Source organism: Eschrichtius robustus, chromosome 7 (assembly GCF_028021215.1).
Source record: "Eschrichtius robustus isolate mEscRob2 chromosome 7, mEscRob2.pri, whole genome shotgun sequence".
Classification (NCBI taxonomy): Eukaryota; Metazoa; Chordata; class Mammalia; order Artiodactyla; family Eschrichtiidae; genus Eschrichtius; species Eschrichtius robustus.
In genome coordinates, this window is record NC_090830.1 from 84,064,105 (window position 1) to 84,120,203 (window position 56,099).

At 44.9% G+C, this 56,099-nt stretch overlaps 1 protein-coding gene across 4 annotated transcripts; it reads left to right on the forward strand.

Moving 5' to 3' along the window:
- The first annotated feature begins 3,204 nt into the window (after positions 1-3,204).
- Positions 3,205-24,255, forward strand: PRXL2A (peroxiredoxin like 2A). 4 transcript variants are annotated; one of them, XM_068547993.1, is made up of 6 exons: positions 3,205-3,333; positions 14,457-14,619; positions 16,974-17,065; positions 20,200-20,340; positions 20,949-21,113; positions 23,966-24,255. In XM_068547993.1, the coding sequence occupies exons 2-6, from the start codon at positions 14,475-14,477 to the stop codon at positions 24,077-24,079; spliced, it is 657 nt and encodes a 218-aa protein (XP_068404094.1). In that variant the 5' UTR covers positions 3,205-3,333; positions 14,457-14,474; the 3' UTR covers positions 24,080-24,255. The 4 variants fall into 4 exon arrangements, with proteins under 4 accessions (XP_068404094.1, XP_068404091.1, XP_068404092.1 ...); XM_068547990.1 differs by having other exon boundaries at positions 3,237-3,333; positions 14,440-14,619; XM_068547991.1 differs by having other exon boundaries at positions 3,302-3,384; positions 14,440-14,619.
- The last annotated feature ends 31,844 nt before the right edge of the window (positions 24,256-56,099 follow it).

Sequence of the window (56,099 nt, forward strand, 5' to 3'; positions counted from 1 at the left end):
ATAGATAAAAGAAATTCCAAAGCAATGAGAGATTGTCATCACAATTCATGTGTTTTGAAGGACTACCATTAGGATGTAAAACATCTATTTATCAAAACTTCCTGCTGGTTTTGAGCAGAAGACAATGGTGGAGCACTCTTTTTTAAAAAAAGATTTATTGATTTATTTATTTATTTATTTATTTATTTATTTATTGGGCTGCATTGAGTCTTCGCTGCTGCGCGCAGGCTTTCTCTAGTTGTGGCGAGCAGGGGCTACTCTTCGTTGCAGTGCGCGGGCTTCTTGTTGCAGTGTAGTGGAGCACTCTTTAAGAAATGCTGCATCACCAGTGTTTCTAATAGCCCAAGGATAATATTGTGTGATAAATGCAGACATCAGTGATTCTGAGTCCAAAAATGATGGAGAAGAGTTGGATTTTGGATGTGAAGATGTCTTAGGAATACCTTAACACATTTATTTCACTTCTATTTATCCTTTTAACTATGCACGCAATAATGTATGAGATGGGCACTAACCCAGACTTAGATCAATCAGAGCGCAGCAATACCTTGACCACAGTGACCGGCCAATCAGAGTGGCTGACTGGCTCTGGGCTTTGTTCACTCCTTAGTCTAACTGGCCCCTCCCCATGCTGGATCTTGGAAGCCATCCTATGACCACAAGATGAACCAGTCTTAACATGAACCAACACCTGGCTAACAGTGCAAAGAAGCAAAAGGACCTGGATAGTTGATCACTTTATTGAACCATAGGATCACCTCAAGGCAGTATGAGTTGGGTTTCTGTTACTTGCACACTAAAGCTTCCTAAATGAATGTTGGTGGATAGAGAAAAAGATAATGAGTGAGGACACTCAAGGCAGCCCTGCTTCCCCAACCTGGGGACAGAATTATCCTACTATCCAGCTCTGGGTCAGTCACTGATCCATCTGGTGAACCACTGGTCACGTCTGTTGAGGGCTCCAGAAAGGCTTTGCTGTGAGGTGCGCTGTGGAAGTAGAGCATCTTTATATACTTTTATAAAATAAGAAAGTGGAATTCAGGGATATTGGCAAGTAGAAAGATATTTGGAGCTGATCCGTGAACATCTGTTTTTGTGGTTCATACATGTTTCCAGATCTTGATTTGACTTTTATGCATTCACGGAACAAGAACCTAGGCCGGAAACAATGAAATCAAGCACCTATTTTTACTTTATTTTCATGTTGATGCTAGCTGCTTCCAGAACTGTCCCCAGTGATCCCAGACACACTGCAGGACCATCAGCTTAAAAAATCATGTTATGATACTGGCCTGGTTCACTGCTGAGTGAGCAGATGAAGCTAGGTGAATCTAGAGGTGTCTGTGACACTGAAAGAATCACAAATCTTTACCCAAACTGCCTCCTGTTAGCAATGTTTTCTGCCTGCCCCAGGGGATTTATGAAAGACAGAACAGTTTCCCTGCCCCTGCTGAGAGGGTACCACATCTAAGTTGTCACAAAGCTCGTAGTCGACCTTAATTTCTACCCCCTTAAATTAAAATCTAGGTTATTTCATGGTCTTTACAACACCAGAACTACTTTTCTCTTTCAAACTTGGTAGATTGGTGTTTTTCTTTTTAATCCCTGAGTTTGTAAATTTTCCTGTGCCTACTTTTTCTTCTGGTCTGATGACTGCTTTTTAATGAGTTCAGCCTGTGCCTTCTTGGACAAATTGGGAGTGTAAGGAGTGTGTTAATTAGCTATCAGATCTAGCCTGGCTTTTGAAGTCCAGAGCTTTGGAATGCTACAAAAGTATAAATATAATCATAGCTTTTTGTATTCGGTAATTATACCACAGCTTGAAGCCTCAGGGAGCCTTCCACCCCAGGATTCTGCTACCGGTGATCCCTGAATGGTTCTGGCATTAATGGTCAGTCTCCGGGGACCCATACCCAAGGGAAATGGCTTCCTGTTTTGTTCTAAGTGGCCCTTTTCCCCTGCAACCTTTCTCCCTGTTGACCAAACATCCTATTTCAGGATGGATAGAATAAGCCTTTTCCCCCTCCCCTTCACCGGGTAAGAAGGTAATTAAGCAGGAGTGAGAAAGGCCCTCTGGGGTAAATTGTCTTCTTATGACTACACCCACATTGTACCAAATTATACCAAATATTTTCAGGCCTTCAAATCAAACACCTGCTCCTGCAAGAAGGCTGCATGATCACTCAAACTGATTCCTCTCACCTTCAATTTAGAAACATCCTCTCTTTCACAGCACTTCCCTTGTGTACTTCCGTGCTGACCTTGGGCCAGGCTCTGGGTTCCCAGAGATGGAGCAAAGGAACTCACAATCTGGTGAAGGAGAGATCTCTTAAATGGCCCATAAATTTACAAGGAGCTTGGAGTCTGGGTGGGAGGTCGGGAAGGTGACAGGGAACCCTTTGGACTTTGTACACCAGTAGGCGGTGCCAGGTGAACTCAGGGGACCAAACTGCAGGCAGACAGCTACCTCTGACCAGTGGGTGTGGCAGCCCTGCTTTGCTATTTCATTGCACACTGCCCTGTGACCGATCAGTTGTCCCAGTGTTACTTTAAGTGTTGTATTGTGAATCAATTCTTCCTGTCTCTGAAAAGGTGTTCTCTCAACTGCCTTTTATAAAACAGTGTGGAGACTTAACATATGAGGAGTAAATGAATGAGTGGAAGAACCATGTGGGTCAAACTAGACCCTGACTTCAGGATCTGTGAAGTCAGGCAACATCCCAGTAGCCAGTGCTCCAGGCCTCCACTCACCACGCTCTGCCCAATGGCCAGCATTTTGGGGTGAAAGAGGATGTGGGATGGGGGGTCAGAGGCTGGCAATTCTGAATTTGTTGCTAAAGTGTGTCGGTCCTAAAGATTCCCCCTCCCTATGCCAAAAAACCGTGAAAAAATAACTGCTCAAAAACTCGCTGAGGACTGAAAGGGGACTGTCCTCGGCTACAGGACTTCCAGATCCCAGCAGGGCAGTCGAGAGCCTCCTTTTGCTCCAGAAGGCGCCCCTGACAATGAATCAGGAGTCTAGGGTCACCACTCGTGAAGGACTGAAAGCAGCTGGAGCTGTGAGAACCAGGGACCGCATGCGAACGGGTCCCGAGCGCCGCATAGGGTTGGACGCGCGCTCCGAGCTGGCGACAGCGCCACAGCCGGGCTGGCACTGAGCCACGGCGGGGGGCGGGGCGGGTCACGTGGGAGTGGCGCGCGGGGAGACGCAGGCGCGAACCTGCGCAGGCGCTGGGGCCACCCCTGGGACCCCTGGGGCCGGGGAGTGTGTTCCGTCCGCCAGCCACCGGGTGTCGGGCGCGAGAGGAGGCGGGCGGCAGGGGAGCGCGAGCGGTAAGTGCGGCGCGCAGGGCTCTGCGGGGCACGTGACGTCCGCGAAGGCAGGTGAGGAAACTGAGGCAGGGAGGGGCGAACGAGGCAGGTCGGCGCGCGCGGGTTGGCCGGATGCGGGGCTGGTCAGGTCCGCCCCACGATCGGCTTCGGAGCCCGCGGGAAGCTGCTTCAGAGCCGGCAGGGCGCGGCCACACCTGCGGGTCTCGAGGCGGCCCCCACCTCCCTCGGAGGACGACGCCCCTCCCGCCCCTGAGCCCCGCGCTCCGCGGAAAAACCCAGCGTTTGCGGTCAGAAAACCCGGGGCCGGGATCCGGCGCTGATCTGACCGGCCGAGAAACCCCCCTCTTCCCCGCCCCCAGGCTTTGAGAGAGGCTGATGGCACCGGCCTGCCTGGATTGTTGGGACAAAGAACTGAGAAAGGGGCTTTGTCCTGGCGCGTCTGTTCTGCGGGGCCGAGCCCGGGATGGGCCTGCGGGGTTGCCTGTGGGTGGCGGGCCGACCAGCTGGCGATGTGCGATGTGCGGGTGGAGGCCAAGAGCCTGGTCATCTTGGGCCCTGTGCCTGCTTAGGGTCCTGTGTTTTATGGCGCCGCGATTTCTCGCTTTTTTCATCATCTCAGGGGCACCTGTTTTGCCTCCCTTACCCAAAGGTTACAACCCCTGGCAACTTTGAAAAGAGCTCAGCCGTACGTTTTAATACACTGTGCTGAAGTCTGGGAGTGAAAAGTCAAGGCACTTGACTGATGATCGGACAGTCTCTCCTCGAGGTTGTTGCAGGGATCGGAGCTAAAGCAGTTGAAGAAGATGTTTAAGGCCCAGCCTGGCCAGGGCCGTGGGGAGGCAGCACCTCCGGGGGGCCAGAAGCCGGCTTGGCGTCCAATCCCAGCTGACTCTGGGCCTCTTTTCCTTACCACACGAGGCTCTTTCCACAACCCAATTCTCTAACCGTCAAGTTTAGTTTTTGTTTTTTTGTTTTTTTTAATGTATTTTCCTTTGAACTTGTCAGATGGTTAAAAACAGAAAATAATTACTTGGGATTTATTTAGCAAAGCATTGTCCGGGAGCCAGCTTGTATAGTCTCCGATGCTTCTGCTCCAGCCCAGTTCTGGAGATCCGAAACCCTGTCTCCTTGGAACATACCCGGTCATCAGAAACCCTCCATCTCATGTACAAACAACATTTTAGGGGCAATCATTGACTAATCTAGAAATGAGTAAGAATTACACCTCACATATGTCACTCTTCGTAAGGCAGCTTACAAAGCACCACGTATACATTTAATCCTTTGATTCTTACAACTCTAAGATTACATTTTGTAATTTGGGAATCATTCCTGTTTTACTGATACAAAAACAGTGCCTTGTCCAGGTTCTTACAGCTTGTAGGAATTTGAATTAGGTTTGAGCTATTCTTGGTGTGGCCATTCCTGTATTGCTGTTCTTTATAAGGGCATGCCATTTATTTGCGATCTTATGCGTTGTTCCTGAGGGGTATGAAGACATTTCTTATTTTGTCTTATCTGCTTCTGTCACTTAAATGGTGCTTGAAAAGTCTGGTGAGGACTGGAATTCTGAGGCTCAAAGCCCCAGGCTCTATTAGTATCCCAGAAATAAGGCAGCTCTCCTGCCAGCTGGGTACTTGCCTTTTTGTGAAATGTTGAGCAGAGACACTCCAAACCTCCTGCTGAGGCGTGTGTGGCAAGAACTGTCTGGAGACACTGTGCGGGAACCAGCTCACCCCTGAGCCCAGTGGCCTCTGACACAGGGAGATTACAACTGGGCAGGGCCATTTGCCTTCTCTGGTTCTGGCAGGCTGCAAAAGGGCAGCATGGAGTATGCATTGTGGAGTGGCAGTTAGACCACAGGGGCCTGAGAAAAGCCAGGGTTCCCTCCAGATCCAGGACTTCCGCCCAGGAGGCAGGCCTGCAGTGACACAGCTGAAGAAGTTGTTCAGTGTTTTGTGTCTGTTCTGCTTCAGATCTCCTGCCCTCATAGGAGAATGAGTGAATCTGAGCCCTGCAAGGAAGAGAAAGATAATGCTGCCTTACAGTTTGTTCCTCATTGCTCTTATATAGTCTTCCCAACAACCCTTTAAAGTGCCCTTTTTTTTATTATTATTAATTAATTAATTAATTTTATTTATTTTTGGCTGTGTTGGGTCTTCGTTTCTGTGCGAGGGCTTTCTCTAGTTGCTGCAAGCGGGGGCCACTCTTCATTGCGGTGCGCGGGCCTCTCACTATCGCGGCCTCTCTTGTTGCGGAGCACAGGCTCCAGACGCGCAGGCTCAGTGGTTGTGGCTCACGGGCCTAGTTGCTCCGCGGCATGTGGGATCCTCCCAGACCAGGGCTCGAACCCGTGTCCCCTGCATTGGCAGGCAGATTCTCAACCGCTGCGCCACCAGGGAAGCCCCCAAAGTGCCCTTTTTTTAAGAAGACACTGAGGTTCAGAGGGACGAGGTGACCTCTCATAATCAAAGAGTGAGAACCCAGGATTTGTGTCCTGAATCCCAGTTTCTTTTGTGGTATCTCCCTTGCCTTCCACCCACGCTCATATAACTGAGCCCAGACAGGAGGCTGTGCAAGCAAGGGGCAGAATAGCCAGGTATTTTGCGTGGGGCTCTGTAGCCTCAGGATAGCTGATCAGAGGAAAAGACCTCTTCCAGCCCTCATATTCCTCACACTGGCAGTGACTCAATGTTTCCCAGTCCTCTTGTTCTACATTCAGCATCTGCTCAGAACTTTCTGAATCTGGCATTTAAGAGCTATGCAGTCACCCCAAGGAGCAAAGCAGGAAGTCAGAGACCGAGGCAAGTAGGTGAGAGCTCCTTGCAACTGGCTAGTTCCATGGTGCTTGACAACAAGGGTGGGTGGGAGTGTATGTCCTACTGCTCGTGGGGCCCTGGGTGCCCGTGTCACCAGGCTGCTAAATTGCCATTTTCAAGGCTGTCTATCCAGAATTGACAGGACCTTGTTATGGTGGGGAGGAGAGGTATGGAGTGGCGTCTCAGCTGAGAATGGGCAACATGACCCTTAAGAAAACATTTGGCTTTGAATTATAAACTGCTCACAAAGCACTGGGCTTGGGAAAGATTAGTGCTCTCTCTCTAGCCACCCGATTTCCCAGGCTCTGTTCAGGAGCAGTTTTGCTTTCAGCCTTCTTCAGGCCAGTGAGCAGACTTGAAGACCTGCAGGCCCTCTTCCTGAGCTCTGATCCCACACTGTTGCAGCCTATGTGGGAGTGTCCAATGCAGGATAAATAGCTATGGACTGGGAGTTGGGAGACCTGAGTCCCGGCACAGCCACTAACCAGTCCTCCCCGCAGGTGACCTGGGGCTAGCTGGTCCCATCTCTGGGCCTTAGTTTTTTCTTTTGCTCAGTGAAGGGGGGTCTGAACTAGAGCCCTGAAGGAACAGAGGAGAGCAAAGAAAAGAAGATGAAGCATCCTTTCCAGCCTCGTTCACTGAGGGCTTGAGACAAGGAAGCTCATGTACACTCCTAGTTTCTTTTGTCTCCCTCAGGACCCCTTTCTTCCCTGTGTCTGCCTCAAGCCAGCTCATTCTGAGGAGGGAGGATTCCCTGGGTCGGGCTTGGCTGGGCAGGTGTACCCTTAATGTTTGGAATACGATGCTGTCTCTACTTGTTTCAGGCATGAATTAACCCACCCAGTGCTGATACTTTGTTTTAGTAAGACTTTATCAGTTCCTGCCCAGAGGCAGCTCCTTGAACAGGTAGAATGAGGCCTGGGGAAGCAGAGGGTGAGACTGTACACACCCAGCAGGAGAGCAGTAGTGGCAGGTGTCCCCGTGGCTTTCCGGATGTCAGAACCCTGGAGTTGCAATCATGCAGTACTTCAGAGTCTTTGGATGTCAGAACTGAGATGAACTTGTAGATTTTCTAGTTCCCTCCTCTGTACAGGTGAGGAGACCCAGGCCCAGAGTGTCTTCATAGCTTGTGTCAGATCACCCTGCCAATGAGCGGTGGAGGTAGGACCCAACCTAAGGTCACCTAAGCCCTAGGCTTGAGTGTTTCTTTAAGGTCAAACCAGCTGCAAATTAGTTCCAGCTCTGCCTCACTGCGGAGTTTAAAGAGTAAAATTCAGATCATGTCATTCAGAGATTTAATGCCTACTAGTTGCCAAGATTTGTGTTAAATGCTGAATTTGCAGGAATGAATAAGACAACAGCCCCTGCCCTCAGATTGCTCCACCATATTGTGTAGACAGACACGTAAATAACTAAATTCACTAAGTCCATCTGCTTGTGCATTGTGCAAAGGTATGTGTGTGTTTGCACATACATGCCTGCTATCTAACCAGAGGTGAGGGAGCAGTCAGTTGTCGGGGCTTTCAGGAAAGGCTCCGGAGAGAAAGTGTTACATGTGCTTGGGCCTTTCCCTAGTTGGCATGGGCGGGGAGCGCATTCTGGGTAACGGAAACAACACGAGCAGCAGTGCAGAGGCCTAACAAAACATGTCATAGTCCTTGCACATTGAGTGATCTGACGAGGGTGCTGAAGTGGCCAGGGCTGAGGCCAGAATGGTGGCCTGAAGCTGAGCTGTCAAGGGCCCTGGCGGCGGGCGGGCTGAGAGGTTTGTAGCTAGTGAGGGTCTGAACGCAAGGGAAGGATGTGATCAGGCCGGGGGAGTGTGACAATCGCTCTGGCTACAGCACAGAGAATAGGCTGAAGAGGCCCTGGCTGGAGCCAGCCGAGCTCAGTTCTGTAGTTACTGAGATAGGCCAGGTACAGAGTAATAGGGGCTTTGCCGTGGACAGCAGCAGTGAGGCTGAGAAGAGGATGGGTAGCGAACCCGTGTCATGGGATAGTCGGAACTTCCTGACTGATTTCCTGTGGGCGATGAGGGAGAACAAAGAGTAAAATGCAACTCGCAGTTTCTGGCTTGAGCAGTGGGCTCCATGCTTGTGTCATTCACTGAGCTAGGGAAAAAGAACTCCGGAAGAGAAACTGACTCAGCTTTGGTCATGACTCAACAGAGACAACCTATAGAACCCCCAGGTGGAAACTTTTGAGTCCGGAGCAGCACTTGGAACCTGGAAGTCACTACCAAGATGGTGGGTGAAGTGCTGGCCGTAGGTGAGGTCACTGAGGCAGGGAGTGTGGGTTGAGAGGAGTCTTGAAGTGGCAGGAAAAGAAGGGAAGGCAGAGGGAGGTGAAGAATAGACAGCAGGTCAGGGGCCCCAGTGGTGTGGGGTGGAGGACAGGGGAAGGGAGCAGGCTGCACGAGTGTTACCAAGTCCAAACTCATACTGCTCGCCACACGGCATGCCAGTAAATCGGGAGAGGAGGTGTTGGGGCAAGGAATAGCGACTTTATTTGGAAAGCCAGCAGACCGAGAAGATGATGGACTTGTGTCCCAAAGAACCATCTTACCCGAGTTAGAAATTCAAGCTGCTTTTATACTGAAAGGGGAGGCAGGTGGCTGGTGGTTGCATACTTCTTGGTGCAGGAATCCTTTGCCCTTGCAGCTGTCCATGTAGGTCTGGTCACAGGGTTCCTATAAACCTCCAACAAGACAATTGTTATTTTTTGTTCTGCTACTTTTTAAAGGTCAAAGCCTCAAGAATGGGCTATCATGTATATTTCAGGCTCTAGGAAACATCCTTTTACAAAGGTGCAGAGCCAGCATGACTAAGGGCAGGCCACAGAGCACAAGGGTTAGAGCTAAAGGAATAGATCCACTAGGGAGTCAGGCTTGTTTGTCTGTTACACAAGTGGCCAGGGAGAAAGGGACATCTTGCTTTGATTTCAGTTAGTGTGACCCCTGGGCTGCGTTAAGGGCCACATGAAGGGCTTCGCTTCATTAGCCTGCCCCGGAAAGCAGAGAGGGAGTCTGTTGGCACTTGATAAATGTTATAATCTGCGTGACTGCAAATGACTCAACATTTGCTCAACGTTTTGAAGGGCTAGGTGGTCTTGGCAGCTGTCCATATTGATGTTTTCTGGAGATTGACTATCAGCAGCTGAAGGAGCCCGAGGGTTTCTGGGTGGCCTGGTCCTGCCAGTGGAGTGAGCTTAGGGCCATAGGCGGGACTCCAGAGCCCCACCTCCAGCCCTCCCCGGCTGCCTGCTCCCAGTGGGTCAGCAGAAGCCAGGGTGTGCGCACTGCGGATGGTGAGTGCCTGGTGCCTGAGGTTGGGGATGAGGGACCATGTGTCGGGGAGGGGAGGTGCCTTGTGAAGCTCTGGGCAGCGGGGAAGAAACACTCTGGAAATTGAAATGGGGGTGGGGTGGGGTAGAGTTGTGATGAGGAACCGAGAATGTGCAGCCTCCAAAGTGAGCTGTTTTTGCTAGAATCCCACGATGTCACTGGGTGCTTTAGAATCTTTGCCATTCACCCCATCCAACCCCCTCATTTTGGAGTTGAGGAAAATGAGGCTGAGGGAGGGATCAAGCCAGCTGGGCCTAGGGAGCCCAGCCGGGTCTCCTGCCCCGAGACGCTTATCCCAGACCAGCGCTGCCACTCTGAGCCGCCCCAGCTGTTGCTTCTTTGTGGTCTTATCACGCTTCACGTTCTTCTGTGGGAGAGACCAGATCAGATAAGTGCCACAGTGGGGAACCGAATACTGTGGCTGTGTCAGGTGGCGGCTGGCTCTTCTGTAAACAGCCTTGCTATTATCTTTCAGAGAAACTGACCCTTTCCTTAACAGAAGGGGATAGAGAGGGGAGGAAAGAGAAGGGACATCTGTCACACGGTACATTTCCTTTAGAGTAAACATGGTTTGGCTGTATGTGATGATTGAAAAAAAAATAGGTTGCTCATTTAAAATTCTCTTTAAGACAAAAGGGATCATGCCCTTTGACCTCCAGAAACCCACCACTGAACGTGTGGGGAGGCCTGTGTAGTAGAAAGACTACAGGCTTTGGGGTCCTAGTGATCTGGGTCCAGGATGCAGCACTGTCCTGCTGGCTCTGTGACACTGGAAAAGGTACTGAACTTCTCTGAACTTCAGCATTGTCAGCTGCATGACAGGATACTATCTGCATCATACGACTGTGTGAAATTGAGGCACGCATTTCGGGTGGCGCTAAGTAAGTGCTCGTTTACCGGCCTCTCTCTCTCTCTCCAGTTAGTAGCCTTAGAGGCCCGTGTGAAAATGCGTTGTTCCGTGTGGATGTTAAGCTTCCTGCTACCTCCAGTCCTTTTTTGTGGGTGGGAATAGCTGTGATGCAGGATTCAGAGCCAGCGGGTTGCATGGCACATGCTCCAAAGACATGCTGGGATGGGAATTGCTTTGCAGCTCAGGGGGGCCTGGCTGAGAGGCCGGATCTATACACTCTCTAGGTGTTTCCGGAAGTCAGGTTTCCCTGCTTCCCACCGGCAGAAGAGGCAGCTGCTAGAGGCCCGCTGGGAGTATATGTTCATGGAGAGGCCAGCCTCTCACCTCTGGTGCTGATAATACTCTCACATCTTAGTGCTGCGGGGCCTGAGGTCCCGGGCCAAGCTTCCCAAAGGGGTGACTCTGTGCTTATGCTTTCCGGATCACAGCTGGAGGCGGGGTGGGGTGCTAAACAATGCTCCTGGGGCTTCTGAAGCCCACATCTTGTGCTCCGGCTTGTGAACTTGAAGTAGGGTGTCGGGCGCCTTTGGGACGTTCACCCCAGCCAGCCCGCTGTTTCCCAGGCTTATTGAGCCCAAGCCTGGCCTAGCTGCTCCATCCTGCTCTCTGAATCCTATGCCTGCTCCAAAGCCACTTCCTTCTGGGTGCTTCTACGGCTGCCCAGACCAGACGTATCTGGTTCTCACCCCTGCACTGCCTTAGCCCCGTGTTCATACCTTTCCACTTGAATTTCTGTTATCTGTGTACTAGGCCTGTATCTCCTTGAGGACTGTTTATCATTTAGTTTTATGTCATCCCAAACTGCCATTTATTACACAGGTCAGTGCTGAATAAATGTTTGGAAATAAATGTTCAGTCTATTTGAGTCTGATTCCCTTGTGCTCACGAGCAAACAGGCTTGAGGACTGTTGATGGGCAGTGGGGAGCCGGAGCCTGTTTGCCTCCAAAAACAGCCAGTGGTGTGTTAGAAGGGTGTGGAGCTGACTGGAAGGGTCCCTGGACTTCCTGCAACGCTCTGATGTGTCCCAGGAATTGAAGTGAGTCCTTTTGGAGGGTAGGTGTAAGCTGGCCTTTGCGAACTGATGCAGAAATGTTAGCAAATCTGTGATCAGAGACCGTGCCACGTGGGCCTTAATCATACACACATGTCAGCAGTCCAGGGAGGTTTTGGAAGTGCGTCAAGGTACAGAAATTGTTCCAGGCTCTGGGGAATCTCCTGTTTACAGCAGGCAGGTGAGAGCTCTGGTTTTCCTCCTGATTGTTCTGTGAACTATAATGCAGTAATGTGTAACTTTGACACATAAAAGAACTGGAAGCTGGCCTGTGGAACGTTCTTTCCTGCTTCACCCAAGCACTTTGGTCCTCCATAAGTTATCATTTTCATCACTCAATCCTACTGAATTCATTTCGGCACACATTTATGGAGAGCCCACTGTGGACCACAAACAGGCCCTGTGCTGGGCACAGGGGAATTCAGAGATAAACTGAGGAAGAGTCAAAAGAGAGAAAACTTGAAAACAAGTCCAAATCAGAAGGATCGTGGTGTGATTTGGACACAGGTGGGGGTGAATAATCCCCTCTTGGGGGACAGGGGTAGGCAGAGCATCCAAGAAGACCCCTGGAAGAGGCATCTGAGTCACGCAGAATAGAGCGAATGAGGAAGGACACTCCGGGCAGAGGCGTGGAGTTGTGCCCTGGTTTTTGACTCTCGTTGTCTCCGCGGCTGCCCTCACACAGTGAGCTGAGGGAACAGAAGCTGGCCCTTGGGGAAGGCCCAGCTCTCCAAGGCCAGCCTGCCCTCATGGCTGTACTTTGTTCTGTGGCTTATGGCCAGCCAACCACAAAACCTGAATTCTTTGTCCCAAGACAATGCTTCTGAAACTTTCATGTGCCTGTGAATTGCCTGCCGTGTCTGATGGAAATGCAGGTTATGATTTCTTAGTTCTGAGGTAAGGCTGGAAATTCTGCAGTTCTCCACGATGCCAATGCTGCCAGCGCACGAGAGCACATTTTGAGGTTATAAGAGACTCTTCTCTCCCAGCTCACCTCCTCCCCCAACACACACAGAGTCCCCTTCTTTCTCCTCTCCCCTAGTGTACAGATGCCAAATTCCTCTATCTTAAAGGCCATTTTCATTTGGTCATTCCCAGTACACACTCCACACCCCCTGTCTGAAAGTTCCCTTTTATTTCTGAACTCAAGTCTGAACTTCCCGGGCTGGCCTTAACATTAGTCTGGCCCACCCTTTTCTTCCCAAAGTTATCACCACCAAGTTACTCCCAACCCTACCTCATGGCAGTGGATCCCTCACAGCCCCCTCCCTTGGCAGTGACATGAGGATATCTGGGCCTTTGCTTAATCCTTTGGAGAGGTCCTCTCCTGAGTCAAGTCCTGCAGGGGAGAATTAAGCCTTTGGTTAGGTGGGATGAGGTCAGGTGGGCCACACACACACATACACATAGATACACACCCCAGGTCGGTACCCAGTGATCCGAGCACATAGAGTCGTGCAGGTACTTAGGGAGGAAGGCTCCGGCGTAAGTCAGATCCTAGGATGGCGAGAGGGCCAGATGGAATGATAGGGATTGTAAGTGGTTGTCAAGAAAAGAAGGCTGGGTGGGGTACTTGCTGCGGTTACAGGGGTGGGCTGCTTCCAGGAGCTCCCACTCAGAAGCACAAGGCTTCCCAACCAGAGGAAGCCTTGGCGAGGCCCCCAGGCATGAGCTGGGGAGGAGGCCGTATGCTATAGGACCTGCCTGGACCTCCATTTCAACTACAGAGCCCCCTGCCCAATGCGGACTGTCTGTTGCCCAGTCCTCTGAAGCAGACGCCCCAGCACCGTGCTCTTTCGTACATGTTGCCTACTCTCTCAGTCTCTCTACCTGTTCACTGGACAGACACCTGTATAATTCTGTTCACAGGGGAAAAATGTCAGACTAATAGTGGCCATCTCTATTAAACTGTATAATTTAATAGGTGGTAGATGTTGAGAGGATATTTGCTTTCTTGTCAACTGTGGTTTTATGTATTGCTTCTTTTTTGGTTTTTTGTTTTGTTTTCACCGTGAGCCTGTTTTTTTGTTTTGTTTTGTTTTTTTTAAATATATTTATTTATTTATTTATTTAGGCTGTGTTGGGTCTTCGTTTCTGTGCGAGGGCTTTCTCCAGTTGCGGCGAGCGGGGGCCACTCTTCATCGCGGTGCGCGGGCCTCTCACTGTCGCGGCCTCTCCCATTGCAGAGCACAGGCTCCAGATGCGCAGGCTCAGTAGTTGTGGCTCACGGGCCTAGCCGCTCCGCGGCATGTGGGATCCTCCCGGACCGGGACACGAACCTGTGTCCCCTGCATTGGCAGGTGGACTCCCAACCACTGCGCCACCAGGGAAGCCCCGTGAGCCTGTTTTATTTGTATAATGAGTAGAAAATAAAGGTATTCTCAGTTGGAGAAATGCACTGAGATTGCCTGCCTACTTCGAGTGAGGCCCTGCTGGGCACTGTCTGGGGGCTGGATGAATAGGACCTGGTCTCTGCGTCTGAGGGATTCACAGCGAGGAGGAAGGGTAGGGTTACAACAGGGTGATTGGTCTCTAAGTAATCCAATCACACAGAGAGGCTGCCCCCTCCCCAGGGAGGTGGGAGCTGCCACTCCTGGGCTGTGAAGGAAGAGAGCAGACATGGATGAGGAGGGCAGTGACACAGCCTGGAGGAGCGCCACCAAGCTGGGAGGCCACAGCCTTGAGCAAAGGGAGAGGGGGCAGCAGGAGAGGCTGTCGCCTCCGTCAGTGGCTGCTGACCCGCTAGTGAGCTCCCTGGTCGGGAACCGCCACGTGTGTGTTGTATTCCTAGGCTCCTGTAGCGGCAGGTGGGCAGGCGCTCAGTTGGCAGCCCTTGTCCAGTCCCATCTCTGACACTGCTGCCCCTCCTCCCTTTGCCTCCGGCCCCCTGGTTGGCTGCCCAGCCAGAGCCTTGTCCGGGAGATCAGATTCCGGCTGTCCTGTGGGAGCAGTAACGTCTTCTTCCTTTCTCTCAATCCCCAGAAATGTCTTTCCTCCAGGATCCAAGTTTCTTCACCATGGGAATGTGGTCCATTGGTGCGGGGGCCATAGGGGCTGCTGCCTTGGCACTGATCCTGGCCAACACAGACGTATTTCTGGCCAAGTCCCAGAAAGCAACGCTGGAGTATCTGGAGGATATAGACCTGAAAACACTGGAGAAGGGTAAGCAGTGACCCCACTGGTGTCAGTACTTTTCCAAGATGCTGGGATGCAGGCTTACTTAGTTTTTTTCTTTCTAAAGTAGTTCTTTTTTTTTTTTTTAATTGAAAAGGCAATATAACATTAGGAAAAATTTAGTTAACACTTTAAGAATTACTGATAATTCCATTACCCTAACACAATAATCTTTTTTATTTTCACACATTTTTTCCCAGGTGTACACGTAATAATATGTAGTTATGATCTTGGTGTACTTGTACATTGATCTTTTACATTTTAGCTTTTTCTTTTTTTTTTAAGACATAAAATCTATTTCTTTTTTTTTTTTTTAACATCGTTATTGGAGTATAACCGCTGTACAATGGTGTGTTAGTTTCTGCTGTATAACAAAGTGAATCAGCTATACGTACACATATATCCCCATATCCCCTTCCTCTTGCGTCTCCCTCCCACCCTCCCTATCTCACCCCTCTAGGTGGACACAAAGCACCGAGCTGATCTCCCTGTGCTATGCGGCTGCTTCCCACTAGCTTATCTGTTTTACATTTGGTAGTGTATATATGTCCATGCCACTCTCTCACTTCGTCCCAGCTTACCCTTCCCCCTCCCCATGTCCTCAACCATTCTCTACATCTGCGTCTTTATTCCTGTCCTGCCGCTAGGTTTTTCAGAACCTTTTTTTTTTTAGATTCCGTATATATGTGTTAGCATGTGGTATTTGTTTTTCTCTTTCGGACTTGCTTCACTCTGTATGACAGACTCTAGGTCCATCTACCTCACTACAAATAACTCAGTTTCGTTTCTTTTTATGGCTGAGTATTAGTTTTTTCTTATCAAAAGCATTTTTCATTTTCTCATGTTGTCTCTCTAAATATAATGATAATCGTTCCATAATATTTAGTAATATTGTACCACTGTTTACTCAACCAAACCTTCCAGAGTGTGTTCTGAGGAATTCCAGGCTCCTGGATCTTCAAAAACAGGAGCTCCTGAGTCTAATAAATTTGAGAAACACTATGTCCAACTGCATGTTCCTGGTTCTCAGCACAGGGCTTTGCTTACTGAAATGAGGTGCCTGGATCGTTACTGGTACAGGCATGGGCAGCCTCGCCTGTGGTGCAGCTACAGCACCCGGGGAAGCACGGGGCCACACCTTTAGAATGGACCTGCCTGTCTGCCTCTTCCTGGGGAGCCCACTGGTGTCCCTGCTGGATGGCTGAGAGCCGCACGTGGTGACTCTGCTGCCTCTCTGTGCTCTCGGCGTTGGATCTGAAGCCCAGGGGATTTTGGTCATGCCGATAGCGTGGGTGCAGTGGGCATGAGAGTTTGGTGCAGTTTGGGGCTCACTGACTGGGAGGTCTCCAGGTTGGCCCCTCAAAGGGAGGCGATCGCGTCTGTTCAGTAAGTGAGGAAGCCTGTCAAGGGAAGGCAGGAACTGTGACTGCAGATTTATGATGTAGGTCACCTCTCAGTAAGGGACTAGGAAGCCCTGCAGAGAGAGTCCTATTTAGCTATGTTCGACCCAGAGTTTCCCAGTGTCATTTGATTTCAATCCCCTCCCACCTTCTTTTTTTCCTATATAACATCCCACAGGGACATGGATTCCTCTGAGAAATGCTAAAGTAATAAGGGATAGTACTTATTGAGCCCTCACTAACACCGTATTACCTGGAGAGCACTTTTATATCCATCTTTTAATACTCCCTGTGGCCCAAAGTGGAGCTGCTAGGCATCTGCATTTATAAATGGGGAAATGGAGGTTCAGGGAGGAGATATAGCCTGCCCCAGGTCACACCTAGATGCAGACTCAGTGTGACTGGAGCCGGGCTTGAGCTACACTACTCTGCTACCCATAGAATTTCCCTGTTGGACATCTTCTACCCTCTCCTATGGATAACGTTGCAGTTAACATATTTAGGTTAAATTTTTTTTTGTTTTTAATTTCTTTTGACCTAATTTCTTTGAATACTTTTTTAAGAGTTGGGGTTTTCTTGGCCAAAGTGCAAGATCTCGTTCAAGTTTTGGCCATGTATCTGCCCTAAAGGATTGTTACAAGGTCCATTGAGACCAGCAAAGGAATATGCTATTTTTCCAGAAACGTACCAGTTTGGGATGTTCAAGTTCACAACTAGATTTTTATGGGGGAGGGGCCTTCTGGTTATATAGTAGGACCCTTACACTGGATTCATTTTCCTTGGAAAGATGAATATTCCTTGTCCGTGTTTCCTGTTTGCTTTTTCCCACATGTGAAATACTTTTGCAGGTCCTCTGTTTGGCCTGGTGCTGTTTATGAGGTGCTTAGAGGTTGGGGCCAGGCTGAGAGGAAATGATACTGAATTCCCTTTTCTTCTCCTCAGAACCAATGACTTTTAAAGCAAAGGCGCTCTGGGAAAATAATGGAGCTGTGATTATGGCTGTGCGGAGGCCAGGCTGTTTCCTCTGTCGAGAGGTGAGTGCATTTGAGGATCTGTTTGGAGGAAGGGATCCTAGCAAGTGGGGACCGGGGCATTTCCAGCCAGGACCAACAGTGGCCCATTATGTTATTTACTCTAGGTTTGTTTTGTTTTGTTTTTTGCCTAATTCTCTGTTTCTGTTCATTTAACAGCTCACCATATTCTAGGGTTAGCCACATATTTGACTTTCCTTTGGCGTTCCACGGCCTGTCACTCTTGTAGTATGTGTCCTGGACCAGGTCCAACTGCATGTTCCTGGTTCTCAGCACAGGGCTTTGCTTACTGAAATGAGGTGCCTGGATCGTTACTGGTACAGGCATGGGCAGCCTCGCCTGTGGTGCAGCTACAGCACCCGGGGAAGCACAGGGCCACACCTTTAGAATGGACCTGCCTGTCTGCCTCTTCCTGGGGAGCCCACTGGTGTCCCTGCTGGACGGCTGAGAGCCGCACGTGGTGACTCTGCTGCCTCTCTGTGCTCTCGGCGTTGGATCTGAAGCCCAGGGGATTTTGGTCATGCCGATAGCGTGGGTGCAGTGGGCATGAGAGTTTGGTGCAGTTTGGGGCTCACTGACTGGGAGGTCTCCAGGTTGGCCCCTCAAAGGGAGGCCATCGTGTCCGTTCAGTAAGTGAGGAAGCTTGTCAAGGGAAGGCAGGGTCCAGCCTTGTCACTTTACACATAGGTAAACTGAGGACAAGAGTGGTTTGTTGACCTATCCATGGGCATACAGTCAGTGACAGAAGACCCAGGTTCTGAGGTTCACGGCTTTGCCTGGGGGAGAACTGGGAACGACAGTACTTCAGCTCTTGAGAAAACTTTGCTTTCCAGGTCATGGCCTTGGTCCTGTCCGAGTTGCCATCCTTCTTCCCCTGGCTGTCCTCTCTCATCCTGAGGCATTTCCTTTCAGCCTTGCAGAGCTCTTCCCTTCTTGTGTGGTTGCGCTGGCTGAGAATCTGCCTACTTTACATTATAGCACTATTGTACTATACATTCAGGGCACTTTCCACCGGTACCTCGTTGGTTCCCCACTGCATCCCTGGAAAATACAGCTTGTTGTTGTTATTCTCATTTTACAGAGGAGGAAATTGAGGTACAGAGGTAGTGACAATGTCATACTGCTGTAGGGGGTGTGTTAATTTCCTATTGCTGCTGTAACACATGATCACATACTCAGTGGCTTTAAATAACACAGATTCATTTTCTTACAGTTCTAAAGGTCAGAATTCTGAAATGGGTCTCACTGAGCTAAAATAAAGGTATCAGCAGGGCTGTAATTCTTCTGGAGGCTCCAGGGGATAAATAATTTGTGTCTTTTCCAGCTTCTAGAGGCCATCTGCATTCCTTGGTTCATGCCCCCTTCTTCCACTTTTAAAGCCAGCAATAGCTGGCCAAGTCTTTCTTACATTGTGTCACTATGACACTGACTCTTCTGCTTTCCTCTCCCACATTTAAGGACCTTAGTGATTCCACATTGGGACCACCCAGATAAAACAGGATAATCTCCTTTAAGATCACCTGATTAGCAATCTAAATTTCATCTGCTGCCTTAATTCCCCCTTCCCATGTAACAAAACATATTCACGGGTTCCTGGGATTAGGATGTGGACGTCCATCCTTAGAAGGTATTATTCTGCCTACCACAGGAGGTGACATTTAAACTCAGGGCTTTTGAGTCCAATCTCTGATGCCTCCAAATACCAACATGGAAGCCTGTTGTGACTTGATTTCTCAAGGCCAGCTAAACCCCAAGGTTCCAGGAGCAACTGCTCTAATTACAACCTGTTTTTCTGGGCTCTGGTCTGTACCCTGGTAGAGCATTTTATGGAAACTTATGTTTCTAAAAGGATGGTTGGATGGCAAGCAAAGTTATTTTGAGGGGGGAGGCATGTGACTCAGTTTCCACTTCACACTTTTTCTGAGTAAAGCCCAGGGAAAGTGAGTAAAACCTTTACTCTCACACACAGGTGGTCTTTGACCACATCAGACCTGTAGTCCTCTCTGCTCTTGGGCAGAGTTTGCCACTCACTGTACCTCTTGACAAATGCATTGTAATGAATTCTGCTTCATTAGCTATCCTTTTGTTGTTGTTGTTCTAGAAAATAAATGAAAAATTAAATGCAGTTGCCACCATATAGCAATGTATTGGAGGCAAGTAGGCTGCTTCTGAAAGGATTTCCTGCTGTTTCTTTAATTCTGACACCAAATGTGAAAAAGGAGTTTGTTCTTAATATCGAAGCTCTACCCTGATGTGTGAGTTTCATCTTTCCATCTAGCCCGCAGTTCCTGAGAATCAGCGATGTCCATACTTACCAGCTCAGCTGCGGGCTCCCCACTGTCCACCTTCACCTGGAATCTTTCCTCCTGGTACCTAGTACCTTCTGCATATCCAGCCATGTGCTAGGCACTGAGGGATACAAGAAATGGAAGGCAGTTTCTGACTCTGAGACACATTTGGGAACTTAACGGACAAAGCTCAACTTAGTGGGACCCGGTGGACTCAGTACAGAAAAAGTCGCCAAGCAGGAAAGATTGGATATACACAGAGAATCAGGCCTTCACTCCAGGCTGGGCTAGCCAGGGAGAACTTTTTAGAACAGGGATCCTTTTCTAGAGGGTAGGATTTGAGTTGGAGAAAGAAGGAAGGTTATTGCAATGAAAGGGGGCCAGCTGAGCAGAGGTGTGGAGGCAGCTATTCACATGGCCTGCATGGAGATCGACTGCTAGGCCCTTGTGCTAGTTTGCTCTAGAGCAGTGGAGGGGCTGGGAGATTAGGAGAGAAGGAAGCACTGTGGCTAGGAGTGGAGGACTGAGTTTGGGTGCAAGCTCTTACTTATCGGATGCTCCCCAGGCCATGGTTAGGACACCCATAACAGGAGCCCAGCCTCTCCTTCCCTCCACGGAGAGGACAGGAACCTGGGCTGAGGAGGGAACCTGATACTCTATCCTGAGGCCTCGTCTCCAGCTGGGACAGTCTTTTGCTGGTCTACACAGGCCTTAATTGTTCTTGGCATTTTGTCACCTTTGTTCTTCTGCATTCGGTGCCAGCCACGCTCTGGGCCTGTAGGAAAGAGGGTGTTGGTTGGCTGCAGAGCCTCGAGAGGTCGTGCCCCTGACCTTTCCTGTCTTCTGCAGGAGGCTGCAGACCTGTCCTCCCTGAAGCCCAAGTTGGACGAGCTGGGCATCCCCCTGTACGCAGTGGTAAAGGAGCAGGTCAAGACTGAAGTGAAGGACTTCCAGCCTTATTTCAAAGGAGAAATCTTCCTGGATGAAAAGGTACGTGTGCCGTGAGCCTGTCGGACACAGACCGCTGGGGATTGCGCTCGTGCGTGGAGAGTTCGGTGGCCCAAAGCATGTCTGGACAGGAGTTGGAGTCGGCCTCCCTTTCAGCTGCCCCCAGCCCTCTGAGCAGAGCATGAGTGAAAAAAACCTAAGAGCTGTCCTTCAGTTATTACTTGAGCCCTTCCTGACTTGTGACCCGGGAATGGGAGCCTTGCAAATAGCTGAAAGCTCCACCGGTTTCCCCCGCGCTGCAGGGGCGTGCCCAGCACAAGCCCCTGTCCCTTAAATTCACTGCAGCCATAGTTCTCTCCCCTCTACTAACCTCTACAGAATGTAGGACTGTTATCACTCTGTCAGGCCCAAGAACCCTGTACGTCCGTAGCAAGAGATGAGAGTCAGGGTGGCAGGCTGCAGGGTTCTGCTGAGCTCGGGCAGTTGCGAGCGCTCCTGGGTGGCAGCTGTGTGTGTCGGGTGGGGGAGGACCGGAACCAGCAGCCTTTGGGTCTTTGTCTGAAAGCAGATGCCCTGCTGGGAACTTTCCTCCCCGGGGAAGGCAGGCATATGGGCTACTCACACGGGGTCTGTCTCCCTCGCTCCTACAGAAGAAGTTCTATGGTCCCGAAAGGCGCAAGATGATGTTCATGGGATTTGTCCGTCTGGGCGTCTGGTACAACTTCTTCCGGGCCCGGAGTGGAGGCTTTTCCGGAAACCTGGAAGGCGAGGGCTTCATCCTTGGGGGAGTTTTTGTGGTGGGACCAGGAAAGCAGGTAAATTCCTAGTGTGTTCACTCGGGGGCCTGTGAGCATGAGACCCCGATGTGTCGGGTGGGAGGGTGGCTTTCCCTGCTCGGAGTCTCCCAGCCTTCCTTCCAGAAAGCCAGGGAGCACGAGGAAGGGGAAGGGAGGGAAATGATCGTTTATTGCACGCCTGCTCTCTCGGCCCCTCACACATGATCCCCTCCCTCATCACAGTAACATCACGACACAGTCTGAGTCCTGCAGGTAAATAACTTGTGAGGGGGCGAGTGACCGCACCAAGGAGGACGGCTCCTCAGTGGCACTTCAGGAGCCTGGACCCGGGTTTCCTGATGTCACGTTCTGTTTTCTGCACTAGAACAAAAGCAGAGTCTTTATTCTGTGAAGAATTTACTCCCTTGCAGGGTTCCCTGTCATCGAGGATGGACAGTAAAGTGAAGAGGAGAGAAGGAAGGAAAGAGATCTCATTGGGGGAGCAGCAGGGAGCTGTGGTGGGCGGTGCTTTCCCTGCGGGGGTCCTGGTGGCCTGGCTGTCTCCGGAGGGGCAGCAGACTTCTCTGCACACTCTATTTCAGGCCCTGGCTGTGGGGATCCAGAGTCAGCACGGGGGCTTAAGGGAAGGTGTGGAGAGATGAGGGAGGTCTCTGTGGGCTCAGGAGGCGGGTGGGTGGATGCTCCACCTCAGACTCGGGGCAGTGCCAGCAGAGGCCGGGTGGGCACAGAGAAAGGACAGGCTCAAGGGCCTGGCAGGAAGACCTAGTGGTCTGATTTCTAGGCTCATCTTGCCAACTTTGGGCATGACATTAACCTTTGAGCTTGTCTGTAAAAAGACAGGGTTGGAATTCCCTGGCGGTCCAGTGGTTAGGACTTGGCGCTTCCACTGCAGGGGGCACGGGTTCGACCCCTGCTCGGGGAACTAAGATCCCAAAAGCCGCATGGTGCGGCCAAAAAAAAAAAAAGAAGACAGGGTTGGTCTGCATGGTGGAACTCACTACTGACAATGATAACTGCATACTTTCCCCAGTTGGGGAGGAAAGCTGGTGGGACTAGAAAGCCTTCAATTTTAAGCTGTATTTCGAATCTCTTCCTTTTAAACCTTGGTATCTGCAGTTGCTTGTCTGTGTGAGAATCTAGCATGAATTGGTGTCTGATATAACATAAACCTGTTTGCTAACTTTCTGGTGATGTATCAAAATGTCTTAGTGATAATGGCTGCCAGTGAGTGCCTGCCTTGTGCCAGGTGCTCATATACATGATCTCATGTCTTCTCTGCAACCAATCTGGCATGGTCGGTATTTTTATTCCCATCTACATGTAAGGAAATGGGCCTGTGAAATAACTCAGCCAAAGATAAGCAGCTAGTATGTGGTGCAAAGGAAATGAAACGCAGGAACTCCGATCTGTCCTGCTCCAGAGACCCTGCCCTTCCCTTGCCCATAGCCCCTCTTTGGAGGTGGTTCCCAAAGACCCCTTCCAGGTACCCTTGCACTTGGGCAGGCCACTTCCTCAGGATCCCTCAACCTCTTCCCACTCCAGGCCCCTGGGATTCCTTCCCCTTCCTATCTCTGCCTTTCCTCAGCCCCCGGGGAAGGGCTTGGCTCACCTGCCAGCCTCCTCTTGCCTGGCAGTGACTCACCTGGTGCTCACGGGCTGCCCAAGCCTGGCTGGCTCGCTCCTGGGGTGTTGTTTGACTTTGTTGGTGCTCCCCGGAGCTCCTGCCGTCTTCCTTCATGGTGGAAGGTTGACCAGGCTGGCCTGGCCTCAGGGCTTACCTCCGTGTTTCTTGACAGCAGAGTTTTTGCAGTCCCACTGTGCCAGGTGCCACTCAGTAGAGATTTCCTTTGTAATAATAATCTTTAAAGCATACTTATCTTTAAAGAAGCAGTGTGTTTTCAACATAGGAAATTTGAAAACGGAGAAGGTGGGGAGAGCCATTCTATAAGCTCAGCTACCAGGGACAACCTCTTAGGACAGAGCTGAGCTGACAGGCCTTTTGTGGTTTTAGAAAACGGTACCTTACTAAACTAGATGTTCTTTTTTCATTTAACAGCATGTCATGAACATTTCCCCATGTCATCATATGTTCTTCCTCAGTGTTTTTAATGTCTGCAAACCGCTCTAATGAGCAAGTAAATATAGTTTCCTGATCTGCTTCCCTGTAGTCACCACAGCGTGGTGGCACTTTTTTTTTTAAAAGTCTTTATGAATAATGGTACAAAGAACATGTTTATAAATGTTTATTTTTTAAATTCAATTTGAATTTAATTTGTCACCTCTCAAAGAACCCTTTAACAAGGATTCCTTGATGCTGATCTCAAACACATTTTATCTTTTTTACAACTGTAGGGTATTTTGGGGTGTAGTATGTCTTAGTGCATTTTGCTTCACGGTATCAGAAGTGAGTGGCCTCCAGTTTCGTAGGAAAACTAAAGATAGCGTCTCCCTTTTCAGGTGTTCACTTAGTGCCTGTCAAGGTCTGACCTCTGAGCTCTACTTCCACAACTTCAGGCTTTTCTGTGCAAGCTCATTCTGTTCTTTCTGCCTGGAATGTTCTTTTACGTACATCTCTACCTGTAGACATGCTTTATCACCTGTGAAGCCTTCTTTGATCGCCCTGTTATATTAATCACTCCTGACTTCCTGCTCCCAAAGTGCTGCTTGTACGGTCCAAATATTGCGAGGGAGCCTCCCCTGATCTACCTTCCCCAAAAGACTGAACTCTTCAAGGGCAGAGCCGGGACCGATTCAGATCTCTGTTCCTTGCTGCCCAAGCAAGGGCCTTGATGGACAGCTGGCGCTTAGTGTCTGTCTCATGAATGAATGACTCAGAGTGAGGACTGATGTACCCTCTTGTTTCCTTTCAGGGCATTCTTCTGGAGCACCGAGAAAAAGAATTTGGAGACAAAGTAAACCTAGTTTCTGTTCTGGAAGCTGCTAGGAAGATCAAACCACAGACTTCAGCCTCAGAGAAAAAATGATTGTGTGAAACTGCCCAACTCAGGGATAACTAGGGCTCTCACCTGTGTTCATGGGATGTGTTGTGTTTCCACTGCTGTCCCTAAGGAGTTAGAAACCCATTTATGCCATATTCTCAGTATAGACAATTAACATATTTTAATATTGTACTCTGTTTAGGCCTAATAAGGCAAAATAACCCCCAAACAAGACTGATAAAAATCTAAAAAGCTAATTAATAAGGCTTATTTCAGCTAAAACCTGGAAAATCTGAGGCTTAAAGTTGACTGCTACACCTCATTACAAACATATATGGTGTTTGAGTGCTGTTATTTGAAATTATTTTTATTTTCGTGTCTTTAAAAAATCTAAGAAAAGTTGGTGATTGACTTGAAGATTAAGGGTATAAGGTTTTGGCTTGTGTTTTCAATGAATGATTCACGCTAATGATTCATTCATGTTAGTGATTTTGCTGTCTTTCCTAGAGGAATGACTTGGCATTTAAAATTGGTAGCTGCTTTCCTATTGATGGTTTTCTAGCCTAATTTGGTGACTGAGGAGGAAGAAGGACAGAGAAGATGAAATGCAACTTAGTTCATTGGTTTGTTATGATTTATTATATTATTTTAAAGTAATACTCGTATAAAAGAACTGATGTGCTTTGGATGGCTTGATAAAGGTAAACTATAAAGTGAAATCTATTTTTTCATTGTCTTCCATTCTAATCTTGGAGATTTGATTTTCTAGAAGAAATGATCAATAAAATTAGGCTCTAATAAAATTAGGCATCAGAAATTGCCCATATATACAAATGTTTCTGACAAAACTAACAATAAAAATATTTACCATAATAACGGCTGAATTTATTAAATCAGTGGTGCCAAAGACACTGAACATGAAAAATCAGTATTCTGCACGTGTATGGGGTAGGGTCAGGGGAGGAGTTCCTCTAGTTCTAATGATCTAAGAGGTTTCCAAATGCCCAGAAAAGTTCATCCTGTCATTCATGTTAGTGATTTTGCTGTCTTTCCTAGAGGAATGACTTGGCATTTAAAATTGGTAGCTGCTTTCCTATTGATGGTTTTCTAGCCTAATTTGGTGACTGAGGAGGAAAAAGGACAGAGAAGATGAAATGTAACTTAGTTCATTGGTTTGTTGTCTTTGAAATTTTGTCATGTGAGTAAGTATGAGGTAAGCAAGAGCCTGAAGGGAGCTCTGCCCTAGGGAGTCTTCTCAAGGCACCAAATAGGCCCAGGAGTAGGAAGGCGGGGATGGGAGTCCAGAGAAGAAGAGTACAGTGGTCCCCTCATATGTATATGTTCCAAGACTCCCTGTGGATGCCTGAAACCATGGAAGGTATTGAACACTATGCATACTGTGTTTTTTCCTATACATACATACCTATTATTTTAATTTATAAATTAGACACAATAAGAGATTAACAATAATTAATAATAAAATAGAACAATTACTATACTGTGATAAAAGTTATGTGACTGTGGTCTCTTTCAAAACATCATACTTATCCTTCTTCTTGTGATGATGTGAGATGATTACGTGCTGAGATGAAGCGAGGTGAATGACGTAGGCATTGTGATGTAGGGTTAGACTACTACTGACCTTTTGACACTAAGTCAGAGGGAGGATTGTCTGCTTCAGGTGATCCTGGATTACTGAGCCATGACAATGTCAGTGGCTGGATGTCAGCAGCAGACGATGTTGATGGCTGGGGATCCCAGGCAGGACAGAGTGGGACAGCACGAGATTTTATCATGCTACTCAGAATGGTGTGTGATTTAAAACTTATAAATTGTTTTTTTCTGGAATTTTCCATGTAATGTTTTCAGAGGGCAGTTGACTGTGGGAAACTGAAAGGGTGGAAAGCAAAACCACAGATAAGGGGAAACTATTGTATTTACCCAAGGAACCAAAGCAGCCAGGAGGAGGGGAGTCAGTGTTTATCCAGGAAAGCAAGGATGAAGACTGAGGTTGGAGGTAAAGCTGGGAAGGCAGGCGTGTCGACACTGAGTGTACAGTAAGTAGGGGCAGCTAGTTCAGGACTAAGACCAGGTCTGGGTCTGACTTCATGTGGTGGCGGCTATGTGGTATGTGCAGGGGCCCCTGAAGCGCTGGGCTTCTGCAGACGTTGAGGCAGTGCTCTTCAGTACTTGAAGAGGGTCAATACAGTGACTCAGCCCCCAGTAGCTGTGATCTCTGGAACTCCAGCTACTACTGATAGGATAACCCAGATGAGAATTCTTTTTTTTTTTTAATTTATTTATTTAATTTTTTTTGGCTGTGTTTGATCTCTGTTGTTGCACATGGGTTTTCTCTAGTTGTGGCGAGCAGGGGCTACTCTTCAATGCAGTGCGTGGGCTTCTTATTGTGGTGGCTTCTTGTTGCAGAGCACGGGCTCTAGGCACGCAGGCTCAGTAGTTGTGGCACGTGGGCTCTAGAGCGCAGGCTCAGTAGTTGTGGCACACGGGCTTAGTTGCTCTGCGGCATGTGGGATCTTCCCGGACCAGGGCTCGAACCCGTGTCCCCTGCATTGGCAGGCAGATTCTTAACCACTGAGCCACCAAGGAAGCCCCCAGATGAGAATTCTTTGGTGCCTAGAAGACACTTGATTCTGAAACAGTTCTCCTGCAACCAAAGAAGAGCAGAGCCTGCAAGGACATTGCTGCATTGGATGTTTAGAGAGGAACCTTATTGTGATCTCCTTCACCAGCTGTTTTACTCCTGGGTCTTTACGTGCATTGTGTCTTCTCTCCCCAGTTAGCATGGCATTATGGAAAGAGCACCAGACTGAGTTCTCAGGTGGGTTCAAGTTCTAGTTTAACTGTGTGACTTTGAGCAAAGCTCTGACCCTAATCTCTCAATGGTAGAATGGGCATAATAATTCCTGTCTATAATTGAGGGCTGTTTATTAGAAGTCATTTAGGGAATGATAAGTATTATGAAACAGTGCTTCTCCAACTTTCATATACATGCAAATCACCTAAGGATCTTGTTAAATGGAGATGGTTAAAGAAAAGCCAAACACTAGTTAAAGGCAGTGTAGACAGATTTTACTTGGTAACTCCTGTAGTTAGGGGAGAGCCCTCAGTATAGAACTGAATTCAGTCAGGCTCTGTACAAAGGTGACTGGAATTTTAAAGGGAAAATGAAGTGGGAGGGGAGACAAGCGGGGGCTTGAGCAGAGTCAGAGTAGTGGAAAATTACAGAAAGCAGGTGGGGGGACTGATCGCTGTGATTAGCCTTTGACAAGCATTAGCAGGTTCTCTTTTCTTTATTTTATAAACTAATCGAGAATCCATAATAATTCAAACTACCGAGAGAATACAAGAGACAGTCCTTGTAGGAAAGTTGATGGTTCTCAAAATGGATGCACAGTAGAATCACCTGAGGGGGTTTTAAAAAATTCTGATGTCCCGGCCACACACCCAGGCCCATTACATCAGAATCTCAGGGATGGGACTCAGGCAACAACATTTCTTAAAGCTCCTGGGTGATTCCAATATGCAACCAAAGTTGAAAACCATCTTAAAAGAATTTAGCATCAAGTCTAGAAGACCAGCGCTCACAACTTAAGAGAACTTACCCAGAACCAGGCTGTCCCTGGTAATCTCTGATGAGTTTTGGAAAATAGTCTTTGGATGGCAAAGGTCAGGGATGGTATGGACATGGATGTAGAGGGAGCCTGGGCTGGAACTGAATCTTCAAGATGGAGAAGATTTGGGTAGGTGGCCAGTGTAAAGAGGTCATTTCAGATAGGATCAAGCCCCTGAACCAAGAGGTAACCAGAGGAAAAGTAAATCGGCATGGGAAAACAGGTGAGAGGCTGGTCTGTTTTGTTTTCCTGATTCTGTGTTCCTTTCCCCAATACACTGATTTCTCAAAAGCAGTACCCTTTTCAGATCAATGAGGAAACAGCAAATCCAAAGGTCCAGAGGTGGGGATGGGATTATGTTCAAGGAACAAAAAGAAAGCAAATGTGTCTACAGCAACATGAGTGAGGAGCAGAGGTAGATGAGATTGTAACAGAAGAACAAGCCTGACTCCATACTGGATCTATTCCTTTAGCGCTAACTCTTGTGCTCTGTGGCCTGTGCTTAGTCATGCTGGCTCTGCACCTTTGTAAAAGAATGTTGCCTATAGCCTGAAATATACAGGATAGCCCATTCTTAAGGCTTTGACCTTTAAAAAGTTGCAGAATATGACTTGCCTGGTGGCACAGTGGTTAAGAATCCGCCTGCCAATGCAGGGGACACGGGTTTGAGCCCTGGTTCAGGAAGATCCCACATGCTGTGGAGCAACTAAGCCCGTGCACCACAACTACTGAGCCTGTGCTCTAGAACCCGCGAGCCACAACTACTGAGCCTGTGTGCCACAACTACTGAAGCCCGTGCGCCTAGAGCCCATGCTCCGCAACAAGAGAAGCCACTGCAATGAGAAGCCCGCGCACCACAACGAAGAGTAGCTCCCGCTCGCCACAACTAGAGAAAGCCCACATGCAGCAAAAAAGACCCAACGCAGCCAAAAATTTAAAAAAAATTTTTTAAAAAGTTGCAGAATAAAAAATAGCAATTATCTTGTTGGAAATTTATAGGAACAGTGTAACCAGACCTCTGTGGACAGCTGCAAGAACAAAGGATTCCTGCATCAAGAAGTATGCAACCACCAGCTACCTGCCTCCCCTTTTAGTATAAAAGAAGCCCAAATTCTAACTTGGGTAAGATGGTTCTTTGGGACACTAGTCCACCATCTTGTTCTGCTGGCTTTCTGAATAAAGTTGCTATTCCTTGCCCCAACAACTCCTCTCTCGATTTACTGGCCTGGCACGCGGCGTCGAGCGGTACAATTTTGGACTCAGTAACAAGATCAGAAGGTGGTGAGATGGTAGAAATGCATGCCATGTTCTGGCAGGCCCAGGTAAAACTTGATTTTACTGAGAGAGATGGGAATCCATTGGAGGGTTTTGAGAAGAGGAATGATCTGATTTATATTATCCTGACTGCTTCGAGACAATCAATTATAGGAGATCAACCAGGGAGACCACTTAGGATGCTACTGCAATATTCCAGGCAAAAGATTATGATGGCTGGAACCCAGTGGTAGCAGTGGAGGTGATGAGAAATTGTCAGATATATTTGAAGACAGAGCTAAGGGGATTTCCAAATGAATGGATTTGGGACATAAAAAAAAGAGGAGTCACGGATGACTCCAAGGCTTTTGACCTGAACCACTAACTGCACATGAATTTTGCAGTAAAAGCAGAAAATGATGGTGTAGAAGTAAGGTTTTATCCAGCTATAATAGTTACAATGAATGAACCAGAGGTGTAAGTATCAACTGGGATGCATCAAAACAATGCTAGGTAAAAACAAGCTCCCAGTGGTATACTCAGTAGGATACAATTTATATAAATTTTTAAGACTGCACAACAGCAACCTTTAAAACTCCATACACAAGGTACTAAAGTGTAAAAACACATATGGAATGATAAACAATGTGCAGCCAGGGTTCCACACCATCTGGTTGCTTCACACTTTTACAAATTCTATTGCCCAGGCCAGATCCTAGTCCAGTTAAACCAGAATCTCTGGGCATGCATCCAGGATGGATCCAGTATTTTTTTAAAGCTCCCTAGGGGGTTCTAGTATGTAGGCAAGGTGGAAAACCACTGCCTTAAATTGAGAAACAACTGTGATATCTTAGAGAAGTACAAGGAATTTTCCCCTTTTATATCTGAGGCTTCAATAGAGTATCTGTTTTAGAGCTAGGCAAGAGACACCCATGCCCTAATTTCCATGTTGTTCAGCCAGGAAACATGAAGAAACTCTCCCAAGAGGCAGATGAGCCCAGACTGTGGTCTTCTGACATCCAAAAGGACCTCCTCGGAGAAATGGCTGATTACAAGCTTAGGGCAGAGAACGTACAAGATGAGCCTGGAACATCTTGTCATATCGGTTGTCAAGCAAGCTCCCAAACACTACTGAAGGCTTGTAGAAAGAAAGGACCCAGGATCCACCTTGAAGAGGTTCTTTCTTGCTAAAGATGGGACAATATGAGCATCTTTAGTTAAAATGGATTAAAACACATCAGATATGTTTAAATCCGTAAGTTCATAATGATCCTTTAAAAATAAAAAAATGGGCTTCCCTGGTGGCGCAGTGGTTGAGAATCTGCCTGCCAATGCAGGGGACACGGGTTCGAGCCCTGGTCTGGGAGGATCCCACATGCCGCGGAGCAACTAGGCCCGTGAGCCACAACTGCTGAGCCTGCGCGTCTGGAGCCAGTGCTCCGCAACAAGAGAGGCCGCGATGAAGACTGGCCCCCGCTTGCCACAACTAGAGAAAGCCCTTGCACAGAAATGAAGACCCAACACAGCGAAAAATAAATAAATAAATTAATTAGTTAAAAAATAAATAAATTAAAAAAAATCATTGGATGATACTAAGAAATCAATTCATTTTAAAACCTGGAAAAGAATAAAGAAATAAGCACTTATCCTATCTTTGTTGCTTCACAGTAACCAAAGAGTTGATAAGAGAAGTCTCTCATTACAGAAGTACTTGCTCAGGGCTGGTCCAACCTAGTTAGAATGGGAGTGGTCGCGGTGTGGCCAGTGGGAGAGGCCAAGTCCCTGGAAATGCCTCTCTGGCTCAGTCCATAGGGCAGCTCCTTACAAGCTTCCTCCCAGCAGACGATGCCTTGAACTACTCTCTACATCCAGCAAGACATTCTGGTTCCATTTCCTACTCCAAATGCTCCCTCAGTACAGACTGAGTCAGTTAAAATCTTGATCCTACCCCTCACTTTATGGGGGAAAACAGAATTCTGGGGAGATGATGTTATAGGACCCAAACTGGTCAGGAGCAGCTTTTTGATGGAAAGAAAAGAGCTCTGAACTAAGCCTCCAGAGCTGGGACACCAATTTGCAATGAAACCTTGTGCTGGTTTCTTCCTTCTCTAGGCCTATTTCTTCATCTGTGCCATCCATGGGCTATTCTAGATTTGGTAGCTACAAGCCCTGTATAATTCGTTCGTCAGGTCAAACCTATAGCCCAGAACTCTATGCTGCTGTTACAGAACCAGCCCTCCTTGGATCAATGGACTGGACATTCCAGGAAAGCAGGGAATTGTTGGTCTTGTTCATCCTGGTTTCCTCCGCACCCAGTATAGAGCCTGTTCCTCAATAAATAATAGAGCTTGGATGGCAAAAACAGCCATAAGAAAAGTCAAAAGGCCAATAAACAACAGGGAAAAAACACTTGCAGTTCAAACTACAAAAGGCTGGTTTTTCAAATACCAGTTCGTACAAATCAATAAAAGGTTAACAGAATTCCAGTTTCCAGTCCCCCCATGTAAAGAGCTTGGAAGTTAATACTCTATCCTAACAAGTAAAAAACTGAGTAAGCTAGAAAATCAACAACTCTTCTTAGATCTTTAAAAGAAATGAGGCAACAGGGAAAACTGCTGGCCCCAAAAGTGGAGAGTCCAACAGGCTAATACAGAGAATTACAACTTACTGAAGCAGAAATCCGTGTGTAGAAACCTCTGTGGGCACCAATTCTAGGACAGAAATACCTAAACTGTAATAGATGAATTGCTGGAGGCTCAGTGTGGGCAAGTCTTCGAGTCAAAAGCTCCAGGGGACTAAGTCATATGGAGTCCCCACACTTTTGTGAGTTTTACCTCCAGAAACTTGACCAGGTTCTCACAGTAAGTACTGGAGAAAAATCCCCTCATGCTTCTGGCAGGGGGAGGGGAAAAGCAACCATTTTGAAATATGCCAGAGCTATCTAACCAGAGCCTAGCTGGCATGGGGGAAAAGAAATACCCTACTCCAGCAGGCTCTAGCCTTCCATGTGGGAGAAGGGAAATCCCTAACTACAGCCCACTCTAGCCATCCTGTCCCACCTATGCGGGGATGGGGTACTAAGAAGCACTTGGGAAGTTCACAGTCCAGGTGCACAGGCTCAGTAAAAGACTCAGACTTAATCACAGGACTAAGAACACTCCCTCCACCCCACCCCCACATTACTAAATTGCTAACAGCAATTCCTTTTACCCAGCATACCATGCCCTGCGATCAAAAAAAAAAAAATTACAAAGCATACTAAAAGACAAAAATCATAGCTTGAAGAGACAAAAATGAGCCTCAGAACCAGACTCAGATATGGCAGGGATGACTGGAATTATCAGATCTGGAATTTAAAATAACTATGATTACTATGCTAAGGGCTCTTATGGATAAAGCAGACGGCATGAAACAACACATAGATAATGTAAGCAGAGAGATGGATATTCTAAGAAAGAATAAAAAGGAAAAGCTAGAGATAAAAAACACTGGAACAGAAATGAAGAATGCCTTTGATGAGCTTTCTAATAGATTGGACACAGCTGAGAAAAGAACCTCTGTGCTTGAGGATATCTCAATAGAAACTTCCAAAACTGAAGAGCCTCATCCACCAGAGGGCAGACAGCAGAAGCAAGAAGAACTACAATTCTGCGGTCTGTGGAAGGAAAACCACATTCACAGAAATATACACAAAATGAAAAGGCAGAGGACTTTGTACCAGATGAAGGAACAAGATAAAACCCCATAAAAACAACTAAATGAAGTGGAGATAGGCAAGCTTCCAGAAAAAGAATTCAGAATAATGATAGTGAAGATGATCCAAGACCTCAGAAAAAGAATGGAGGCAAAGATCGAGAAGATGCAAGAAATGTTTAACAAAGACCTAGAAGAATTAAAGAACAAACACCTAGAAGAATTAAAGAACAAACAAACAGAGATGAACAATACAATAACTGAAATGAAAAATACACTAGAAGGAATCAATAGCAGAATAACTGAGGCAGAAGAACAGATAAGTGACCTGGAAGACAGAATGGTGGGATTCACTGCTGTGGAACAGAATAAAGAAAAAAGAATGAAAAGAAATGAAGACAGCCTAAGAGACCTCTGGGACAACACTAAACCCAACAACATTCGCATTACAGGGGTCCCAGAAGGAGAAGAGATAGAGAAAGGACCCGAGAAAATATTTGAAGAGATTATAGTCGAAAACTTCCCTAACATGGGAAAGGAAATAGCCACCCAAGTCCAGGAAGCGCAGAGAGTCCCATACAGGATAAACCCAAGGAGAAACACGCCGAGACACATAGTAATCAAACTGACAAAAATTAAAGACAAAGAAAAATTATTGAAAGCAACGAGAGAAAAATGACAAAAAACATACAAGGGAACCCCCATAAGGTTAACAACTGATTTCTCAGCAGAAACTCTACAAGCCAGAAGGGAGTGGCACGCTATATTTAAAGTGATGAAAGGGAAGAATCTACAACCAAGATTACTCTACCCGGCAAGGATCTCATTCAGATTCGACAGAGAAATCAAAAGCTTTACAGACAAGCAAAAGCTAAGAGAATTCAGCACCACCAAACCAGCTCTACAACAAATGCTAAAGGAACTTCTCTAAGTGGGAAACACAAGAGAAGAAAAGGACCTACAAAAACAAACCCCAAACAATTAAGAAAATGGTAATAGGAACATACATAACGATAATTACCTTAAACGTGGATGGATTAAATGCCCGAACCAAAAGACACAGGCTTGCTGAATGGATACAAAAACAAGACCCATATATTTGCTGTCTACAAGAGACCCACTTCAGACCTAGGGACACATACAGACTGAAAGTGAGGGGATGGAAAAACATATTCCATGCAAATGGAAATCAAAAGAAAGCTGGAGTAGCAATACTCATATCAGATAAAATAGACTTTAAAATAAAGAATGTTACAAGAGACAAGGAAGGACACTACATAATGATCAAGGGATCAATCCAAGAAGAAGATATAACAATTATAAATATATATGCATCCAACATAGGAGCACCTCAATACATAAGGCAACTGCTAACAGCTATAAAAGAGGAAATCGACAGTAACAAAATAATAGTGGGGGACTTTAACACCTCACTTACACCAATGGACAGATCATCCAGACTGAAAATTAATAAGGAAACACAAGCTTTAAATGACACAATAGACCAGATAGATTTAATTGATATTTATAGGACATTCCATCCAAAAACAGCAGATTACACTTTCTTCTCAAGTGCACATGGAACATTCTCCAGGATAGATCACATCTTGGGTCACAAATCAAGACTCAGTAAATTTAAGAAAACTGAAATCATATCAAGCACCTTTTCTGACCACAATGGTATGAAACTAGAAACCAATTATGGGGGAAAAAAATGTAAAAAACACAAACACATGGAGGCTAAACACAATACTAAATAACCAAGAGATCACTGAAGAAATCAAAGAGGAAATCAAAAAATTCCTAGAGACAAATGACAACAAAAACACGACGATCCAAAACCTATGGGATTCAGCAAAAGCATTTCTAAGAGGGAAGTTTATAGCAATACAAGCCTACCTCAAGAAACAAGAAAAATCTCAAATAAACAATCTAACCTTGACAGCAACAGTCAGCTCTACCCACCACCAGAGCCTCCCATCAAGCCTCTTAGATAGCCTCAACCACCAGAGGACAGACAGCAAAAGCAAGAAAAACTACAATCCTGCAGCCTGTGGACCAAAACCCACAGTTACAGAAAGACAGACAAGATGAAAAGGCAGAGGGCTATATACCAGATGAAGGAACAAGAAAAAACCCCAGAAAAACAACTAAATGAAGTGGAGATAGGCAACCTTCCAGAAAAAGAATTCAGAATAATGATAGTGAAGATGATCCAGGACCTTGGAATAAGAATGGAGGCAAAGATTGAGAGGATGCAAGAAATGATTAACAAAGAACTAGAAGAATTAAAGAACAAACAAACAGAGATGACCAATACAATAACTGAAATGAAAACTACACTAGAAGGAATCAATAGCAGAATAACTGAGGCAGAAGAACGGATAAGTGACCTGGAAGACAGAATGGTGGAATTCACTGCTGCGGAACAGACTAAAGAAAAAAGAATGAAAAGAAATGAAGACAGCCTAAGAGACCTCTGGGACAACATTAAACGCAACAACAGTCGCATTATAGGGGTCCCAGAAGGAGAAGAGAGAGAGAAAGGGCCAGAGAAAATATTTGAAGAGATTATAGTTGAAAACTTCCCTAACATGGGAAAGGAAATAGCCACCCAAGCCCAGGAAGCGCAGAGAGTCCCATACAGGATAAACCCAAGGAGAAACACGCCGAGACACATAGTAATCAAAGTGTCAAAAATTAAACACAAAGAAAAATTATTGAAAGCAGCAAGGGAAAAACGACAAATAACATACAAGGGAATCCCCATAAGGTAAACAGCTGATTTCTCAGCAGAAACTCTACAAGCCAGAAGGGAGTGGCATGATATACTTAAAGTGCTGAAAGGGAAGAACCTACAATCAAGATTACTCTACCCGGCACGGATCTCATTTAGATTTGATGGAGAAATCAAAAGCTTTACAGACAAGCAAAAGCTAAGAGAATTCAGCACCACCAAACCAGCTCTACAACAAATGCTAAAGGAACTTCTCTAAGTGGGAAACACAAAAGAAAAGGACCTACAAAAACAAACCCAAAACAATTAAGAAAATGGTCATAGGAACATACATATCGATAATTACCTTAAACGTGAATGGATTAAATGCTCCAACCAAAAGACACAGGCTTGCTGAATGGATACAAAAACAAGACCCATATATATGCTGTCTACAAGAGACCCACTTTAGACCTAGGAACACATACAGACTGAAAGTGAGGGGATGGAAAAAGATATTCCATGCAAATGGAAATCAAAAGAAAGCTGGAGTAGCAATACTCATATCAGATAAAATAGACTTTAAAGTAAAGAAGGTTACAAGAGACAAAGAAGGACACTACATAATGATCAAGGGATCAATCCAAGAAGAAGATATAACAATTATAAATATATATGCACCCAACATAGGAGCACCTCAATACATAAGGCAACTGCTAACAGCCATAAAAGAGGAAATTGACAGTAACACAATAATAGTGGGGGACTTTAACACCTCACTTACACCAATGGACAGATCATCCAAAATGAAAATAAATAAGGAAACAGAAGCTTTAAATGACACAATAGACCAGATAGATTTAATTGATATTTATAGGACATTCCATCCAAAAACAGCAGATTACACGTTCTTCTCAAGTGCGCACGGAACATTCTCCAGGATAGATCACATCTTGGGTCCCAAATCAAGCCTCAGTAAATTTAAGAAAATTGAAATCATATCAAGCATCTTTTCTGACCACAATGCTATGAGATTAGAAATGAATTACAGGGAAAAAAACGTAAAAAAGACAAACACATGGAGGCTAAACAATACGTTACTAAATAACCAAGAGATCACTGAAGAAATCAAAGAGGAAATCAAAAAATACCTAGAGACAAATGACAATGAAAACACGACGACCCAAAACCTATGGGATGCAGCAAAAGCAGTTCTAAGAGGGAAGTTTATAGCTATACTAGCCTACCTAAAGAAACAAGAAAAATCTCAAGTAAACAATCTAACCTTACACCTAAAGAAACTAGAGAAAGAAGAACAAACAAAACCCAAAGTTAGCAGAAGGAAAGAAATCATAAAGATCAGAGCAGAAATAAATGAAATAGAAACAAAGAAAACAATAGCAAAGATCAATAAAACTAACAGCTGGTTCTTTGAGAAGACAAACAAAATTGATAAGCCATTAGCCAGACTCATCAAGAAAAAGAGGGAGAGGACTCAAATCAATAAAATCAGAAATGAAAAAGGAGAAGTTACAACAGACACCACAGAAATACAAAGCATCCTAAGAGACTACTACAAGCAACTTTATGCCAATAAAATGGACAACCTGGAAGAAATGGACAAATTCTTAGAAAGGTATAACCTTCCAAGACTGAACCAGGAAGAAACAGAAAATATGAACAGACCAATCACAAGCAATGAAATTGAAACTGTGATTAAAAATCTTCCAACAAACAAAAGTCCAGGACCAGATGGCTTCACAGGTGAATTCTATCAAACGTTTAGAGAACAGCTAACACCTATCCTTCTCAAACTCTTCCAAAAAATTGCAGAGGAAGGAACACTCCCAAACTCATTCTATGAGGCCACCATCACCCTGATACCAAAACCAGACAAAGACACTACAGAGAAAGAAAATTACAGACCAATATCACTGATGAATATAGATGCAAAAATCCTCAACAAAATACTAGCAAACAGAATCCAACAACACATTAAAAGGATCATACACCACGATCAAGTGGGATTTATCCCAGGGATGCAAGGATTCTTCAATATACGCAAATCAATCAATGTGATACACCATATTAACAAATTGAAGAAGAAAAACCATATGATCATCTCAATAGATGCAGAAAAAGCTTTTGACAAAATTCAACACCCATTTATGATAAAAACTCTCCAGAAAGTGGGCATAGAGGGAACCTACCTCAACATAATGAAGGCCATATATGACAAACCCACAGCAAACATCATTCTCAATGGTGAAAAACTAAAAGCATTTCCTCTAAGATCAGGAACGAGATAAGGATGTCCACTCTCACCACTATTATTCAACATAGTTCTGGAAGTCCTAGCCACGGCAATCAGAGAAGAAAAAGAAATTAAAGGAATACAAACTGGAAAAGAAGAAGTAAAACTGTCACTGTTTGCGGATGACATGATATTATACGTAGAGAATCCTAAAACTGCCACCAGAAAACTGCTAGAGCTAATTAATGAATATGGTAAAGTTGCAGGATACAAAATTAATGCACAGAAATCTCTTGCATTCCTATACACTAATGATGAAAAATCTGAAAGAGAATTTATGGAAACACTCCCATTTACCATTGCAACAAAAAGAATAAAATACCTAGGAATAAACCTATTTAGGGAGACAAAAGACCTGTATGCAGAAAACTGTAAGACACTGATGAAAGAAATTAAAGATGATACCAACAGATGGAGAGATATACCATGTTCTTGGATTGGAAGAATCAACATTGTGAAAATGACTATACTACCCAAAGCAATCTACAGATTCAATGCAATCCCTATCAAATTACCAATGGCATTTTTTACGGAACTAGAACAAATCATCTTAAAATTTGTATGGAGACACAAAAGACCCCAAATAGCCAAAGCAGTCTTGAGGGAAAAAAACGGAGCTGGAGGAATCAGACTCCCTGACTTCAGACTATACTACAAAGCTACAGTAATCAAGACAATATGGTACTGGCACAAAAACAGAAACATAGATCAATGGAACAAGATAGAAAGCCCAGAGATAAACCCACGCACCTATAGTCAACTAATCTATGACAAAGGAGGCAAAGATATACAATGGAGAAAAGACAGTCTCTTCAATAAGTGGTGCTGGGAAAACTGGACAGCTACATGTAAAAGAATGAAATTAGAATACTCCCTAACACCATACACAAAAATAAACTCAAAATGGATTCGAGACCTAAATATAAGACTGGACACTATAAAACTCTTAGAGGAAAACATAGGAAGAACACTCTTTGACATAAATCACAGCAAGATCTTTTTTGATCCACCTCCTAGAGTAATGGAAATAAAAACAAAAATAAACAAATGGGACCTAATGAAACTTCAAAGCTTTTGCACAGCAAAGGAAACCATAAACAAGACGAATAGACAACCCTCAGAATGGGAGAAAATATTTGCAAACGAATCAACGGACAAGGGATTAATCTCCAAAATATATAAACAGCTCATTCAGCTCAATATTAAAGAAACAAACACCCCAATCCAAAAATGGGCAGAAGACCTAAATAGACATTTCTCCAAAGAAGACATACAGATGGCCAAGAAGCACATGAAAAGCTGCTCAACATCACTAATTATTAGAGAAATGCAAATCAAAACTACAATGAGGTATCACCTCACACCAGTTAGAATGGGCATCATCAGAAAATCTACAAACAACAAATGCTGGAGAGGGTGTGGAGAAAAGGGAAACCTCTTGCACTGTTGGTGGGAATGTAAATTGATACAGCCACTATGGAGAACAATATGGAGGTTCCTTAAAAAACTAAAAATAGAATTACCATATGACCCAGCAATCCCACTACTGGGCATATACCCAGAGAAAACCGTAATTCAAAAAGACACATGCACCCGAATGTTCATTGCAGCACTATTTACAATAGCCAGGTCATGGAAGCAACCTAAATGCCCATCAACAGATGAATGGATAAAGAAGTTGTGGTACATATATACAATGGAATATTACTCAGCCATAAAAAGGAACGAAATTGAGTCATTTGTTGAGACGTGGATGGATCTAGAGACTGTCATACAGAGTGAAGTAAGTCAGAAAGAGAAAAACAAATATCGTATATTAACGCATGTACGTGGAACCTAGAAAAATGGTACAGATGAGCCGGTTTGCAGGGCAGAAGTTGAGACACAGATGTAGAGAACGGACATATGGACACCAAGGGGGGAAAACTGCGGTGGGGTGGGGATGGTTTTGTGCTGAATTAGGCGATTGGGATTGACATGTATACACTGATGTGTATAAAATTGATGCCTAATAAGAAAAAAAAAAAAAAAAAAAAGACTGCCCTGGCAGCAAGGCGGTGCACAGCCCAGAACAAAAAGAAACAAGAGATGGAAGTGGTACAGGTTAAATAAATGCGGAGCTAGTGGGAACGTGAAAAAACAAACAAACAAACAAACAAACAATCTAACCTTACACCTAAAGGAACTAGAGAAAGAAGAACAAACAAAACCCAAAGTTAGTAGAAGGAAAGAAATCATAAAGATCACAGCAGAAATAAATGAAATAGAAACAAAGAAAACAACAGTAAATATCAATACAACTAAAAACTGGTTCTTTGAGAAGATAAACAAAATTGATAAACCATTAGCCAGACTCATCAAGAAAAAGAGGGAGAGGACTCATATCAATAAAATCAGAAATGAAAAAGGAGAAGTTTCAATGGACACCACAGAAATACAAAGCATCCTAAGAGACTACTACAAGCAACTCTATGCCAATAAAATGGACAGCCTGGAAGAAATGGACAAATTCTTAGAAAGGTATAACCTTCCAAGACTGAACCAGGAAGAAATAGAAAATATGAACAGACCAATCACAAGTAATGAAATTGAAACTGTGATTAAAAATCTTCCCACAAACAAAAGTCCAGGACCAGATGGCTTCACAGGTGAATTCTATCAAACATTTAGAGAAGAGCAAACACCCATCCTTCTCAAACTCTTCCAAAAAATTGCAGAGGAAGGAACACTGCCAAACTCATTCTATGAGGCCACCATCACCCTGATACCAAAACCAGACGAAGATAAGACAAAAAAAGAAAATTACAGGCCAATATCACTGATGAATATACATGAAAATATCCTCTACAAAATACTAGCAAACAGAATCCAACAGCACACTGAAAGGATCATACACCATGATCAAGTGGGATTTATCCCAGGGATGCAAGGATTCTTCAATATAAGCAAATCAATCAATGTGATGCACCATATTAACAAATTGAAGAATAAAAACCATATGATCATCTCAATAGATGCAGAAAAAGCTTCTGACAAAATTCAACACCCATTTATGATAAAAACTCTCCTGAAAGTGGGCATAGAGGGAACCTACCTCAACATAAGAAAGGCCATATACGACAAACCCACAGCAAACATCATTCTCAATGGTGAAACACTGAAAGCATTTCCTTTAAGATCAGGAACAAGACAAAGATGTCCAGTCTTGCCACTATTATTCAACATAGTTTTGGAAGTCCTAGCCATGGCAATCAGAGAAGAAAAAGAAATAAAAGGAATACAAATTGGAAAAGAAGAAGTAAAACTGTCACTGTTTGCAGATGACATGATACTAACATAGATAATCCTAAAGATGCCACCAGAAAACTACTAGAGCTAATCAGTGAATTTGGTAAAGTTGCAGGATACAAAATTAATGCACAGAAATCTCTTGCATTCCTATACACTAACAATGAAAGATCAGAAAGAGAAATTAAGGAAACAATCCCATTCACCATTGCAACAAAAAGAATAAAATACCTAGGAATAAACCTACCTAAGAAGGTAAAAGACCTGTACTCAGAAAACTATAAGACACTGATGAAAGAAATCAAAGGTGACGCAAACAGATGGAGAGATATACCATGTTCCTGGATTGGAAGAATCAATATTGTGGAAATGACTGTACTACCCAAAGCAATCTACAGATTCAATGCAATCCCTATCAAATTACCAATGGCATTTTTTACAGAACTCAAACAAAAAATCTTAAAATTTGTATGGAGACACAAAAGACCCCAAATAGCCAAAGCAGTCTTGAGGGAAAAAAATGGAGCTGGGGGAATCAGACGCCCTGACTTCAGACTATACTGAAAAGCTACAGTAATCAACACAATATGGTACTGGCACAAAAACAAAAATATAGATCAATGGAACAGGATAGAAAGCCCAGAGATAAACCCACGCACCTATGGTCAACTAATCTATGACAATGGAGGCAAGGATATACAATGGAGGAAAGACAGTCTCTTCAATAAGTGGTGCTGGGAAACCTGGACAGCTACATGTAAAAGAATGAAATTAGAACACTCCCTAACACCATACACAAAAATAAACTCAAAATGGATTACAGACCTAAATGTAAGACCAGACACTATAAAAGTCTTAGAGCAAAACATAGGAAGAACACTCTTTGACATAAATCACAGCAAGATCTTTTTTGATCCACCTCCTAGAGTAATGGAAATAAAAACAAAAATAAACAAATGGGACCTAATGAAACTTAAAAGCTTTTGCAAAGCAAAGGAAACTACAAACAAGACGAAAAGACAACCCTCAGAATGGGAGAAAATATTTGCAAACGAATCAATGGACAAAGGATTAATTTCCAAAATATATAAAGAGCTCATGCAGCTCAATATTAAAAAAACAAACAACCCAATCCAAAAATGGGCAGAAGACCTAAATAGACATTTCTCCAAAGAAGACATACAGATGGCCAAGAAGCAAATGAAAAGCTGCTCAACATCACTAATTATTAGAGAAATGCAAATCGAAATTACAATGAGGTATCACCTCACACCAGTTAGAATGGGTATCATCAGAAAATCTACAAACAACAAATGCTGGAGAGGGTGTGGAGAAAAGGGAACCCTCTTGCACTGTTGGTGGGAATGTAAATTGATACAGCCACTATGGAGAACAATATGGAGGTTCCTTAAAAAACTAAAAATAGAATTACCATATGACCCAGCAATCCCACTACTGGGCATATACCCTGAGAAAACCGTAATTCAAAAAGACACATGCACCCGAATGTTCACTGCAGCACTATTTACAATTGCCAGCTCATGGAAGGAACCTAAATGCCCATTGACAGATGAATGGACAAAGAAGATGTGGTACATATATACAATGGAATATTACTCAGACATAAAAAGGAACGAAATTGGGTCGTTTGTAGGACGTGGATGGATCTAGAGACTGTCATACAGAGTGAAGGAAGTCAGAAAGAGGAAAACAAATATCGTATATTAACGTATATATGTGGAACCCAGAAAAATGGTACAGATGTACCAGTTTGCAGGGCAGAAATAGAGACACAGATGTAGAGACAAACATATGGACACCAAGGGGGGAAAGTGGCGGGGGCAGTGGTGGTGGTAGGATGAAATGGGAGATTTTGATTGACATATACACTAATATGTATAAAATAGATAACTAATAAGAACCTGCTGTATAAAAAATAAATAAAATTAAATTTAAAAATTAAAAACAAAAAAAAGAAACTTCCCAAACTGAAAAGCAAAGCAAAAAAAAGAAAATCACACACACTGAAAATAGTAGAACAGAATATCCAGGAACTGTGGGACAACTAAAAATTAGGTGTAACATGTGCATAATGGGAATACCAGAAGGAGAATAGAGAAACAAAAGAATGTTTGAAGCTGTAATGACTGAGAATTTCCCCCAAATTAATGTCAGACACCAAACCACAGAACCAGGAACCTCAGAGAACACCAAGCAGGATAAATGCAAAAACAAAACAATAAGAACAAAAAACACCCCACACCTAGGTATATCATATTAAAACTGCAGAAAATCAAAAAGAAAAATCTTGAAAAATCAGGGGAGAAAACACCTTACCTATAGAAGAACAAAGATAAGAATTACATCCAACTTTTCCTCAGAAACCATGTAAGCAAGAAGAGAGTACAGTGTAATTTTTAAAGTGTTGGGGGAGGGACTTCCCTGATGGTCAGTGGTTAAGACTCCGTGCTTCCACTGCAGGGGGTGCAGTTTCAATCCCTGGTTAGGGAGCTAAGATCCCACATGCTGCACAGTGCAGCCAAAAAAATAGAATAAATAGGGCTTCCCTGGTGGCGCAGTGGTTGAGAATCTGCCTGCCATTGCAGGGGACATGGGTTCGAGCCCTGGTCTGGGAGGATCCCACATGCCGTGGAGCAACTGGGCCCGTGAGCCACAACTACTGAGCCTGCGCGTCTGGAGCCTGTGCTCCGCAACAAGAGAGGCCGCGATAGTGAGAGGCCCGCGCACCGCAATGAAGAGTGGCCCCCGCTTGCAGCAACTAGAGAAAGTCCTCACACAGAAACGAAGACCCAACACAGCAGAAATAAATAAATAAATAAATAAATAAATAAATAAATAAATAAATAAATAAATAAATAAAGTTCCTACCAAAATTCTAAAAAACAAACAAACAAAAAAACAAATAGGGACTTCCCTGGTGGCACGGTGGTTAAGAATCTGCCTGCCAATGCAGGGGACACAGGTTCGAGCCCTGGTCTGGGAAGATCCCACATGCCGCGGAGTTACTAAGCCTGTGTGCCACAACTACTGAGCCTGTGCTCTAGAGTCTGTGAGCCACAACTACTGAGCCCGCATGCCACAACCACTGAAGCCCGTGTGCCTACAGCCTATGCTCTACAACAAAGAGAAGGCACCGCAATGAGAAGCCCACACACTGCAACAAAGAGTAGCCCCTGCTCGCCGCAACTAGAGAAGCCCACGTGCAGCAACAAAGACCCAATGCAGCCAAAAATAAATAAATAAATTTATTTAAAAAATATTAAAAGAAAAACATAAATAAATGGATGGAGAAATACATACAATGCTAACACTAATCCAAAGAAAGCAGAAGTATCTATATTAATTTCAGACAGAGCAAACTTTAGAGCAAGGAACGTTATCAGGGAAAAAGAAGGGCACTGCATAACGATAAAGGGGTAAATTCTCTAAGAAGACAAAACAATCCTAATATGTATGCGCCTAACAACAGATCATCAAAATACATGAGACAAACATCAGTAGAACTGCAAGGAGAAACAGATGAATCCATCATTACAGTTGGAGGCTTCAACACCCATCTATCAGAAAATGGATAGATCCAGCAGGCAAAAAACCAGTAAGGACATAGTTGAAATCAACAACAGTCATCAATCAAATGTATATAATGGACATTGATAGACTGCTTTGTCCAACAGCAGAATATACATTCTCCTCAAGCTCACATGGAACACTCACCAAGATAGAGCATAGTCTGGGCCATCAAACGTAACTTCTGTTCTTCAAGAAAAGAAATCATACAGTGTCTGCTCTCAGACTGCAATGGAATTAAACTAGTAATCAATAACACAAAGATATCTGGAAATCCCCAAATACTTGAAGATTAAACAACACACTTCTAAATAACACATGGGTCAAAGAAGAAATCTCAAAAATATGTTTCACTAAATGAAAATGAAAATATAACTTAACAAAATTTGCGGGGTGCAGTGAAAGCAGTGATTAGAGCAAAATTTATAGCACTGAATGCACATATTAGAAAAGAAGAAAGTTCTAAAATCAATAATTAAACTTCCACCTTAAGAAACTAGCGAAAGAAGAGTAAATTAAATCCAAAGTAAGAAGAAAAAAAGAAATAAAAATTAGAACAGAAATCAAGTAAATTGAAAATAGGAAATCAATAGAGAAAATCAACTAAACCAAAAGTTTATCCTTTGAAAAGATCAATAAAACTGATAAGCCTCTAGCCAGGCTAACTAAGAAAAAAAGGGAGAGGACACAAATTACTAACATCAGAAATGAAAGAAGGGACATCAATATAGATCCCATGGCCATTAAAAGGATAATAAGGAAATACTATGAACAACTCTATACGCACAAATTTGATAACCAGATGAAATGGACCATTTCCACAAAAGATATAATCTGCCAAAACTCACACAAGAAGAGACAGACAATTTGAAGAGGCCTATATTTATTAGAGAAATTGAATCAATAATTAATAACTTTCCAAATATAAAGCACTAGGCCCAGATGGGTTCACTGGTGAATTCTACCAAACATTTAAAGAAGCAAATATGCCAATTTTCGGGCTTCCCTGGTGGCACAGTGATTAAGAATCTGCCTGCCAGTGCAGGGGACAGGGGTTCGAGCCCTGGTCCAGGAAGATCCCACATGCTGCGGAGCAACTAAGCCCATGCGCCACAACTACTGAGCCCACGTGCCACAACTACTGAAGCCCACGCGCCTAGAGCCCGTGCTCTGTAACAAGAGAAGCCACCACAACGAGAAGCCCATGCACCGCAACTAGGAGTAGCCCCTGCTCGCTGCAACTAGAGAAAGCCCACGTGCAGCAACAATGACCCAATGCAGCCGAAAATATACCAATTTTCTACAATTTCTTTCAGAAGATAGACGCAGAGTGAATACTTCCTAACTCATTCTATGATACCAGCATTACCCTAATACCAATACCAGACAAAGACATTACAAGAAAACTACAGACCAATATCTCTCATGAACATAGATGCAAAAATCCTCAACACAATATTAGCAAATCAAATTCAACAATATATAAAAAGAATTATACACCACAAGTGGGATTTATCCTAGTATGTAAGGCTGGTTCAACATTCAAAAATCAATTCATGTAACCTATCATATCAACAGGCTAAAGAAAAAAGCCACATGATCAAATCAATAGATGCGGAAAAAGCATTTGACAAGATCCAAAACCTACACGTAATAAAACCCCTCAGTAAACAGGAAAAGAGGGGACCTTCCTCAACTTGATATCTATTTTAAACCCACATAGATTATCATGTCATCTGTTGTCTATTCTGTTCCACTGGTCTATGTGCCTGTTTTATGCCAGTACCATACTATTTTGATTACTATAGCTTTGTAATATAGTGCAAAATCAGGAAGTGGGATGTCTCCAGATTTGTTCTTTCTTAGGATTGCTTTGGCTATTTGGGGTTTTAGGATAGTTTTTCTTATGTCCTTAAAAAATGCCATTGGAAATTTGATGGGGATTGCATTGAATCTGTAAATTCCTTTGGGCAGGATGGACATTTTCACAATATTAATTCTTCCAATCCAGGAACATGGAATATGTTTCCATTTATTTGTGTCTTATTCTTTTTTCTTTTTCCTTTTCATTATTTGTGTCTTCTTCAGTCTCTTTCATCAATGTCTTATACTTCTCAGTATACAGGTCTTTCTCCTTGGTTCAATTTATTCCTAAATATTTTATTGTTCTTTGGGGATGCTATTGTAAATGCGATTGCTTTATTTTTTTGCTATAATCATTTTATTTCTGAAAATAAAATAAAGGCCCTTCTTTTATTAATGATTTTAACAACTTGAGTCTTTTACTTTTTTTACTAGTCTAGCTAAAGATTTGTCAATTTTGTTGATCCTTTCAAAGAATCAACTTTTGGTTTTGTTGATTTCTTCTCTATATTTCTTCTACTCTCTATTTCATTTATTTTGGCACTAATCTTTATTATTTCCTTCCTTCTGTTTGTGTCCGGTTTGGCTTGCTCTTCTTTTTCTAGTGTCTTGAGGTGTAAGGTTAGGTTATTGATTTGAGATCTTTCTTTTTAAAATATAGATGTTTACAGCTATAATTTTCCATCTAAGCACTGTGTTGGTTGCATAAATTTTGGTATGCTGTGTTTTTGTTTTCATTCATCTCAAAATATTTCCTAATATCCCTTGTGATTTCTTCTTTGACCTCTTGGTTATTTAGGAGCATGTTGTTTAATATCCACATAATTGTGAATTCCTCAAATTTCCTTCTGGTAATGATTTCTAATTTCATTCCATTGTGGTCAGAGAACAAACTTTTTTGTATGATTTCAATTCTTTTAATTTTTTAAGACTTATCTGATTGCCTAACATATGGTCTCTACTGAAGAATGTTTCATAGGCACTTGAGAAGAATGTATTCTGCAGTTGTTGTATGGAGTGTTCTATAGATGTTTATTAGCTTAGATGTCTATTAACTTAGAAAGCTTAGATTGCTTTCTTTCTCTTTCAGATAGTTTGTTGTTAGTGTATAGAAATGCAATTGATTTCCGTATGTTGATCTTGTATCCTGCAACTTTACTGAATTCATTTATCAGTTTTAGCAGTTTTTTTGGTGGTCTTCAGGGTTTTCTATATCCTGTCATCTGCAAACAGATATACTTTTACTTCTTTCTTTCTGATTTGGATGACTTTTATTTCTTTTTTTTGCCTAATTGCTATGACTAAGATTTCCAGTACTATGTTGAATAGAAATGGTGATGGTGGGCATCCTTGTCTTGTTCCTGATCTCAGAGGAGAGGTTTTAACTTTACACCATTGAGTATGATGTTAGCTATGGGCTTGTCATATATGGCCTTTATTATGGTGAGGAATAATCCTTCCATACTTAATTTGTTGAGTTTTTATCATGAAAGGATGTTGAATTTTTTCAAATGCTAAACATACTTCTTTCCCTTAAGTTATGACCTGGAAGAAGCACATATCACTTTTGCTCACATCCCATTGTCCAGGACTAAGGGCCGTACATCCATTCCCTGGAGATATTGTGGGTTCAGTTTCAGATTACTGCAATAAAGTAAATACAGCAATAAAGCGAGTCATGAATTTTTGGTTTTGCAGTGCATATAAAAGTTATGTTTACACTATACTGTAGTCTGTTAAGTGTACAGTAGCATTATGTCAAAGAAAACAGTGTACATACCTTAATTTAAAAATATTGCTAAAAAGTGCTAACCATCATCTGAGCCTTCTGCAAATCATAATCTTTTTGCAATAGTAGCATCAAAGATCACTGATCACCATAACAAATATAATAATAATGAAAAAGTTTAAAATATTGTGAGGATTACCAAAATGTGATAGAGACACAAAGTGAACAAATGCTGTTGGAAAAATGGCACTCATAGACTTGCTTGATGCAGGTTCCTACAAACCTTCAATTTGTAAAAAACACAATCAAGTGAAGCTCAATAAAATGAGGTATGCCTGTACTTAACTGCAAGAGTAGTTGGGAAATGTAGTCTTTCTCATGGATGGCTTTATATGTTGCCAAACTTTGGTGACTCTATCCCTAAAAAAAGAAAACAGAATGGATTTTAGGGTTCAACCAACAGTGTCTGCCATAACATACTGATAGGAAAATACATGAAAAACCAGTAACAGTATTTGCTTCTAGGCATAGGGTACTGGTGGCTGGGAACACAGGTGAGAGGAGAATGTCCCTTTTAATGCCCTTTTGAACTTTAATACATGTGAATGCATTAACTGATTAAATATTTTTAACAAAGTAATAAAATAGCATTATCCTATGCACTTAGTAAACCTCCATATCTGATTCACTGATCAAAAGTTTTTTTGTGCCCTCACCCTCAGCCCCTCAGAGAGGGTTATAGATGTGGCATGAAAGTTGGGCCACATTAAACTCTATTAAATCAATATGGTTTGAGGAGCCAGGGAAGCCCTGTGGGCCTGCATAGGCAGAGGCCTGGAGAGGAATGCAAATTCAGATAAGCAGCTGGGAGAGCTGCTCTCCCTGCCAGTGGACCCAGTTGGCACTGGGCCTTCCTTGTGCCCTTCCTGATTGTGCTTGTTTAGGGGGACAGAAGGCCAGTTCTGCTACCAGGCCCTTACCCCAGCACTGGTCGTACTCAAAAGGAGGAGGAGGCCAGCACCCTCTGGACGGGAGGGGCTGGGGATCTGGGCCCGGAGACACAGCCAGCTCCTGGGGTGGGCCGTGAGGCTTGCCCTTTCAAGCAGAAAGCCTTTGAAGCGTCTGCCAGGCAGAGGCCTCGGCTGCCCTTATCTGGCTCTCATTTCTATCCCAACATTTGTGACTCAAGAGAACCTTGGGGTAACTTTGGGCCTATGTGGGGTGAGGGCTGGGGGCCACCAGCAGTGAACCCCTCACCCTAGTGCACAGGGTCAGGCCCCTCACTGGCCCCAGCTGGGCCATGGGGCAGAGCACAGGACAGACACCCTCCCACCTCCTGGTGCATAGACAGTGAAGGTCCCGCTCCCTGGACTGGCTCCCAGCACCCCATGGGCTCCCCACAGCTGTTCTTTAATGCCCAAGGAGCTCTTTACCCACAGAGAAACATAGCCAACTCCACACCTTGTCTCACGTGCAATGTAGGAAAACTGAAACAGTTAACATTTCTCTAAATATTCACATACTATTCCGACAACTAACAAATTGACTTTTTATAATTTTAACAAAGTAGATTTCCCTGAACAATTTAAGTTAAATGTAATCAATTACACTCTTCCCAATTCTAATGCTTCAGTCTCATAAATGTTTCAAACACATTTAAAAATCGACAGATAAGAATATAATCATCACAAAACCGGATCTGCATACTCATACCGAAACCGGTTACAAATGCTAATGTGTAGGTGTAAATTTGTTTATTATCTCAAGTCAGCAGCCCTAGCAGCAGACTCGATAGACACGACACTATGTGCCCATTTGCCACCCATCACTGCCCTCTCCTGGGGATCTCAGAGAGCTGGCCACGCACCTCTGGCCTCACCAGAGCTCTGTACCCCAAACTCTCCGTCCTGGGCAGAGTGACTGGGCCAGAGGTGGGTCCTGGACTCTGAGTCAGGACCTCATGGGCTGGCCAGACACGCAAGGCATGCCAACCTGCAAGGCTGGCACAAAAGTTCTGCCCAAGAAGGGATGTGGATGGTGACAGCTGACCAAAGCAATCAGCATCTCACTCTTGGGGTACATAAATGTGCCCCTCTGAGAGATGGAGGGGGCAAGGGCTGAAGACTCACAGAGGAAACAGTGGGCAGACCTCAGGCAGGGCCCGAGGGGAAGCTGGGGACCAGTTGGCCAGAAGCAGCTGGAGCAGGAGAAACAAAGTGAGACACTGGTGCCAGAGCATGAGTGACCCTCTGGGAGCTGGTGACATGGGGACACCCAGGCCTGTTCTCCTGAAGAGCCTGGCTGAGGGGCTAGGCTGGCTAGTTTCTACTTCCCTGAGTGTTCTCACACAGGCAAAGGGAATGGGCAAAAGATGTTCTGAGCTCAGGTGATGACGTGTGCTGAGGCTAAGTGCACAAAAAACAGAAGCTGATCTGGAGATTTATGTGCAGGAAGTGAGGGAAGCAGGACAGGGTGGGGGTAGAAATTGAACTGTGAGGTTATTCCAAGGGAGGCCTCAATTGACCCCACGGGGAGGCTAGAGCCGGGATCACTCATTAGTTGTCCAGAAATGAGCAAAGGGGGATTTGGTGAGCTTTGGGCCCAAGAACCCTGATTGAGGTAGCTCCCTTCTGCCCGGGGCAATTCCCTCCTATCAGATTCCAACACCTGGTCCTGAAGGGCAGTCTGTGTGGTCACCACTACACAGAGGTGACAGACCGGGTCACCGAGTGTGAAGGAGGCCTGTGGTCAGAGATGTGGTTACAGCGACCTGCTCAGATGTGGTTATAGTGACCAGGTGTGGTTGGCCTCTGAAGAATGTTCAGTGAAATGAACTTCTCATGGTCTGGGGGAAGGGGATGATGGGATCAGATTTTCCTTCTAGACTGGGGCTGGGGCTCAAGAGAGAGAGCAAGTCCGGTGATAAACATGAATTGTGGCCAGGGAAGGCATCTAAAGACACAGGAACAGCAGAGACCTCAGAGACCCTGTGGAGATGGGGGTGCGGGGAAGAGCAGCAACAATTACAGGGAGGGGAGATCAGAACACTCAGAGGAGTAGGTGCGCGGTCCTGCCACTACAATATGTGGTGCTGCCTGAGTGGGTAACTAGAAGAGGGAGCCAGGAGAACAAGTGCTCCAGGAAGGAATCTTCAGACCAAGACTGAAAGCCCTTTTCTCCTGCCCCAACACAGCCAGCCGTGGCTCCGCAAACTCAGTTCAGCCGGCTGCCTCTAGATGGCAGTGTGTGCATGCAGCAGCAGCTGTCCCACACTGCTCCCCAGGGATGGCCAGGTTCTCCCACGGGACCAGGGAAAAGTCCCCAGAGCTGTGAGGGGGACAGGCAGAGGCACCTGTGATGCCTGCAGCATCCACCTGTGCTCTGCTCTGCTTCAGGTGGGTGGGGTAGGTGCCTCTTTCTCCCTTTCCTAGGGGTTCCTATCAGGGTCCCTCCTGGCAGGGCCTGAACATAGGGGTCCCAGGGGCTTAGTGGACCCCCAAATCCGTGTGTTCGTGACTCTCCAGTCTTGGGTGGAAGATTGAGACACAAAGGTCTGGAGATAAAGCTAACACTTCTGATTCTACCACTTATGCGGAGAGGGACTCCCTCTGAGCCTACTTTCCACATTTGTTCTACAAATGCATAGCTTTGTGAAAGTCAGTTCACATGAGATTATTTTAGAAGAAATAATTTTTCACTGTCAAGTGATTTTCACATTTGCACATAGTCCACAGTTCCCCTAGTGGACAGAGCTTTCAGGGGCAAAGCTGGGGTTGAACCTAGGCAGTCTGACCTTGCTCTTAACCTCTCTGATTGGCCTCCTCCCTCTGATGTCTTATTGGCCATATCTGGACTTCCTTCTTTGGCAAAACCGTCTTCTTCCATTTGGAGAAATTACAGTAGGGTTGACCCACAGGCAGTCAGGGTTAGAAGGGCTCTGGGAGGTTACCTACTAAACAACTGTCCTCTCCCTCCCACCTTCAATTTATGGATTGGACAACTAAGGGGAGATAAGACTCCTTGTCACCATCATCTATAAGAGTCTTGGCCTCCATCATTAAAGTATGCTCCACTGTGTCTTGTGCTAACACATGGGTTCCTATCACAAATCTTTATAGTGTGGTAGGGGACACTGTCTGAGGACAGAGGTCTCAGGGCTGAGGCTGCAGATGCAAACAGGAGCAAGAAGCCCTCGGAAAATTGCAGATTTTTTTTTAACATTTAAAAATTTTCATTTATTTTATTTATTCTTTTTTTTTTTTTGGCTGCATTGGGTCTTCGTTGCTGTGCGCGGGCTTTCTCTAGTTGAGGCGAGCGGGGGCTACTCTTCACTGCGGTGTGCGGGCTTCTCACTGCAGTGGCTTCCCACTTCACTGGGCTCTAGGTGCTCCGGCTTCAGTAGTTGTGGCTCGCGGGCTCTAGAGCACAGGCTCAGTAATTGTGGTGCACAGGCTTAGTTGCTCCGTGGCATGTGGGATCTTCCCGAACCAGGGCTCAAACCCGTGTCCCCTGCATTGGCAGGCGGATTCTTAACCACTGTGCCACCAGGGAAGACCTGCAGATTTTTTTAAAAATAGATGGTTCTGGAACAAATAGGGCAGGCATTGGGTGACAGGCCAAGAAATTAATTTCTTTTCTGTTCACCTTTCTCTAGGGCTCCCTGATCTTTTCAAGAAAGGCAACATCAATTCAAAACAGCTCAGAAAGGTCTACCAAAGACATTATTAGCACCTGGCTCAGCCAAGTCCTGCCATACTTCATGGGGTGACCCATCCTCCCACTGGCCTCTTGGCCCCGACTTCCTCACTGCAAGGGCCACTGATTCCTTCATGTCATCTTGATCACTCACCCCCGTGGATACATCCCTCTGTCTGACCGTAGCCATGTGCAACCATTCCTGTCTTCTGCGGTCAATAAGGGCCCTCCAGCCTCACCCCTACCTTCTCCTTTCTTCCCATCTACTGGCCCTTCCAGCTGTCACTTCTCTCCCCTGCCACCCAAGACTCATGATACGACACCTCAGTGCTTTCTTTCCAATATTCTTCAATCCTCTGCACTATTGTTTTTCTATCATGCCTTTCTAGCAAACCCTCAAACTTTGATCAATCCTACCATCTGTGCTCTCTGCACCTGGATTTACCCCAGCCGCTGAGGACTGATGAAGGCTGTGCCATTTGAGCTGTAACTCTGACTCTGGTTGGCCATCCTCACCTGGGCTCCCAATCCTTCCTCAAATCTTTCTGTCTGCCCCTCCTCAGAAGCCTCTCTCATTTTCTACTAAGTTTCTCTGAAATCCCTGGATACCACCAAACATCCACTTTCCTTAAACAGGTGACCTATTCCTCCTATTTTCAGAAAAAAAAGGAAGCCTTCACTCAGGAACCCCCACTAAACCCACAAACATCTGCATCTCACTCAGCTCTTCCCCCATCCTCTTGTCTCCATGGAGGCCTATATGTCCTCCAGTCTTTGGCTGCCCTCTTGTTCTGAACCCCAATCCTTCCCACCTTCTCCAGCAAGCATCATCTTTTTTTCTTCAGACTCTTCAACTTCTCTTCTTCTACTGCCTCTTCCCTACATCATTTAAACATATTCAAGTCTCTCCTTTCTTAAACAAACCTCTCCCTCAGCCTCTTACCCTCATCATCTTCCAGCTAAAGACCTCACTCTGACCCTCATTTATTCTCCAGCCCACTTAACAGGCTTGTGACCCAACTATCCACTGGCCCAGCTCTCTGAAGCTCCCGACACCTGTGGTCCCTCCTCAGCCTTGTCTTGCAGCCTTCCTTGCAGCACTGGAAACTGGGGGCCACTCCTTCCTTCCTGAAACATTCATTTCCCTTGACTTGCATGCATACCATCCTTCTGGATTTGCTCCTATCTCACTGGCTGCTCTTTCTCAGGCTCCTTAATCCCTCTCCTTTTTCCCTTCCTGGTCGTCTCCACATTCATCAGGATTCTGCCTCTGTTGTTTTTCCTTCTCAACTCCCAGTCTCAGGATAATTTCCTCTACTTTAATGGTTTTAATCGTCATCTCTGTGCAGCTCTCTCGATAATCATTCTCTTCTTTCTTTCAAACAGGCTCGGAACCTAATTTTTTTTTTTTAGCATTAAAATGTTGTTTTTTTTTATTGTGGTAAAATATATATAACATATCGGAACCTAATTTTTAAAAATTACATTTCCCAGCCTCCTGTGGAGCTAAGGATTGCCATGCGACCAGACTTGGCCAATGAGGCATAAGCAGCAGTCGGTAGGGATTTCTGGGGAAGTTTTGCTGTCTTAACACAGATGCTACTCTCATCCTTTTTTGCTCTTTCTCCTGCCTATATGGAATGAAGGTAGGAAGCTGGAGCTGCAGCAGCCATTGTAGGACCACAACTGGGTCTGAGGATGCAAGCTTCCCAGTAAGGAGAGCCAGAGCAGACTGACAGAGCGGACCTGGGACCTAAATGACTGTGGAACTGCTGAACTGCTGACTGCTAACGGCCTTACTCTACTTACCTTCAGACTTTGTGTTATGTCAAGAGTTTTCAATAACTATAGCAGCAAAGAGCAACAAACTGCATTTAGTCAAAGCAATGTGGTTGGGTTGATGTTACAGGAGCTGAACACAAGTTCTGATTAATACAACTCCCAAATGTATAGTTTTTGCTTAGATGTCTCTCCTGAACTTCAAACAGCAAACTGGACCTCTTTTCTCTGTCCAGAGACACCTCAAATGGAAGAGGTCCAAGTTGTCACTCCTCACGAAACACACACACACACACACACACAGAGTCACTTGGATTCCTGGTCTCAGTAAACAGCATCACCGTCTATGCAGCCAGAATCCTATCAGTCACCGTCCTATTAGTCACCCCCCAATTCTACCTCCTAAATATATTTTGCATCTGTTCACCTCTTAGATCTCCTCATCACCAACTTCCTGAACCATTGTAACAGTTTCCTTCCTATTTTTTAATCTTGCTCCCTCCAATCCATTCTCCCTACTGCAGCCGTAGGGATCTTCTAAAAGCACAAATGTAATAATGTTACTACTCTGCCTAAAACCTTTCAGAGACGGCTTAGGGCCTGAGGAATACCAGGCATATACTGTAAGACTTTGCTGGAATTATGTTGGTCCTGCACCACCACCTCTTTGGCATAAGTGTTGCTCTACAGACCACAGGGATGGGAATATTGACCTACACTTGGTTCAGTTACGGAAACCTCTCTCCCTTGCCACAGTGATTGGTCCAAGACTGGGCACATGACTAGAGCTGGGCCAATTAGAGGCCTCCCTTGGGATCTGTTCAAACAAACCTAGAGTGTAGTTATTCGGAGTCACATCTCCAACATGGGGCAAACTCTGAGCACTAGGAGAGGCAGAGGGAGGGGCTCTTGGACTGGGCAGCCCGCAGGATCAGCCCCTCGTGTTCAGAGTCAATCTGGTTTCCAGTTCTTCTTTTGATTCTGTGTGTGACCTGAGTATCCTTCCAGTAATCTTCCCTCCTTTGGCCTAAGCTAATTTGAGTAGGTTTTTCTCACTTCCAACCAAAACATCCTGACTAAAGTGAAGATCCTTGGTTGTCTGGTGGTTCCCAGAAAACAAATAGATTTCCTTCCAGCTCATGTTTTATAAACATTATTTCATTTGATTCTTACTATAAGCTTGTGAGGTGGGTTTTATTATTATCTTGACTTTACAGATAAGAAGAGTAGGGCTCAGAGATGTAAAGTATTTTGCTCAAGATCCAGAGGCTGAGAATTAGGAGCACTTGGACACCAAGTTCCTCTTCTATTCAAGCTGCTTCCCCTCATCGCCCCGCTGCCCCCCAGCTTGTACAAACACACACACACACACACACACACAGAGGGGCTACAGAGCGGAGCCCAGGGAGAGTAAAAGCAGCACTAGGACACGGACCAGACTGGGACAGGGGGGTAAGCAGGAAGTCAGAGGATGATAAAGGCCAAGCTCCTCCATTTAAAATTTATAGCCAACT

Bases quoted from the DNA above. Each gene is read 5' to 3' on its own strand.
- PRXL2A (XM_068547990.1), top strand. From the start codon at position 14,442: ATGTCTTTCCTCCAGGATCCAAGTTTCTTCACCATGGGAATGTGGTCC. The intron at 14,620-16,973 runs GTAAGCAGTGAC...TCTTCTCCTCAG, and splicing joins CCTGAAAACACTGGAGAAGG to AACCAATGACTTTTAAAGCA. The intron at 17,066-20,199 runs GTGAGTGCATTT...TGTCTTCTGCAG, and splicing joins GCTGTTTCCTCTGTCGAGAG to GAGGCTGCAGACCTGTCCTC.